Below are 72,089 nucleotides of genomic sequence, written 5' to 3'. Positions count from 1 at the left end.
TACAAACGTTAAGAAGGAAGCCTTTCGTTCATCAACATCATCGAAAAAATACTTATAATATTTGAAGGCAATATTTATTTACTTGACTCTTCTTCACCGTATGTGTTTTGCATTTATTTTTATTCTCACTTGTTTCGCTAGTTTTTTTTTCTTCTTTGTTCCATGCTGCACTGTGTTTGCCTAACATTGAGTCGTAATAAATTCCATAATCGAGAGCGCATTGAATGTGTTTGTTTGCGAGTGTGTGTACGTGTATATGTGTTTGTGTACTTTAGTGTAATCTGTGAGGATGATGTTTTTCGTACCGAGAAAAAACGTGAGATGTACGCGATTTCCACGAATGTGTTTTTTGTGGGTGGTGTTGTCTGTTTGTGTTGCGACACTTGTGAGATGTTTTTTGGATTTTTTGTTTGTCTTGCTATTATGCCCATATATCAAAAAGAGGTTCTTTGTTTAAATTACAATCAGCGCGCGGTGACGGGCAATACTAGTTGTTCTTGCTATAGGTTACTTTTTAACTTAGTTTTTTTTTATTTCATTACTAATACATAACTACAATTTTACATTTAAAAATGCGTATTTTTTGTTGTAACATTTTTATTTTTTTCTCTTCTTTTACTTTTCAGCTTTTCGGATAGCAATTGGTTTCAGTTTCTAGTTTTTTTTTTCTCTTGTTTTGTCTTGTTTGATAGTGCAAATGCGATACATTTGTTCCATTCTCAAAATTCAAAATAAACGAACACTCAATATTAGTATGCTTTTTTCGCAGTTTTTCCTTTTTGCATTGAGATGGTTTCCCTTTCCTCGGGCAAATATTTGTCGGTATTGTTTTGTGTTAATTTCAAAGAATTTCAAGATTTTATTTAAGCTTTTATTTAGCTCAGAGTTTGATACGATTACGGGGATTTAGTTAACGCTGCTAGACAAAGTGTCACTTTCTAGGATTTCTTCTTGTTGGGACTCGTTTTACACTAGCTGCTTCTGCTGCTTCGGTTTTGATTTCCCATGTTGCAGTTAAATTTGGTGCGTAAATTTAAAATGCTGAAAACGACTACTCGTAGTTTTGACTGCTGGTTGACACATTAAAATATTGGTATACACAAGGCTGCTGAGAAGAAAAAATAACAACGCAATGATAAAAAGCAATAGGTTCAGGTTCATTGTTACGTATTTTTCCAGTTAAGGGCCGGACACAATGCATATCAAAATTTGACAGTTTTTTCATGGATTTTTTGTCAATTTTACGCAACGTATTAAAATCCGTATGCATTCAGATTCACCCTTATTCTGCGAGGCGAGTGACGTGACTAATTTGGAGTCACCGCGAATGAGGTGACAATTGTCACCTAGGTGACTCGCTTTGTCACCAAAGTGACACGGTTTGTCACTAAGGTGACAGGGGTTTGTTACCTACACGCTTAAAAAATTTGACCCACTTTCACGAAAAATGGAACAGCTCAAAACATGCGTATATTTTACACACTATTTTGAGTAACTCTTACTCCTTTTATGAGTTCCACCGTAGAAGCTCATTAATGAGCAATATTTACTCAAAAATAAGTGCCATTTCACCCAAAACTGAGTAGTATTTACACATATTACGAGTAAATTTAACTCAGTTATGAGGTCGACCTAAACTACTCAGAATTGAGAAATTGCCATTACTCATATTTTTGGGCTGTTCCACTTTTTGTCAAAGTGAGTCGGTTTTTACTCATTTTTGAGTTGAAAGTCACTCATTTCTGAGTTAATTTTATTCATTCACGGGTTAAGTTTTTTAAGCGTGTAGGTGACACGGTTGTCACCTAAGTGACAGCACACAGCACTCAATTCGACTCATCGTGGCGAGTCACGGCGAGTGACAATTGTCGTATTGAGTCACATGACTCGTAGAATAAGGGTGATTGTGTCTGGGCCTTTACGCATCGGAACAATCGATAATGGTTTAGGAACAAACCGGGAACTACAGATCGCTAAATGTCATAGGGCCTTATTATGTAAATCATATCAGGAGTATCACTTTGTTCGACTGGTCTTTTCTGGTATTATAAAAGTCGAGCTCAATATGATTCCGTAGAGTAACTCAACTGACAATTGACGAAGAAAAATACTCGACTTGTATAACGTGACCAATTCGCTTAACTGTGACAGTGACTTAGTCAAATCGATGGGTTTCGACTAGATGTTGGGAAGCAAAGTGATAGGGCTATACGGCTTGCACACTGACACGAAAGTAAACGGCCAACAATGCGTGGATTTTGGAGCTTCCAGAAATTAAATAGTTAGAAGCATCTTTTTTCTACGCCAAAGATATCCACAAAGCCGTTGGAGATCAAAGTAATGTAAAGTAAAGTAAGAGGGTTAGCTAGAGATAGAGAAGGAAAAGAAAAGTTAGAAAAAATACCTAAGGGATGTTACGAGAGAGAACTTGGAAAAAACTACTGAAAACATGTACTACAAAATGTTAAAATAAATACATGTCACTCGCGGTTAACCACTCTCGAACAAAGTAAGCAAATATTCCGTCTGTATAGTACTCTTTCGTGGGAGAGGGAAGTCAAGTAACGACCACACTTGATTAAAGATCCGCTACAGACCACCGGTAGTGCCATTCGTTCTGCATTTAGTGCGACATCATGGATAAATATTTAAGCTTCAGGAACCTTTTTTTCCTACGTACAGGGAGAAGAGGTTCTTGATCGATCAGTTGACAGTGGCTTTCGTGCTGGAAAGACGGAGCTAGTTTCTCTACTCGGAGCTTAGCTGTCGCAAAGCGAACCGAAGAAATCGACGCTAAACTTAGTTAATTCTCTCAGCGCAGTTGTAGATACATAGAATTCCAAACGGACGAACAGTATTCTAGAATTAAGCACACCAGCGAACAGTACGGCGATTTAAGCCAGTATATATCAGAGAAATTTTTCGCAACCCGAATGTTGAAGCCTAAAGAGCCTAAAGAGACTCAAGGCTTTGACAACAACTTACGAGATATGTATGTACGTACGTTAACTGCGAATCTTCTATGCGCGAAACATGTTCAAACGTTGTACCTTCGAGCTCCTAACGAATCTTTTATGTATCCATATCCATGTCCATATAAGAATTTTGTGTAAAGTGACAGTCGTCAGCCGAACGAACTCAAAAGTACATTTTAAGATCACCTGCATACGGAAGTCGTAGGCTCTTGATGGTCAATTTGATGTCGTTGAAGTAAAGCACCAAAATCAGCGGACCCAGGTGGCTTCCTTGAGGTATCGGACCAACAGTCTTCAACGATAACCACCAACTGAATACCGTGTACCCCCGTTGGTATGACCTTATTTGATCTGAACATTTTTAATCTGTACCCCGGTGGTATGAAACCACATTAAAAACCGATCAAGCGTCACACACAATTGACGTTAAAGTGAACCGGTAAATTAAAAAAAAGCAAAAAATCTTAATGCGTTTCCTCTTGCTCAGGAGCTTTGGCAATATAGCTCATATGCAACTTATCTCTCTTCAGCACTCAAAATAGACCATTTTAGTCGAAACTGCCGAGCCAATTTCGTATTATACAAACCGAACCTTTAGAATTCGCGCATGTTTGAGATGTTTTCGAAACGTTTGTTTTCGTCAAATCAAAACAACAAGTTCATAGGGTGCGCGTCTTGCGCGTGTGTGAAAATGAATAGAGTTACCAAATATTCAGATTAAAAATGAACTCGCCCAATCTGAACGAGCTGTTTTTCATATTAGCGGGGGTTGAGTGTAGATACCATTGGTTACAGTAAGAAAGTAGAAGTTCCATAACCACCAGCTCAAATGCAGTTTCGAGACTGCACTCAGTGATGTGATGCCTCAGATGGACATTTGTAATAAACGGAGCAATAGCGTCAGCGAGCAGACTATGTCTATTCAGAAAAACAAAAGATACTCCCTCAACTCCAGTATACAGGAACGGCTTGATCAATGGCACCCAGTGTTTGACCATATATTGGGAAACTGGGGTCAGGGGCAGGCCCAACAAGCCTCCCTGGAAAATAAAAAGTTACCAACAACGAAAAAGAAAATACGGATTGGAACACTCGGCGTCCACCTGCGCGACGAAATAAGGACTACGATTGGAAACTCGGGACATGGAATTGCAAATCGCTCGGCTTCTCGGGTTGCAATAGGATAATCCATGATGAACTACATCCCCGAAACTTCGAAGTCGTAGCACTGCAGGAACTTTGCTGGACAGGACAGAAGGTATGGAAAAGCGGGCATCGAGCGGCTACTTTCTACCAGAGCTGTGGCACCACCAACGAGCTGGGAACCGGCTTTATAGTACTGGGAGAGATGTGCAAGGATGTGCAAGTTGAGGATTAAGGGCCGTTTCTTCAATTACAGTATCATCAATGCAATGTGCACTGCCCTCTCGAAGTAAGACCCGATGACGAGAAGGAGGCGTTCTACGCGCAGCTGGAGCAGGTGTAAGACGGCTGTCCGCGACGGGACGTGAAAATCGTCATCGGTGACATGAACGCGCAGGTAAGACGGGAAGCTATATACAGACCGGTAATCGGGCCAAACAGTCTGCATGCCGCAACGGACGACAACGGCCAACGATGCGTAAATTTTGCAGCTTCCCGCGGTATGGTAGTCCGAAGTACTTTCTTCCACCTGGAGATCACCAGACCAACGAATAGAAAACTAAATTGACCATATTCTAATCGACGGTAAATTCTTCTCTGATGTTATAAACGTTCGCACCTACCGCAGTGCGAATATAGATTCGGACCATTTCCTACACCCTTATTCTGTAATTATAACGGGTCTTATTTCGTTCGACTTGTTTCGAACGAGTTGTTTTGCATATTTGATTTTGCTGGCGGATTGAAGAATACCATCCCGTTTCGTTTGAAAAACCCATCCGTTCGAAATACAGAATAGGGGTGCTAGTTGCTGTCTGCATGTGCTCAAAACTTTCGACGGTGTACACGCGTCGAAGTCGTACGCCGCGATGCAACATCGAGCAGCTACGAGACACCGGAGGTGCCCGCGCGGCAGCTGGAAGCAGCGCTACCAACGGAAGAGCAACTTGGCGCAGCAACTCTTGAAGATCGTTGGAAAGGCATTAAGACCGCCATCGGTAGTACTGCTCTAGCGGCACTAGGCACTGTGAATCCGAACCGAAAAAACGATTGATTCGACGTTGAATGCGAGCAATTAGTGCAGGAGAAGAATCCAGCACCTGCGAGAATGCTGCAACACCGTACGAGGGCGAATGGTGGAGCGATATAAACAAGCACGGAACAGGCAAAACTCGGTCTTCCGGAGGAAAAAGCGCCAACAGGAAGAATGAGATCGCGAGTCAATGGAAGAACTGTACCATGCTAACGATAAGCGGAAGTTCTCCGAGACGTTAAGCCGTTCGTGCAAAGGCTATGTGCCGCAGGCCGATATGTGTCGGGACTCAGACGGTAATCTTCTCACGAACGAACGAGAGGTGATCGAGAAGTGGAAGCAGTATTATGACGAGCACCTTAACAGCGATGTAGCTGAACATGAAGGAGACGATATGGCAATAGATCTTGGAGCACGTGCAGAAGACGACCAGGCCCCGACCTCCAGGAGAAAGCAGAAAAGATCGGTCGCCTGAAGTACAACAAAGCGGCTAGGGCTGATCAGATACACGGCGAGCTGCTGAAATACGGCGGGGACGCACTGGCTAGTGCGCACTGCACTGAGTCATTGATTTGGGAGGAGGAGCTACTACCGGAGGAGTGGACGGAAGGCATCGTGTGTCCGATCTACAAAAAGGGCGACAAGTTGGATTGTTGTAATTACCGCGCAGTCACACTGTTGAACGCCGCCTACAAGGTACTCTCCCAACTTTTATGTCGTCGATTATCACCATTTGCAAAGGAATTCGTGGGGCAATATCAAGCGGGATTCATGGGTCCCCGTGCCACCACGGATCAGATTTTCGCGCTTCGGCAAATGTTGCAGAAATGTCGCGAAAAGAATGTGTCCACGCATCATTTATTCATCGATTTCAAATCGACCTATGACATGATCGATCGAGATCAGCTATGGCAGATTATGCACTACTACGGATTTCCGGATAAACTAACGCGGTTGGTCAAGGCGACGAAGGATAGAATGTGTGTTGTTCGAGTATCAGGGGCAGTCTCGAGTCCCTTTGGATCTCGAAGAGGGTTACGGCAAGGTGATAGGCTTTCATGTTTGCTGTTCAACATCGCTTTGGAGGGTGTGATAAGAAGAGCGGGTATAGACACGAGTGGCACGATATTCACGAAGTCCGTCCAGCTTCTTTATTTCGCTGACGACGTTGACATCATTACACGTACCTTTGAGAGGATGGCGGAAACGTACATCGGACTAAAAGCTGAAGCCAAATGGATTGGACTTGTCATTAATGTATCGAAAACAAAATATATGAAAGGAAGAGGTTCTAGAGAAGCGAATGCTGACCTACCTCCCCGGAATCATTTTGACGGTGATGAAATCGAGCTGGTAGAAGAGTTCGTGTATCTGGGCTAGTTGGTTACCGCAGACGACACCAGCAGAGAAATACAAAGACGCATTATGGTAGGAAATCGTGCCTACTTTGGACTCCATAGGACGCTGCGATCGATCAAAATTCGCCACCGCACGAAGTTAGCAATCTACAAGACGCTGATTAGACCGGTAGTCCTTTACGACCATGAGGCATGGACTATGCTCGTGGAGGACCAACGCGCCCTTAGTGTTTTCGAACGGAAGGTGTTGCGCACCATCTACGGCGGAGTACCGATGGAAGACGGAACGTCGAGGAGGCGAACGAACCATGAATTGCATAAGCTGCTTAGGGAACCACCACACCGCAAAAATCGGTCGCCTGCGATGGGCTGGGCACGTCGTGAGGATATCGAACGACAGCCCGGTTAAAAAATGCGGCCGTTGACCGAGTGGAATGGAGACGACTTCTTCGTACAGCAGAAGAAACTACGGCCTAGAGCTGATTAAGTTAAGTTTAGTTTAGTTGGGAAATTTATAGCTCAACCTAATCTTTTTCTGTTGACTTATCAATGAAGACGTTTGAATAATTTTCCGATAGTCTTTCCAAGTGACGAAGCAAATGCTAAAAGAAAGAATTTCATTTCATACGTGCAGGGAAAATAACAAAGAGTTAGATAAGGAGACGGTTATTGAAGCAATACTTGTGGGTTCGTAGTTCATGCCTTTTTACTAAACCGGATGATCGGCAGATTCAACGAAGCTATAATGGTAGCCGTACCTATTAAGGGAAACGGACTTCGTAGTGATGGGCAGAATCTAGGATCGCATAATGGATGGGACAGCGACCAACGAGAGGATATGTATGTTGAGCATAAAAGGTAATTTCTTAAACTACACCATCATAAACATGCACTGTCCATACGAAGGTAGACCCGACGACGAGAAGGAAGCGTTCAATGCGCAACTGGAGGCAATCACCCTTATTCTGCGATTCACGTGACAATTGTCATTGTCACTCGCCACGCCGAGTCGAGTCACCTAGGTGACAACCGTGTCACCTAGGTAACAAGCCCCTGTCACCTAAGTGACAAACCGTGTCGCCTAGGTGACAATTGTCACCTGATTCCCGGCGACTCCAAATGGTCACGTCACTCGCCTCGCAGAATAAGGGTGAATGTACGACAGCTGCTCACCACGGGTCATCAAGACCATCATCGAGGATCTAAACGCCCATAGTATAGACCGGTGATCGGGCCCCATAGCCTGCACACCGACACCTATTTTGCAACTTCCCGAGGCCTGGTGATCAGAAGCATTTTCTGTTCCCGCAAAGATATCCCCAAAGCCACCTGGAGATTACCCTGCCAACGATCATTGAACCAAATCGACTATATACTCATCGATGGCCGATTTTTCTCGAACATCACCAACGTACAATCCGTATGGGATGCGGATATCGATTCGAACCATTACCTGGTAGCCGCATATGTACGCTCAAAACTATTGATGGTTTCTCCTTCACGAAAAAGTCTCCCTCCTCGGTTAAAAAAATAGCAAAGTCTTGGGCTTAACGTCTTTCAAAGACTTGACGCTTCTTTACCAACAGACTCCGAAGCCGGCAGTTAGAGTGCAGAGCAATTACGGGGATAATTCAACGATCTTTCTGACTTTACCTAGCAATGCCGCCCAGCCAAGGTTCGAACATACGACGACTGGTTTCCTAACAATTAGACAACCCGCGAGTTGCCGAGAATTACGTTCGCCTACTGGACGAAGCTCTACCCTCCTCTGTGGAGCTAGTTATTTCGACCCTCAAAGACGGATGGAACAGGTTACGCTCGCCGGTTAATGAGGCCACAATCGCAGAATGAGTTGAACACGATCATGGGGAGGAAAAAGGCCCCAGAAGGAGAACAGAGATCATGAAGAGCTTGAACAACTATTCCGGGCTAATGAGACGCGCATGTTCTGTGAGAAAGATAAACTCCGAGGCCTGAAAGGTGTAGGAACACGGAGGGAAACCTTGTCACAAACGAGCTCGAGGTGGAAGCAGTTCTTCGATGAGCATTTTAATCACCCTTATTCTGCGAGGCGAGTGACGTGACTATTTTGGATTTGCCGCGAATCAGGTGACAATCGTCACCTAGGTGACTCGCTTTGTCACCTAGGTGACACGGTTTGTCACTTAGGTGACAGGGGTTTGTTACCTAGGTGACACGGTTGTGGCGAGTTACGGCGAGTGACAATTGTCGTATTGAGTCACGTGACTCGCAGAATAAGGGTGAATGACAATATAATAGACGGAGATGGAACGGAAGTGAACCTAGGCGTGTCTACAAACGATAACAGCGTGCCGGCTCCCGATCTCGAAGAAATTGGTCAGCTGAAAAATGAGAGTCACTGGAAAGAACCGACTTTCGGCAGAACTCTACAAAAATGGCTAAGAATCTATAAAAAGGGCGATCGACTCGATTGCCAATATGATCGCAGCATCATAGGCTAAAATCCGCCAATCGTATGAAACACGTGCTTTCCAAGATTCGAGAAGCATCTCCAAGCTGCCTCCATCTGCTAGCAACGTACATCGAACATTCCAGGCACTTCTTTCCTATGCCAGCAATGTATTTCGTCGAAACCTCCCGAAGTTACCGAGATGACCAGAATGTCGCCCCGTGTAGTATAAATACGGGCGTTTAACAGAATGCAAAATAAGAAGTATTTCAATCGTCAACGAGTCAACATCGATTTAACCAAGCGATAAGGACTAAGTGAAAGTGCCACATTGTGTGAAAGTATAGTTGAATAAAACTAGTGTTAAGTAAAAGTGATCTTTTCCCGATATCCGAAAGAATTCCAGTTTGGCGTCGTCCCCAGTCGGTAAACCGTTCCGGCTGGGATTCAGTGTTTTGCGTGACCTTTCCACCCTCTCCGGCGTCGCCTCTGGACTCTACCCTTCGCAGTGGTGTGGCACAAATCCATCCAGTTGTTACCGTGACTTTTGTTCCAACGGCGGTAAGAAGGCACCGCTCACCCACCCGCCTTCCCGGCCGGGACCCACCCAGCATTGGTGCCAACACTATCCAAATAGCAGAAAGATTCATAGGCCAGTATCAGGCTTGCTTTGTGGGAGCCCGTGCAACTGCGAAACAAATTTTTACTCTCCGACGAATCCTCCAGAAATGTCGGCAGAACAACGTGCCCACGCATTATATTTTCATGGATTTTAAGGCAGCGTACGATACAATCGAGCGCGAACAGCTATGGAAGATAGTGCACGAGAACGGTTTTCCGGACAAACCGATGTGGCTGGTCAAAGCTACTGCTGGGAAACTACGGTCGGTCGGCTGTTTCAAGAATTCTGGACGATTGCAGTAAAATCCCTTCTGTTCTAGAACTCCATCGGCATCAGGAATGGAGGAACCCAACGTGCCAGATGATTCCATCAGGTTGAAGCCGACATGCGTGTGTCGAGACACTCAACGAATTGGCGACGAGTAGTCCAGGACCGAGGGTAATGGAGAGGAAGTCTTGATACGGCAAGACCCAACCCGGCTCTATGCAATTCACTTCTAACAGTCGAAGTAGTAGCCAGTGTCGCTGCAGTTCGTGTACCAAATATCACACAGTTGCAGATGATGTGAGTGCTCAAGATTCGAAACGGGGGCTTAACTGTTAAATTGTCAAAGACGATATGTCGATCAAAATTTTCAATCCGTGATGCAGCGAAAAATGCGAATGTTTTAAGCTGGTTTGCCCTAAAAGCGAAGGGTGTTTGTCAGTATCGAAGTCTTCATGTTGCGGAAGGCACCAAATCGCAACAAGAAACAAAACACGGTGGTCAAAGCCGGGGTTAGGAAGCTGTACCAAGAGTAGCTGACGAAACCAAGATGCGTTGTGATGGATGACGAGACTTACATCAAGACTGACAGTTGCCGGGGCAGCAGTTGTACGCTGTTATATCAAAGTTGGTCGTTCCAGAGGAAGTAAGAAAGAAGAAGGTGGACAAACTCGTCTTGATTAGGCTGGTCATCTCTGCGTGTGGTAAGATCGACAGACAACTTTACTGGGAAAAGTGCCTCCAGAACCACCTGCTTTCCTTGCTGTGGTCTCACGGAGTCAAAGCGAGTCAAAGTGGTCTCAAAGTGAGCAAAATAGTAATATCAAGTGGAACATTTGGCGGCAAGTACGTGGCGCCCAAAAAATTAAAAAAGCGGCAGCCAACAGCCGAGTTAACCAAATCCGAGTCGCTGGACCTTTCGTTAACTCCTGCCATTAGATTCTAGACCAGCGGTTCCCAACCTTTTTTCAGTTCGCGCACCCCTTGACGGATTTCCCTATACTATTCTGCAGCGAACTAAAGTTTTGGCGAACCCCTGGGGGTACGCGAACCCCCATTTGGGAACCGCTGTTCTAGACAGTCACCTCGTCCACTTAGTTTGCCACAGAACGCCAGTTTAGCTTAAATTCTTCTCGCAGCTTTTTTATGTCTTCTTCCGGTTTCATTTCAGCTCTGGCGTGTTGAGATGGTTCTTTTTCTTGGGCAACAGCCACACGTTACTGTTGGTCTGGGTTTTGTTCCGTAATGGCTAATGGCGGGATACCATAGCTAGTCGAAACACTACGGAACAATCATGTTACTTCAGTAAAGGCAGCAAACGTTTCCTCACACACTTGCTCACGTAAATTATTTGATTGACAGTAGCAGTAGCCATCAAAACGTTACATTTTAAGCCCGCCAAAGCAGGTATTTCCAAGCGGACTTCGACTGTTTGATATGCTTGAAAATGTCCGCCGTCTTTCCCTTTCCGGTTGCTGTACAAATAATTCTTCCTTGACGCAAGTTTCATCGTCTATCACCACGCAGCCGTACTTCATCAGCATCGTCGTGTACAGCTTCCGGGATCGTGTTTTGGCTGTCTTTATTGTTCTTACCGGTCGATAGTCTGGCTCGTGTCATAGCTCGATGCAGCGTTTTAGACGACACTTCCAACTTGTTTGCGATATCTCGAACGGAAGAGTTGGGACTCCGTTTGAAGGCACTGGCCACTGTTTCAATCATGGCTGCCGAATGCTGCGGCTTTGGATTTCGCCCTGATCCTGGCTTCCTGGGTGTCGAAAAACGTTCCGCGGACACGTTTGTCACTTTGGTGACAGTTCAATAATACAACGTTTTCGTTAACAATTTCGTTAAGGCTTCGTCCACAAATTACGTAACGCTTAGAGGGGAGGGAGGGGGGTCGAGTTAGCGTTACTTGTTGTTATATAGGGGGGAGGGGGAGTCATGAGAATATCTAAAAATAAAAAATAAGAAAACTTATCCAATTTAATTCTACTATGTGTATTTTATTCAATGACAGATACGTATTTCGCCTACGACTTGCAGGCTTCCTCAGTGTCTGTTAGTTCGAAAACAGACACTGAGGAAGCCTGCAAGTCGTAGGCGAAATACGTATCTGTCATTGAATAAAATACACATAGTAGAATTAAATTGGATAAGTTTTCTTATTTTTTATTTTTAGGTTTCGTATTCTACTAAGACGCTCCAAAAACTTCAGTCAGTCATGAGAATAGTTACGTAACAAATTTATGAATACCAAAAAGGCAGTTGCCAAATGAGGAAAGAACGTGTTGGAGGTGGAAAACAGTGAATCGGTTTATACTAATGAAAATTATGTTACAAAATTATGGTTTGCAGCTGCTGAAGATAATCCTACTAAATTTCCAGTTATTACGGTTGAAGACCATTTCAGGCTGCCCAGTTTGCTTCGGGGTACGATGCTGGCCTAACAAGCCGTCGTATGTTTGAATCTCGGCTAGGAGATGCTGCTATAGAGCCAGTAGGATAATTGCACTAGCCCCGTAATTGTCCTATACTCTAATAGCCGGCTGCGAAGACTGTCGATAAACAACGATGACAAACAATGACAAATGACAAATAAAGAAGTCAAGTTCTTAACAGGACGTTTATACCCATGGCTTTGCTTTTTTACCATTTAAGCTTAACATGGGCCGATTCCTGATTGTTGTTTTTAATATGAAGCTTGCTAACTTGCTAATCTTGCTAATTGGGTTGAATTTCTTAAAAATTAAAAAAAAATGCGGTTCAAGCCATTTTTATTGAATGTTGAGGTACGGAGGGGGGAAGGTTTGGTTAACGTTACGTAATTTAATGGGAGGGTTGTGCCAATCGTTACTTAATGTTACATAGGGGAGGGAGGGGGTCAAAAAACCGGAATTTTTGCGTTACGTAATTTGTGTATCACGCCTAACTTGTTCGGATTTTCACGATGCGCGGTGTATTAACCGCCCGAGGTATTAGCTTCAAGGTACAATGCTGGTCTAACAAGCCAGCCGTCGTATGTTCAGAACTCGGCTAGGCAGTGCTGCTAGATAGAGTTGAATTTCCGTAACTGTCCTGTACTCTAACAGTCGGCCACAAAGTGTGTCAATAAAGAAGGGTCAAGTTCTAGAAGACGTTTAAGCCCAATGATTTGCTTTCGAGAAGATGTATTGTTACTCTTGATTGATTCCATTTTGATAACTGAAAAGCAAATCATAAAATCAAAATAGAGGAATCATTACAACAAATTACCCTTAACAGCAAATGAAGTTTGGCCCAAGCTCAGCTTTGTTGTTTTCGAACGATTCTTTTTTTGTTCCCAACTAAAACCAAAAGCAGGAAATTATTTTCGAACTAAAGTACAATTTTCTCACAGAAATAGTTAAACTATATTATAATAAATAAAAATATCAGTGAAAAGACTAAATAGCGCGTAAAACTAGAAACTAGAAATTATAAAAAAATATAATGCTTGGGATGAGCTTGTTTGTTTGTTTTTCTTTTCCTCTTTCCTGTTTTCATCTTCCATTCTGATCAGGAAATGAACGTTGGATCAGTTCCGGTGCTTTGCCACGATTGATATTCGCGATCGTTAGACCTGTGCACACAGCAGCAGCGGCGGTGAACGCTGGCACGGCACGGTGCGATACTTCTTTCTACTCAACAACAGGCTGAGAAAGGAAAGGATAGTGTAGAACACAGGCAGGATAGGAGTAGGATAGAAGTAAAAATAGACGAAGAAAAAACAACGGGGGGAGGGACATGAGAATAACGACGAAATTACAAGCACTTAAATTGATAGAAAATAGTCTAACCAGCGCGTAGTCGGTTTTTCGCTTCCTTTCCTTTGTCTAACTAGAACTATATCTCATATTTGATTTGTTTTTTACTTTAAACAAAAGCTGAAAAAGTAGTGGATTTGCAGCCAGTTTATGCGATTTGTTTTGACTAAATGGGCATGCCGCCGTTCATCTTTGCTCCGGCTAACTTGTATGTGTGTGTGTTAACGCTTGTCTACTAACATAGCTCGATCTACTTAAGGGAAACAATATGCTTGAACATTTCTGCAATTATGAATCTGGGTATAAGTTGATATCTTCTTGATTTCGTCGTGCGTGTGTGTTCTATTGTAATTTTGTCTTTTCTAACGTTTTCCTCTTCGGACACCAATATTTTTGTGGAAAAAGAAAATAATATATAAAAAAATAATTTTGATCACTATTCGCTCTACTCCTGCCTTTAACTGTTACGAAGTGAATTAGGAAAACTTTCCAACTTTCTTTTTTGCTTACCTGAAAATTTGGGAAACTTACTTTCGAACCGATGGAAAACGAATGAGGTGCAATGAATATTGGGAGCAAGAATAAATGGATAAAATATGTGTAAAGGATTCTTATTCAAAATACTGCAAGCTATATAGTTCAATAAACGTGCTTGTTTATGTTTACATTATTTTTCGTTCCTTTCTCTTTTGTGATTATGTCGTCAAAGCATTGACGCCTTGTTTTTGTTTCCCTTATTTTCACCAATGGTTATGCATTTGTTTTTGCGTGAGTGTCTAACTTATTGTTGCTCTCACATCTACGAGACGACGACAACGACGAGGACGACGATTTGTGTTCGCTACTTTCAGCACAAAACATTTACTTGGCAGAGTTCTCTACCTCAACTGTCGGTATAACTGTTCTCTGCGCTGCTTTTGCTTGTCTGCTGAATATACGCCAAATATTCGTAATTAGTTGTTGTCGAGTCGAGTAAGTTTTCCTCTATTTTGTGTAAGTTTTTTTAACTTCTCATTGTTTCATATGCGGGTGTGTTTATTATTAGTAGTAGTAGTTATAGTAGGTGTGTTTTATATATCTTTAGTTCACGCCCCCACCAGAAGCAGATGGGCTCTAACCAGCTGGTTCTATGAGGAGCCATTAACGAGCGTTTCTTTGCCACCGCCAACCGGATTGTGCGGCTGTTGTTGCTGCTGCGGTTGCTGCTGCTGGTGGTGATGATGCTCAGCATTGGTACTGTTACTGTTCAGGGAGCCGCCAGCAGCTGCCTGATTCTGGATACTCTGATGCTGATTCTGCTTATGCTTGCCACCACCACCGCCGCCGCCGCCACCTCCTCGGCCACCGCGGTTTCGAGGACCATTGTCTCGATCCCGCTGAGCCTTTGGCTGTGGCTGATGCTGCTGCAACTGCTGCTGATGCGATGTGCTATTACTGTTATTATTGCTAGCGTTGTTCGCATTAGCTGCACTGTGCTGATGATTCGGTTGCTGCTTAGTACTACCGGCGACGTTCGTGTTGCTACTGTTGTCATGTAGGTCTGCGGTACCAGGTTGTTGTTGCTGATGTTGTGTACTATTGGCAGTAGCATTACCCGATTTCACACTCATCGATTGGACGTTTCCATTAGCTACAAAACAGAAAAATGCTTATTTTAGCAATCTGTGAAATGTTTCACTAAATTAGCTTACATTTGTTCGAGTGTCCCCGATTCTTCGATCTTCGGCGACTTCGATTGTGGGTACCTTCATTCGACGAGTGACTATCTGTGAGACAAAAATTAAAATGCACATTAGAATAAACTTTAACCAGATTATTAACCTCGCGAAGCTTACCTCTATCAACACTATTCATCTCACGAGTACTGTCCCGATTGGTGTCCTCGACAAAATCGGACCACGGATCGTCTAGTCCAGCTGTCTGTTGCTGTGTTTGTGGCTGGTAGTGCTGCTGCTGGCTACCACCGCCCGAGCCACCCTGTCCGGCAGATCCCGACGAAGAAGAGGGCCCACCCACCTGACCCTGCGATTTGTTCCGGTCCGGTCGTTTGCCCCCGCCGCTACTGGTGCCACGCTTCTCGCTGTAACCTCGACGGTTATTGCCTCGACCTTCAGAATAGTTATTTCGCTGGTCGCCGCCACGATCACCGCCACCTCCACCGCCTCCGCCACCACCACTTCCTCGTGGGGTGTACTCTTCGTCACCGACATCTCGCCGACCTATCAAATAGAGAAATTTTGTTTTAATTTGCTATCATAAGTGTCGGTAACTCTTCCGCTGGCGTATTACCAGCTCTGTGTCTGATCCATCCACAAAAGAATTTCTTCAAACGGCGCTATTTACTACCAGGATGTGTGTGGACTTTGATAGTTTTTTACTGCCTTGGTAAAGTCTGACTGTGACATAATCGGTCTTGACGAGAAAATTAACCCAAAACAATAATCTATCGAAAGCACTTTTCTGTCGCGACAAAAAAGCAGAAAAACTCGCAGTGGTATGTTAATCGACATCTCTTACAATCAGAGGTGGCATAAACCGCAGCGCCGACCAAAAGACACACATTCTTAAACAACACAACACTCGCCATGCGGTGTGTGTTCGCCCACAAATTCCCTTCAGTGTCTCTTTTGCTAAACACGCTCTTTCGTGTTTTACGCGCACCAGGAAAAGGCAGTCGCAAACGCAGAGTGATAAATTTGCTGCGTGCTTTACCACACCAAGAGCTGCACTCTGCGCGGCTGGATTGTACACCCTGCGCTGGGTCAGTTGAAATGGTGTGATTGAAAAAAACATTTTTACTGTTGCGTCGCCTGATCCGTACTAACTTAACATAGACCATATTAGTTGTTCAGTGCAGCGTGTATTTTCACTTTTAAAAGGGCAGAAAATTTGTAAATACAAAACAATTTTTTTGAGTTAATTCCGCACGGAGTGTGGCAAAGGGCAGCACCAAGTGCTGTTTGGATGATCACTCACTGGGCGATTTTCACCGAGTGCTGTCGTTCGCTCCCTCTCCGCTTTCGCTCGTACGCTGTGTGCATATTAGCTGTAGAGGTGTGTTGCCGAATCGCTCTGTGCGACAAGGCATAATATTGGAACATTGGGCGCATAGTGTGAGCGAATGACAGCCCTGCTTACAATCTGAGCCGCTTAATCGATCCTTCCCCGATTTATGAACCACTACTACAGTAAATTGTTTAAAAGTAATCAAAAAACGTATGAAAAGACCTGCGCTGCTGTCAGCCGCACAGCAGTCCCATTTATATAGGAAACTCTATATATTGAACTATTTATTAGCCTTGGGCTTAAAAAGTCTTTCTAAGACTTGAACCTTCTTTATCGATAGACTTCACACAGCCGGCTTATCAGAGTACAGGACAATAACGGGGCTAGCGCAACAAAATCAATCCTACTGACTCTGTCTAGCAGCACCCCCTAATCGAGATCCGAACATACGACGACTGGCTTGTTATACCAGCATCGTACCTCGAAACCAACTGAGCAGTTATAGGGTAGATGATCCATTAGTTGCGCCACTAAGCACAATATACCTTCATTTTGCTTGTTTATTGAGGTATATGCTTAAATTAATGCTTGTGGGATATAAAGTTATCAAATACAAGGTATTTGTCACAAGGCAAGACAATAGAGGTTTTCCGTCAGATCATACCCCTTCTTTTCTTATTTTTTCTCGAAAGTACTCCTAATACGAGTGATAATGGTGCAAAAATATATTTTTTTCGTTGACTCTAGAATTTACTACGATTTTTCAAACAATGTAAATTGCAAGAATGGTGAGTTTCTTTTCACCAAATCACGAATGTTGAGTTTTAAAAAATTCGTTTCGGCTGCACTGTTTATTAAAATTTTCAGATTTTCTGGCAGCATTGCACAACAGATATTGACATATGTGTATCAGCGGTTGAGTGAAAAGGACAAAACGAATGAAGCTAATGATTACCTTCTTTTTCGTTTCGTGCGTTGCTTGCCACAAGAGTAAAGAGTGGCATAAATGGTTTCGAAGTGGTGAAAATAGAGGACACTGGTACAAAAAGGCATGTAATACATCCGAGAAGTGACGGGTTGAAATATACGTATTTTAGTTTTTCATTTTTACAGTAGTTAGAGGTTTTAATAAAGAAAGTTTTATATGGGTATCATTTCTAAGAGTCAAAACCGAACATTTAGTGGAAAAAAAAATTTTGACGGAAAACCTCTATTGCCTTCATTGTACGAGAAGCTTTATAAAGAAAAAATGAATTTTCCGATTCAATTATATTGTACCAACAGTTACGCTAATGTTTCCTTAATTAAGTTTGATGTTCCTTTAAGTGTGTTATTCCATATACATTGCTAGGTTGCTAAGTGAAAAAACATCGTAGCAAAACTATAGATGAGCGCCTATAGTTGTGCGCTCCAACTGCGCGTTAGATTTTGGAAAATTGACATTTTAGCAAATAATGCTTTAATTTTAAATGGTGTAGTCTAATTACCAATACTTCTAAAAACCTGTTTTATATAATGAATATAATTGTTTTATCTAAAATGCTACGGTGACGAAAATATGCATTAATAATGAATAGTAGCGCAACTATTGGTACTACCACAACTACTGGATCAACTACCCTATAGGAAACAAATGCAACATATTAAACAAACTTTGGTGTTTGACTAGGCGATGCATTGTCGTTTGTAGCCTAATCCGGTGGTTCCGTCACAATCACACTTGCAATTGGACACCAATTCATGACCGCAAAACAAACTGTGCTGTGTATCAGTGACTCCAGAGAGAACTTCAAATTGTTCACTTGAAATAACGCAACACTCGCTTGGCCACTGCGACAGTTTTAATGATCATCTTTTGAGGCAGGCTCCGATTGCTCTACACGGTTGACGGTTGACTCATACCCATTGATGGAGTTGAACTAGATAGTTGTAACCCTGTCCCCCAATTCGGTACTACAAGGATAATAAAACCAATGACTGTTTTATGAGATTTAGGATCCATTCTTGATATGGAGTAAGGAGGAAACTTCCGAAGAAGCAGATGGTACCAGATGGAAGATCGCGCCATCCATTATCACACTTTGAGCGATCTGTTTCAAACACCTCATATGAAACGTCCATATTGGTCCTTGCTTTCAAGCAACCAGAGACCGAAGTTACTAAGGGTATCAGATTGAACTACGCGAAGATGACCGATTTGGCCACCTTCGAGTATAATAGTTTTATTCGTTTGCAACCGTAGCGCGCCGAGCTCTAATTCTTTCTTCTCAAGAAGATACAAAGTAAGTAAGCATAGCATTGCGTTCCCGGCGGTGTTCGATTCTCTTTTGACAGAGAGCCGTATTAATTGATGCGAAGGACGTGTTATGGAATGCGTCTTCAATAACATGAAAAACCCACCCACCCAAGTGCCGGTTCTTTGAGCGATTTCTTAATTAACGTCACTAAGCAGTGCAGTGCGGTTTCCGTAGATTTATCGCGTGGGTATGTATGTTGATTTACATGCAACGAAGAGTTCTTATCTTATCTTATCTTATTAATACCATCACAGCCATAATAAAGGATTCCTGGAAATAACATTTTAAATATTTCTAATTTTAGAATATCATTTTCTTGTCTATATTAGTATATTTGCAACACTCCGATAATATTAATAAATAATCTATACCTATAAAGAAGGATTTCTGTCTGTCTGTCTGTCCGTATGTTCCTTATAGAATCGAAAACTACTGAACCAATCGGCATGAAAATATGCATGTAGACGTTTTTTGGGGCCAGGAAAGGTTTTAGGGATGGTTAGAAACCCCTCCCCCCACTAAGAGGGGGGGCTCCCATACTAATGAAACACAAATTTCTGCATAACTCGACAACTAATCAAGCAAATAGAACCAAATTTGGCATGTGGGTGTTTTCGGTGACAAGAATTTATTCTATGGTAAATTGAGACCCCTCCCCTCTTTATAAGGGGAATTATAACTCCTCTCCTTTTTAAAAGGGGGGGGCTTCCATACAAATTTCCTCATAACTCGAGAACTAATCAAGCAAATGGAACCAAATTTGGCATGTGAAGGTTTTCGAGGGCAAGAATATTTTCTATAGTAAATTAGGACCCCTCCCCACTTTAGGAGGGGGGGGCTCCTGTACCATAGAAACACAATTTTCCTCATAACTCGAGAAGTAATTAAGCAAATGGAACCAAATTTGGCATGTGGGTGTTTTTGGAGACAAAAATTTTTTCTATGATGAATTGGGACCCCTCCCCGTTTTAGCAGGGGGGGATTCCTATACACATGAAATACAAATTTCCTCATAACTGAAGAACTAATCAAGCAAATGGAACAAAATTTGGCATGTGAAAGTTTTCGAGGGCAAGAATATTTTCTATAGTAAATTAGGACCCCTCCCCACTTTAAGAGGGGGGGCTCCTGTACCATAGAAACACAATTTTCCTCATAACTCGAGAAGTAATTAAGCAAATGGAACCAAATTTGACATGTAAGTGGTTTTGGACGCAAGATTTTTTTCTATGGTGAATTGAGACCCCTCTCTTCTTTAAAAAGCGAGTTATGGCCCATCTCCCCTTTAAGAGGGTGGGCTTCCATACAAATGAAATGCAAATTTCCTCTTATGTCGAGAACTAATCAAGCAAATGAAACCAAATTTGGCATGTGGGAGTTTTAGATGGCAGAATTTTTTTCTATGGTGAATTACGACCCCTTCCCCTTTTAAGAGGGGAGCTCCCATACAAATGAAATTCAAATTTCCTTATAACTTGAGAAGTAATCAAGCAAATGGAACCAAATTTGGCATGTGGGAGATTTTGGAGTCTTGAATTTATTTTACGATAGTTAGAGACCTCTCACCCCTGTGGTAGGGGGATATGGACTCTCATACAAATAAAACAGAAATTTTTGCGAAACTCAAAAACTAATCGAACTCGAGAAATTCGAGACTCTTCCATAAAACATTAGTCAATACAAGACCACAAAAACTATCTATAGTAACACTAGATCATTCAGGACGAGACGGTCGCGAGTGTTGCCGGTGACACGCCGTCGGAAGCGCCGCCCACTGGGGGCTTGCAAAACTTGAGATTGTGACAAAGATCATCCGAGATTCATGATTTATGTACAACACAGATTAATTTGTGGCAATACGAAGTTTGTCGGGTCAGCTAGTAAATAATAAATCGACCAGGCCAACTGTGAAGTATTGCCGCAAAGACGATTTTACGATATGCATCTTGTTTGAATAAATTTATTCATACAAAGATGCATTTCTAAATCAAGAAGAAACGGGAACGTCTCGTGCCAACCGCTTCTGATTGTTGATAATTGTATTTTCATTGGGAGTATTTGGCTAATAAAGGTTAAGTAATACTCCGGACCCTCGGGGATGGGACATGTACATTTAGTTACTTGCCCTGGTAAATGCCTAGGTTATAGCGCCTTTATTCTCTCTTGATTTACATGCAACGGAGAGTTTTTTAAAAACACATTGCGGATATAGTTATCCATGGTTTTCTACACCAGCTTAAGAAGCGTGAAAATCAAATTTATCGGTCTGAAAGCCTTGAGCATGGTTGTCTTTTTCATCAACCTCAGGTATGAACACCACCCGTACTTTCCGCCAATTCTCCGGGATATGTCCCACAGTGGCACTGGCTCGAAAGAGGTTGATAAGCTCGGACATCCATAACACCGTCCGTTTTTTGTATCAAAATAGGTGGAATATCATCCGGACCTGGAAATTTCATTGGTTCAAAAGAGCTGAGTTCCCATTTGCCTTCCAATGGTCACTGTCGAACCAGCGAAGTGCGTGTTCATTGGAACTTCCAGAATTTCCGTGGTGGTAACAGTGGGACACCCATCCTCTTTTTTTACTTGCCCCTGGACCATTGCTCTTGCCCTTTGACATCGCTTTCAGCAGACGCGTAGCCTCTGGTAAAATTTGTATGCATTTGCAAAATTTAACTAAAAATTTCCTTTTAGCTTTGCGAAGTTCAGCGTTGTATTTGGTGAGGAAAGCTTTGCAGTCTTCTGACATTTTACAATCGTTTATAGGGCAAGTTGACCTATAGTGGACCCTTTACCTATAATGGACCTCAGGTACAGTTTTGGCGTTTATTAGCTTGTGCTTCTTATTTCCAAAGATATATGACATGAAACAGAAAGTACTAAACATAATACACATTGCAGTTTGTAAAATTTTAGATGACTTTAACGAATAATACCTTAAAATCGACATATTCAACAAGTTAGGGTCCATTTTATGGTTAACAATACGAAATGTCGCTATTGGTAGACCCTCTTCAAGCAAAATACCAGAATTTCTATAACGGACCCGGTTGCTATCCTATTGTAAACCACAAGGTCCATTAAAGAAAAACGGACATTCCAATCGTTTTTAAAAAATGTCTAAAATATAGATTTGCAACAAAAATTGATTTTTTAGGCTTGATCGAAAGTTACTCGTATTGTAAGTGCCATCGGTTGCGTGTTTAGCATTACCAGTTTAAAATAATTCATGTAAGAAAACTGTTCAAGTACTAACTGGTCCACTAATGGTTAATTTACCCTATTAACCACCCGTACCACCCAATTAATCCGACAACTCCATGATCGTATTATCGAATTTTGACTGAATAACGTTCGACGATGCCAACTTGATGGCATATGTTTTTTCGCTGACGAGTGCGCTTGGAAAACGTCAGTAAATATGATGCGGTTTATGTCGACTTTGCCAAAGCCTTTGATAGAGTGCCACATTCTGTGATGGTAGTGAAGCTGGAAAAAATGGGATTTCCTGAATCCTGATACAATGCGGTCTACCCCAAGAAAGCCACCTTGACCAACTACTGTTCATTCTTTTTGTAAGCGACTTGTGTTTCACGATTAAATCTTCCAACTAGGTATATGTTAGTCGACGATCTAAAGTTGTATCAAATACAGTCAACTTTCGTTCGTTGGGTTATCTTTAAGTGGGCTACGTTTTAATCGGGCTCCCGTTAATTGGGCTATAGCCCACCTAAAACGAAGTCAAACGTCATTTCTGACAGTGTATTTTTGCTTCCGTGGGGCTCTTGAATGCATTATTTCAAATACAGAAAATAATTTATAGAGAAAATATTAAAATTAATTAAATGGAACACAGTTGCATCATATCGTTATCTGATCATTTTTAAGCTTGACCGTCCCATTCATTAGCATCACGGTGAAACAGTTAAAAATGCCAATATATGTTAACATTGTCGTATGAAATTCTACTTTTTGCTTGTTAAAAAAACTAGAAATAAATTTCAACAGCGAAAACATAAAGTTTCACTTTGACTCTGTGTTTAATAAGGGTATATATTTTTTCATAAACCTTTCTGCGACGATTTTGACAAAAACAAACGATGTATCCCTCGGTTTCGACAGCTCAACCCAATTAACGAAAGTCTTTCACTAAGTGGGCTAAAAGCTTAGTGCAATTAGCGAAAGTTGACTGTAGTTGCTTCGAGTGTTGATTGCTCTGCTATACAATCCGACATTGATTCATTGTTAAATTGGTGTAAACTGGACAGAATGGACGTGAACGTGCAGAAATGCAATATCATCTCATTCTGCAGAAATAGGTATCTCACCATGTTCGATTACAAAATGGTTTCAGACAGTATTACCCGAGTCGATTCTGTGAAAGATTTAGGAATTCTTCTGGACACCAAACTGTGTTTCACTCAGCACTTTACGCTAGTAACCGTACTACTGCTAAAGCGTACTCTATACTGGGCTTCATACAAAGAAATACGTAGCAGTTCACCGATTCTTATTGCTTGAAGTCTCTCTACTGTGCGGTTGTACGCAGTATCCTTGAGTATTGGGTGCTTGTGTAGGCACCCTACCAAGCTGTTCATAATCAACTGGATCGAACGAATCTAGCGTCACTTCGTTCGTTACGCTCTACGAGTGCTGCCCTGGCATGATCGAGTTCGACTACCTCTTTACAAACATCGATGCGCTTTAATACGACTGCCAACGTTGGCGAATAGGAAGACTTTGCTGCAACCCCTATTCATCTTTGATCTTCTAGGAGTAGGAGGTAATTACAGGGTGTCGATTATCCAACGAAAATAAAATTCCCTGACTTTTCCAGGTGTATTTCGAAAATTTCCAGACGCAAAATATCTGCTTAATTTCACTTATCAAAGTGTTTATTTGGCTTAATTGGTTGTTTACACTTGAATTATCATTTCCTAATGATGTCAATTTTCCTTTTTAATTCAAATTCATCTTTTTATGCAAAATTTCTATGTGTAAAATTAAAATTAATTCGACCTTATTAACGCACATCGAAATTATAGAATCAAGCTAAATTGAAATTGCAAGATGTCTTTCCCAAAAAAAAAAATGAAATAGTCTGCTGGTTTATCTGGTTGCCAAAGGGTTGTGGAATGAGCCATTTTGCCTGTTAGATCACATGTAATGAATGGATACAAATCGCTTCAAACATTTAACTATGCAAAACAATAAACATAAAGTTGGTCTTTAGTTTAGAACATAATTTAAAGATATTTTCTGACACTTAATAGTTCCTCAGGAATATAAAAATTTTTGAAACCAAATGACTCAACGAGCATAGCAGCAACGTTGTATTATTTACCTGACCTTCTGTTTTCATTCGACCTACTTGTAGCCAGCTTTTGATATTCAGGAAAACTTCGGATTTACGACTCTATCAACCCTCCGCTCGCAGTCGAATTTCGAGGATATGACTGATTTGTTAAACTAAATCGGAATTTTGTAGCTGAGATGGTCTTTCATTCGAATACGCATTAAGAGTAGGTTTTCACTAGTGATCCACATGAGAATGTAAATTGAGGTCCGGGTTCTGGCCCGCTCAGGTAGAACATCGTAGTAAATTTTCAAAGGCTGATCTTGGTTTAGTTTGATTAGTCCTCGTTCCAGTTACAGTCCCATATCGGTCCGGAAGTATGGAATTATCTAGAGGCAAAATTTGCTGGTATGGCCTTTTTATACCGCTTTCCGTACAAAGTAAGCAAATTTTCTATCCACAATTTTTGATCTAAATCTATATAATAAAATCAAGTTGGTGCGATTGTTTGTAAGGGATAAACTCAAGAACGGCTGAACGGAATTGCATGATTCTTTTTCCAGTTGGTGTGTTTTGGTTTGCGTCAGGTTTATACGTAAAAAAAATAATAAAAATCTACGTGAAAAGCTGGAAAATAGTAAAAAACCGATATTTTACTTTTCCCGCCATTCGCCGTATACGCAATGTTTTAGATTACTATGATTATTATCGGTGCAAATCAACTGGCGTCGCGTTCACTATGAAGCAGCGTCGTTGCTGGGCAAGCAAACATGTTGATGAGGGTAACTTTGATTGAATGATCAACTGTGCCGGATTTTCACAAAACATCTGTTCGTTACAACTATGTTAAACCATTAGTAAAAATGGTAATCTTTACAGAATCCTTAAGCTTATTGCCAAATATTCATTGGAAACATGTGAAAAATGTTGATTTTTCAATTTATAGCACCAACAGTTAAGCTGGCTGTAAATTTATTTTCTGTAAAAGTAAACTCGATAGCTTTAGATAACGCCTAATTCCGTTTGCTGTAGCTGCCCGTAATATGATATGCAATATTCATATATTCAAACAGTTTTATGGACTAGCAAATTTAAAAAATAACAAACGTTGTATAATGCGTTGTGGGTTCAGTTTATCAGAGAGCCTAACAGTCTAAAACTAATTCTTTCATATCATTTATGAAATTAATGAAACTAACCAGAACATCAGGAAACTTTCTACGTTGTATGCGTTTCTAATGCATGTTTACAAATGTTTCAATGACTGAATAAATTACACATGAAGCTATATGACCGTCAAGTGAAGAATATATTTTAGGTATTAAACAATTTAAATAAAAGTTGTACATAATTGAAAAGAATATTAGCTGGAATAACCTAGCACTAAAAGTATATGTAGCCCATTAGAATAAATCGTAAAATTATGGTTCTGTTTCAAATAGTTTTGAAATACCAAAGTAATAAAGAATACAAAAAAGGGTTTAAGACAAAGCGTACATTTATTTGCATTTTCGTATGTTTGAGGAGTAGACAGGAAATTAGCAATATAACATTGATTATACCTATTTTCAGGAATAATGAAACCCATCGGATTGGTATAATATACTAACAGAGGTGATTGTTTGAGAATAAGTTATTGAAATTCAGTACTGTAATTCATTCGACAAATTCTTACCGTTTGATTGATAAATCAAATAAAATTAAAGATCTAATGAATGTTACATTCTCAATACATACATATGAATATCAAATTTAAATTCAAAAATTATGGTGGAAATCATAACAAAGGTCTGATTATGATAGAGAAAATGTGCTCGAAAGTGTCAAAAAATTATTTTTTAAATAAAGGAACAATTTGCGTAAAAAACAACATGCAAAATGTCAAATTAATAACGACAATGGCAATGAAAATATAGTTGGTGGTGCAATGGTTCTGTTCTCAAAAAGTTTTGAATATATGTTGCATATCATTAGACAGTTCACTGCAGTAGACGGAATTAGGCGCTATCTAACATCATCGAGTCTACTTTTACAAAAAATAAATTGGCACAACTATTAGGTACTGGCACTTGAAAAATTAACATTTCGGTCGGTGGTTTTTACAGTAGACGGAGGAAGAGGCACATTTTGTGTCTAAAAATAACTCAACCTGCCAAATGGTAGAGTCTGCAATACCTCGCACGCTTAATAAGGGGGTTGTGGAGCCTCTGTTTTGGCCAGCACCTCTGTGGTTCAAAGGATCATTACCACCGGCGAGCCACATGACCTGAGAGGAGGAGTGAGTTCGAATCCAGTTGTAATGCTCCGAAAACTACTTGGTTCGATCCATGAAATCCCCCAGCTTGGATGAAAGATTGCGGTACACAACTTCTTAAGCGGGACTTCATCTTCCGCTCTTTTCCCTTCACGCCTGGTCTCAATTTGTTAGATCCTATAGACTATGAACACAAACAATTCATCCAGTACCAACCCGGATTGAATAAACAAATTCGCTATTTGTTTCATTACTTACTTCTACCGTTCCCTCTGGCAATTGTAAAAATCTACCGCTATAAAAACTTAACATTTTCCACATGTTTTTAACGTATATTTGACAATAAATTTTACGATTTTGGAAATATTGCCATTTCCAACTACTGGTTTATCACAGTTGTAAGAAACAGACGTTCTATGAAAATCCGGTCAATTAACCATTTCCTTAAAAGATAAATTTCTCAAAAAACGTACAAAATTTAACCTGCATTTTGAGTACATCCAAAATTTACAAAATTTACGTCATTTATTTCAGTTGGTGGCAGTACGAAGTTTGCCGGGTCAGCTAGTATCCAAATAATATCAAAAAATCCAAAAGATATCGAAAATGATCGATTGGGTTGTGAGTACTTCCCTTTGAAACCAGAATCGATCAAATCGGTTCTACCGTTGTTGAGGTTTAAAGCAGGTCAGTCGCACTTTCATGAAATTCGAAATTTCGAAACTTGGAAATTTGCACACAGCAGATTGGTTGTGCACGTAAGTAAAAATAACGTCTCATAAATCTATTTAATTTAGGCATATGAGAAGACCTTGAATGAAATGGTGCCAGATATTTGAAGTAAATGTTATTCTTGCGAAGTCTTAACTTTTCCGTTGTATTTTCTTCCCGTGTCAAAAATCCCTGACTTCAAATGAAATTCCCTGACATTCCCTGACTTTTCCAGGTTGAAACAAATTTCCCTGACATTTCCAGGTTTTCCCTGATTTTCCAGGTAATCGACACCCTGCGCCCAATTGTTTAACGTGGTCGAAACGAACCAAAATCACTCGAAACGAGATGCGCAATGTCACCCCAGTTTGCTCCTAACAAGAGCTTCGTAGATTGCCAATATAGCTTATGGATCATTGAGGTCCCAGACAAATTTCCTAACGAGAGAGAACAGTTTCAGACTTTCTTTGATCACGTTAACAATGTATCTATTGAAGGAGAGTGCGCGACACTACTTTATTTCTGTAAGCGTAGTCGAAGATCACGGAGCTAACTTTTCTAGTAAGTCATTACTGAGCATTTGTCTGTATTCACTTTTAATCCACGGTTTTCACAGTACCTTCGAGCATGTCCTAGGTCCAACTGTAATTTCAGGCAATCATCCCTGTACTTGAGAGCGAAAAAGATTTTCACATCGTCTTTGTAAATTAGAATACTTGCATGGGAGATATTATCAGGCAATTTGTTAATTGTAATTGCGAACAATAACGGTCCCAGGTGACTGCCTTGTGGTAGTCCAGAATATACAGTAAATGAGCAAGATTTGTTGCCTCAAAACTAACGTCAAGATGAAGGTAACTCCTCACTCGAAGAGCCCGTTCCGTGCGTAAAGATACAGCTATTCCAGGACAGATGGCCAGTCAATTTTCCCAATCAGAAGCTTAGCAACAAACGCTGCCACACGCCTCTTTTCGAGGGTTTCGAGCCCCGACAATTTCCCCGTACATCATATGCCTGCAGGCAAGTTCAACGGGTTACTCCTCGGTAGCATTCGAACCTCACAGTCCAGCTACCTTAAACAAACACTAGACTGTTGTGCAACACTCAAGCAATGAGCATACCAAAGCGCAGTAGAGCAAACGAAGACCAAACGGATCCAGGAACTCATTACGAATTTTTAAGATGAATCTGGGTGACCGATTAGTCTTCAATATGCAAAAACAAAATGAGCGTGATCAAGATTGACCTCTAGGTTACGAATGTAATTAACCCATTGCATTGTGTGACTCAAAATAGAGCAATTGAAAATATTTGTGTTCAGTTTGCGATGGAACGAGATAATGTTGCATTTGGAGACACCAATTATTAACAAACTAATTCGTATACGTCAGTTGTATGAAATAGGTCAATTAGCTGCTACAATCTCAAACAGTCAAGTTGGGCTCCACCATGGTCTTAATGAACAGGTATATATATTAACATCGTTCACGTAAAACAGACGAAATCTAGCAGATAGTACAGATAGATCGTTAACAAATTGTGTAAAAAGCAAAGGGCCCAAGTTGCTTCCCTGAGGAGCCCTTGATAGATAGCATGTTTATGTCTATCACATCAAATGGAGTATCTCAGATCGTATTAACACTTACCTGTGTATCGAATATTGCCTCCCCGTCCACCGCGACCACCGCGGCCACGCATACCGCCCCGGTTCGATCGGGAACCGCCTTCGACATCGCTACTGTACGCACGATCCGTTCGGCGACTCATCGAAAAGTTCTGCATCGAACCCATCGTGGCGCCCTGAATTGCCCGTAGCTGTTGATCGATTTCCAGCTTTTCCTGCCGCAGTTGTTCGACTTCCTATCAGTGGAGAAAAGAACCGAAAAACATTTTTTGTTGGCAACAAAAACCTTCCCTAGCCAGTTTCTTTCGTAACGTACCTTCAAATGCACTAGATGATACTCGAGCAGTACCTTGGCATTGGCGATACTTTCGACCGTGCCGACAAACACGAACGGCACTTGGCCTTCCTCCCGCGGGATGCTCGGTTCCGGCTCGTTGTCGCCTTCGATCTGCAAGAAAACCCAATTTCAAACGCTGTAGCTTTCGCGAACATGGATTGGCGATAATTTTCAACACTTTTCGATTCATCACAACACTCTGTCTCTCACTATGGGGAAGAATTTCCTGAAAAGTCGAAAACGTTGACAAACCTTTACACGAACGACGCCGCTTTTATCGACAATCTCCTGGATGATGCGCCCGTTCTTGCCGATCACCTTGCCGACGAGATTCCGGGGGACCTGCAACGACTCTTCGCTGTACTCGAGCATAGCACGAGCCTTCTTGACCGCTTCCTCAGTCTGTAATAAGGAAAGTTACAATTTAGCTTCAGATCATCCTTTTAGAGCCAGCTCTTACCTCTCCAGAGATTTTGAAGGTGCATGTGTTTTCCTCCAACTCGATGTTCAGCACTCCGTCCAGCTTGCGCGCGGTCTGAATGTTGGCCCCGTGTGCCCCAATAGCCAGTCCCATCAAATCCTCCCGTACTTTGAACTCGTCCGTAAATCTGTGTAAAAGTAGGGTCAACAAAAAACAACAACACGACGGTGAGCGATAATGATACCGCGAAATGAAACCAATGCTACATGAGAATGACATGCGTCGAATTGTACCGGAAAGTTAATCTAATGATAATGGAACGTACAGCAGGCCAGCGTCTACTGGAGTGGGCAACTAATGAAAAAAATCGGGTTATTGACAAAACCAACACTCAGTGCAATTACCTAATGGGGACAAATAGGTCGGTTCGGGCTTATTTTTTATGGAAATAATTTTGACAGATAAATTTAAATTTACATTTTTTGCCTAATTTTCAGCAATGGTCCAAACTAAACAAAATGGCCCGATCCGGAACAGTATTTTTTACCTTTTGATCTATGCTAATATATTTTACAATTTTTTATGTGATCGTTATTTTTTCGAGTGTTCTTCAACACCGGTTTTTTAAGGTTTTTAAGTTCTTATTCCGTGCACCTAGCAATTATTGGTTTTTCGAAACAAACATACAAATTTTTGAAAGTAATGTTTGAAAGTTTAAAACGAGACACGTTCACATCTTTTTTTTTTTTTGAAGATATGCGCGGTCCACTAGAACAGCGCCAACTTAATGCCAAGTGCACGGAATTACGGAATGACGATTTCACAGATAAAACCAAGTTGTCAGATTAGGGATGATGTCATAAAGCTCTAAAGTCTCGAATGTATTAAGCGGCCCTCAACTTTTGTTGATTACAGTTTGAATGCACATCAGCAACCAGGTGCGTCAGTCAAAACCATATTGGCCCTAAGTTGCTTCCACGGGGTATTTAAATCTAATCTTCCCCTCAATCATGTGGTTTGCAAGCTCTACAATGGTGAAACGCTGCCAGTGACGGACTTTGCTGATAAACTAACACGAGTGGCTCCTAAGCATGCTTGTTTTTGCTCGTCTTTTGCATACAGAGACAGAGCAATCTGCTTCTCACAACGACCAAGTGCCTTCATTTTCTGTTCAACCGTTTGTTCTCCCTCCGAATTATGCCTGAATCCTGTTTTCTCTTACGACCAGGGCCCGGCATCGTCGAAACAAATAAATGAAACTGACTTTCTCTTACCTTCGCTTCTCATATGAAATGACTTGCTTCACTTGTTGAACAGAACGTTGCATGTAAGCTTCAGTTGAACTTGGTAGCTGTTTCAATTGACGACGGTAGAAAGTCAGGCACGATTTGTCGATATTGACAAGGTTAACTTTAATATGCGTTGCATTGTAGGAAATGTTACTCAAATTCAATTCATTTGCATTCATAATTGCTGGCCTTTTTCTGAATATTTGATAGAAAAGTTCAAATGAAAAGTTGAAACCGATAGTCATGACGAAGTGAAACCCGTTTCGCTGACACTGACTGAAGCCAGTTTGAAACTGAAGCGGTGCTGCTTCTGTTGAAACCGAAGCTTCACTACTTCATTGTTGAGTGACGCTATGCAATTGAAGGTGACGTTGTCGGGCCCTGCTTACGACCATTCATCTTGCGCAGAAGGAGCACAATTACAAGTAGAGCTAATCTTTTCTTCACACACTGAAGACACGAGACTATTTGCTCCGCATCCCAAAGAGTATGTCGAACAGGCAATTATATGGACTGAAACGATTTGCTCCGTGACCTTGAGAACATGCAGCGGTTCGGCAGAAAAAGAAGGACGAAACCAAACTGATGCTCATTCGGGGACAGAGCAAAACAGCATAGCAAAAGCAGTAAAACTCGTCGCTTGTCGGAGAAGGTAACAACCGATTAACTGAGAGCAAATCGATTTTTCTTCTGCGCTTTGCCAGTAAAACGCCGGAAATTGAGTTTTTTGCAGGGCACGGCAGAAGCCTGCTCCTAAGAAGGACCTGCCCGTGCCCGGAGCTTTCGAAAGACGAGTGCCAAGAGCGAACTCCGACGGCGTACAGGAGAACGAAATATAGAGGTAAAGGATGAACCATGAACTTGCATAGCTCTATAGCGAACCCAGTATCCAAAAGGTGACTAAAGCTGAACGGATACGGTAGGCAGAGCATATTAAAATAATGCCGCACTACCCTACAAAGATGGAGTTTGCCTCAAATTCGGTAGGAACAAGACGACCAGGAGCGCAGCGAGCAAGATGGTTAGACCAAGTGGAGCGAGATCTAGCGGAGAGTGCTCGGTGTCCGAGGAACTGGAGAGCGGTGGCTTACAACCGAGTTAACTGGAGAAACCTTGTTCAACAGCCTTTGTCTTAGGACGGCAAGCCACATAAGTAAGTGGCTCCTTTAAAAGGCTGAATAGATTAATGATCACTAGATGCCTCGTCATACGGCGTTATGATCGTGTCTCTTCTACGGGGAATCTCGCCTGAAACGTTACTCTTGCTGTAGCAAGCTACATTGGCGCATGATATATTCGAAACAAATTGCGGAAGATTGTTAAAATATGCAACGTACATCGGCACCTCCTTCAATCTTCTGGCAGCACTGCTTTTATCGAATGCGTACATACAACTATACTCTTCCTTTTATATTCATTCTTATACGAGCACTTGAGTGACGCGGTCATAATAAAATTACTTTCGATAGATATTCCGTGTTTAATTTCGTTATTACCCATAACAGGTTATGCGCCCAGAAACGAAATCCACAGCGCGAATAATAGAACTGTAGTAATAAAACTGTGTTAAGTGCCTGTAAAAATCATGGCAGACGCAAAATTCGTAGTGGAAAAGTTAGGTGACACAAACTATGCTACGTGGCGTTTTCGTATGGAGCTGCTTCTCATCAAGGAGGAACTATTTGAAATGGTTTCTTGTAATAAGCCGGAGAAGCCGGATCCTGCTTGGTTGGTGAAAGATGGAAAAGCACGTGCAGTTATTGGACTTGCTTTGGAAAATAATCAACTAACGCATGTGATGAAGGCTGAAAGTGCGAAAGATATGTGGGAGGCTTTAAAAAGATTTCACCATCGGTCCTCGCTAATAAATAAAATTCACGTGTTAAAGCAGCTGCTCCGCTTACAACTTGAAGAAGATGGAAATATGGCGGCCCATATCGCCAGCGTTATGGAATTGTCGCAGCGCTTGGAGGCGATGGGTGATACGTTAAGTGGTTTTTGGATGGTAGCCATCTTACTTTCTAGTTTACCACAGTCTTATGATGTCTTGATCGTCGCTTTAGAAAGCAGGAGAGATGAAGAACTCGATTTAGAATACGTTAAAGGAAAACTTCTGGATGAATGGAGACGAAGGAATGAAAATTCGGTTCATCAAAATAAAGCGTTGAAAACGGATGTTGGAAAGCCGTTTGGATGGCGAGACTCGAAAAAAAACATGCCATTATTGCAAAATCGAGGGACATTTTCGCCGAGATTGCCGCAAATTAGTCGAGGACCGAAAGAAAAACGAGCGTAATGAACAAAATGCGAAGATAACGAAACAGCAAGAAGAAGAATTTTGTTTTGCTAGTGGAGACGCATCTGGAAGTGGCGGTGTGAAATGGTTTTTGGATTCGGGAGCCACGTCACACATGGCAAAACACGTTTCGGATTTCAAAGCGGATACAGGTATATCAATCACACTGGCTGATGGAAGCAAGGTTTTGTCGAGTGGATCCGGTAATGTTCGATTGACTGCTGTTGATGGAGAGGGAAACCCTCGGGAAGTTTTGGTGAAGGAAATTTTGCGCGTACCATCTCTAAGCGGTAATTTACTTTCGGTTAGTAAAATGACTGACGAAGGATGCATAGTAATTTTCGAAAAACATGGATGTAAAGTGATTAAGGATGAAGTCGTTATAGCGGTAGGCGAACGCAAAGCTAGTTTGTACCAGCTGAAGGAGTACACAAAGGCGTTGCTGGTTGCAGTTCAACATCAAGAAAACTGTCAACATATGTGGCATCGAAAATTAGGTCATCGCGAACCTGGTGCCATCGAGCAGATTGTACGAAACGAGTTAGGATTAAATTTGAATCTGATTGACTGTGGAATTCGATCGGTATGCAAAATCTGCTGCGAAGGAAAAATGAGCAGAGCACCATTCCATGCATCTGAGACAAAAACGGATTCTGTTCTGGACTTGGTGCATACCGATCTCTGCGGTCCGCTAGAGACGCCGACGCCAAGAGGAAATCGGTTTATTATGACAATGATTGATGATTTTTCTCGATATACCATAGTATATTTGCTAAAACATAAAAGTGAAGCAGAGGATAAAATTAAAGAATATGTACATCTGGTACAGAACCAGTTCGGAAAGCATCCAAAAATAATTCGAGCGGATAACGGTGGCGAATATTCGAGTCATTCTCTACAGAATTTTTTCAAGCAAAAAGGAATTATCCTTCAGCAGACAGTTCCTTATAGTCCTCAGCAAAACGGGGTGGCAGAGAGGAAAAATCGCAGTTTGACTGAAATGATGCGATGTCTGCTAGCGGAAGCAAAAATGAATAAAAAATACTGGGGCGAGGCCGTTATGACTGCAAATTTTTTGCAAAACCGTCTTCCAACCGCAGCTGTTTCTAGAACACCACACGAATTGTGGACGGGTAAGTTACCTAACTATAAACATTTTCATGTATTTGGCTGCGAAGCATTGGTATACGTACCCAAAGAAAAACGACAGAAGTGTGACGTCAAAGCCGTGAGTATGACGTTCGTTGGTTACGATGAAAATCGTAAAGGATTTCGTTTTTTGGATAAAAGTAAAGATACAATTATTGTCAGTCGTGATGCTAAGTTTTGTGATGCTGATGTAGTCAATAACCATATTACTGAGAGGCTATTGGATCCGTTGCAAGTGGAAGTTGATTTGAGCGATGTGCACACGAATCAGGAAACGGAGGAAGTTCAACAGGAAACTCCAACTGCTGGTATGAATCTAACAGAGAATCAGAATTTTTCACAGGATAGTACATTGAGCGAGGAGGAGCTTTTTATTGGATTTCCACGGCGATCTTCACGGAGCAACATAGGCGTACCACCGAAGAGATTTTGTCACGAAACCAGGATCGCGAAATCTACAGATGTGGAACCGATAAATTTCGAAGATGCTGTGTCCAGATCAGACAGCAAGTCCTGGATGGAAGCTATGGAAAGTGAAATTACGTCGCATCATTTGAATAAAACTTGGGAATTAGTTGAGCCACCAGTGAATAAAAAGCTAATTGGTTGCAGATGGGTTTTTAAACTTAAACGGAATTCATCGGGCGAAGTTGTTAAATAAAAGGCTAGATTAGTGGCCCAAGGTTTTAGTCAACGTTACGGGCTCGATTATGACGAGATTTTCGCACCTGTTGCCAAACAATCGACACTTCGTATGCTTCTTACCGTAGCCAGCTATCGTGACATGTCACTTAAACATCTGGATGTTAAGACGGCATACTTATATGGAAGCCTAGAGGAAGAAATCTATATGCGTCAGCCTCCTGGTTTTGTTCTCGCAGGCAAGGAGAAATTGGTTTGTCGGTTACAGAAGAGCGTGTATGGTTTAAAACAGTTTGCTCGTTGTTGGAACAAGTGTATTGATAATGTTTTGGAGCAAATAGGTTTTCAACGAGGAACTGCAGACCCCTGTCTGTATAGTAAGATAATCGATGGGAAGCGGATTTATATCTTGATATACGTTGATGATATCCTTGTCGCCTATGAGGATGGTGAACACTTTGCTGAAGTTAATAACGAGTTGAAGAAATGTTTTGATATAACAGAACTTGGTGATCTGCGAAGTTTTCTAGGGATGGACATTGAATCCAAAAATGGAAAATATTCGATAAGTCTGAAGGGTTATATCGAACGTCTCACGGAAAAATATAATCTCATAGATTCGAAGCCGGTAAAAACGCCTATTGATCCAGGTTACGCAAAGGATGCAGGGGATAGTCAACCTCTCGAAAATGATAACGACTATAGAAGCCTTGTGGGTGCTCTCCTTTACATTTCCGTGAACAGTCGTCCAGACATAGCCGCAAGTATGTCAATTTTGGGACAAAAGGTGAGTTCTCCGACGCAAGCCGACTGGTCAGCAGCAAAGAGAGTTCTCAAATATTTGTACACAACTTGTGATTTGAAATTGATGTTCAATGGAAAGAATCCTTGTCTACAGGGTTTTGCTGATTCTGATTGGGCCGGTGATTCAGCAACACGCAAGTCGACCAGCGGATATGTTTTTATCTATGGTGATACAGCGGTTTCTTGGTGTAGCCGTAAGCAGACGTGCGTTTCACTGTCATCGATGGAAGCGGAATATATTGCACTTAGTGAAGCTTGTCAAGAAGCAATATGGCTTAGAATGCTTTTACAAGATCTCGGCGAACGACAAGTCGATGCTACGATTATCAATGAAGATAACCAGGGATGCATTGCTTTTGTGAATGCTGGCCGAACATCAAAGAGGTCGAAACACATCGAGACGCGCCAATTCTACGTGAAAGACGTTTGTGACCGTGGTGAAGTGAAACTGCAATTTTGTCCATCGGAGCGAAACACAGCTGATTTATTTACGAAACCACTCGGTGTTTCAAAACTGATGCAGCACAGTGACGCTTTAGGTTTGTCATCAAATTAGTTCAGCCGTATGACGTTGAGGAGGAGTGTTAAAATATGCAACGTACATCGGCACCTCCTTCAATCTTCTGGCAGCACTGCTTTTATCGAATGCGTACATACAACTATACTCTTCCTTTTATATTCATTCTTATACGAGCACTTGAGTGACGCGGTCATAATAAAATTACTTTCGATAGATATTCCGTGTTTAATTTCGTTATTACCCATAACAAAGATGGCCCCAATCCGCAATGTAATGCGACTCGTGCCCAAGAATCAAGTTTTGGCATGCGGGGGGATTTGATAAAGTCCTAAAATCGAATGGAACCAGAACATTCTGTTCAGTAAATTACCCCCTGCCTCTGTTCTAAGCTGGTAGAGGATACTTGATTTTCTCTCCAACAGTTTAGCATCATCCTAATGGAGAATTTTCATAATTTTCATCGATGGAGAAATAACAACCCCCTAATGTTGGTGCGGAGAAAACTTGCAACGCCAGAAAGGAAGTACGCTATCCGCTCGGTACTGAATGATGGACGCGGAATTGGAGTAGTCCTTCAACCTCATCAGCATGTCGTGCGATGGGGCACTGGAGATCTCTGGCGTCTCTTCAGTTAGATCACAACGACGATGGCAGAAGCGGTTTCTCAGCAAGAGTTACTTTCACGATGAGGCCTTTCTTCCCAACCAAGCAAAAGCATCGGATCCTAAAACGGTCATTAACAAAGGCACCGGTTGGCTGATACGGCGTCCCCGAACATCAGCAACAACCCAAGAGACCTTGAACAGAAATCCACGCGGAGCGGCAAGTACCAAATTGCATACAGGAAAATGGGCAAGACTGAGACCAATATTGCTGATAACCCAGTTTGCCTGCTTACCATGGATCAGTTAGAATGTCTGTGGGTATGAAACGGGGAAGGTAACTAGGAAGAAGCACCCAACATAGTTCTAGTCATCCCAAGTCATCCTAGTGCCTCCTTGTGGTTATACCTGGAAATGCTATAATTTGTATAATTGCCTAGCTAACTTAGGAGGTGCGGGGTCTTGTGGGTTTCGGTTCCTGATCTTACAACTGTAGTTTTAGGTAACCATTGAACCACACGACCTTACTTTCAAGTGTTATATTATTTAAACTAATATTTTTGGTAGCTAATTCTATTTTCAGAAAGCGAAATAAGGTATCATATCCTTAGCCAATTGCAGCCTGGCTTCTGGTCTGAATACCATTAGTTCATCGCTGGGGGTCAGGGGTATACTTCCAACGACTGTCAGTCAAAAACTTATCAACCAAGGTACTCCCAACGACTGTAAATAAATCATTATGTATATGTATATGTATGTATTATGTATATGAGAAGCGTTTGGTACGGCAGGTCCACGCTTTCTTCCTTTTACTTGATTTCGAGGAGTTGAATGAAATTAGGTATTTTTTCCTGGTTCCACTTGATTCATTAGAATTCTTCTCCAGTTGGCCTAGCAGTTGGCAAGAAAAATGATTGATTCAAGTAATCGTCATTTTTCAGTCATTTGCTTTTCAAGAATGAGAATAGATTAGATTACCAAAGATCCGTTAGATTGTCTACGTATTTCAATTGGATCGCAGTGCCCTCAAGAAAACTACAATAGATCTGAATGCTGGTCGCAGTGGTCTAGTCTCCTATAAACAAAAAAAAAAACACCGACGAAAAAATTTTGTGATTTCTCCAGAACTAGAATGAAGGATTTTCAACAAATACATGATGGTTACGGCCTGTATATACGCTTGGGAAGTGGCTGCCAGCATATAGACAATGCAATTCGGGAGCGTTAAAAAATGTGCGAGATTCTCTCTGAAGTATGCCAGCATGTGCAGTCCGCTAATAAACAAATCAACATGCCGTGATGTGCCCTGTTGGAATGACACCCTCAGTGACATTTGTCGGGATCACGTCCAAATGGGATGAGTACAAGGCCCTCCATGCCCAACTTTAACGCTAAATTACGTAATACTGCACGCAATACAAGTACGATTAGCAAGTTGACAGCGGTGACAGCACGTTGCTCTCAATAGAGTGGAAGATTTGTGCCACTCTTTTAACTCAGAAGCAGCTGGTATGAGCAGACCGTCTGATTCGTCACCAAATTTTATCCTGAGGTCAATTTATCACTCACTGGGTACCAGTTGGCATGATAGAAAACGGGGACTTTCGTCTTCGTCTATTTCAACGATGTCGACTTTCTGCTTAAATGTGCACGACTCTTGTTTGCTGACGATCTTAAGCTGTATGCAAAAGTAGAGAATCCACCCAATGCCGCGGTTCTACAGGAGCAGCTATCAATGTTCGCGAAATGGCGCATATATAACCTCCGACAAATATATATAACTCCGACAAATGCGAAAATATTACATTCTCCAGAAAATCAAACCCTCTCGTCTTCGACTATACGCTATCAAGGCGTACCTTTACGCCGCGAAAACTGTGTCAAGGACTTGGGAATACTGCTCGGCTCAAAGCTCGATTTCAAATAACACATACCGCATTTATTGTCGACAAGGCCTGCAGGAAGCTTGCATTTATTATGCGCTTCGCCAAGAACTTCTGCGATATCTACTGTCTAGAAGCTCTCTACTGTGCACTAGTCCGTTCCAATATTGAGTACTGCGCTCCAGGGTGGACTCCATGCTACTAAAATGGAGTTGACCAAATCGAATCAATGCAGCGCAGATTCATCCGTTTCGCTCTTCGGAGATTATCTTTAAACGACCGCTTCCAGCTGCCTTCAATGAACAACGCTGCAGACTCATCAATCTTGATACCTTGAATACTGGTCACAATATGATCAGAGCAATAGCTGTCGCTGATTTGCTGACCTCGCTAACCTCAACGTACACGCTCAAAGTCGTACTTTACGTACTAAAGGACCATTTTCTGTGCGTACTGCGTCGGTGAACAAACTGCAGCAGCTTTGGTACGATCACCGATCTGCAACGCCAATTACTTATAATCCAACTTAGACTTTAACGTTAGCCGCGAGGTGCTGAAAACTAGATTCTTGACTCTAACTCGTACATTCTACGTTAACTGTATCAGTAGGGTCATAAGACCCGTTGATATTTTTACATAAACAAACAAAAAGATAATTAAACATAGCAACAAAATCAGCTTTACAGATGTCTGAGCTCAACTAAGGACGTGGTGCACCCTCTGGAGGCGAGAGTTGGGCTTCCTCCAGCCAGTAGCAAACTGGAGGAAGCCAAAAGGTTGGTGGACGAGTTGTACTCGTTCATCAACTCACGGTCTAATGTCCATCTCGACATTAAAAAGCTGGCGGTGAGCCTCCGCTCTACCGTCTTAGCTGCCGAGGTGGAGAGGCATGAGCTTCTGCAGCGATGCGAGATCGCCGAAGCTCAGGCCATAGCCGCTAAGGCTGTCCATAAGTGCGGCGCCTTAGTAGTGAAGCTGACAGGTAAACTTTCGTATGATGACCTACTACGCAAGGTTAAGGTGAACCCCAAGCTGCAGGAGCTTGGGGCCAACGTGGTAAAGACCCGCCGAACCCAGGCCGGGGATATGCTCTTCGAGCTCAAAAAGGACCCAACGGTCCAGAGCTCTAACTACAGTGAACTGGTTGAGCAGTCCTTGGGCGAAGCGGGCCAGGTCAAGGCGCTGTTGCAGCGTGCTCTTGTCGACTGTAAAAACCTCGACGAAATTACGACGGCAGTTGACCTGAAGGATACTCTGCGGGATCAGCTTAATGTTGATGTGGCACCCGCAGATATGCGGTTGCGGAAGGCATATGGCGATATGCAAACCGCAACCTTAAACGTGCCAGAGGCCATCGCCAACAAAATGTTGACGCCTGGCAAAGTTAAGGTACACTGTCAGTCTGTACACTTGCGTCCAAACGGCGTATTGAATGCTGTTTCAGGTGTATGGGCCTTGGCCATCGGGCGTGCAAGTGTAAGGCCCCCGATCGGTCTAAGCTTTGCAGGCGGTGCAGCGAAGACGAGCACTTCGCCAGGGGATGTAGCAATTCCCCCAGGTGCTTGCTCTGCACAGCCGAAGCGGGAAATAAGCACGCCACAGGGCCATGCAACGATAATGGTGCAGGTTATACAGATTAACCTGAACCACTGTGATACGGCACAGGAGTTGCTTTGGCAAGCGGCAGCCGAAACGGGGTGCGATATTGACATTATCGCGAATGCTTACCGGGTCCCCCGGGGCTAACTGGGTAATCGACAAGGGTCGGATGGCAGCGATTGCTGTGATGGGTAGATACTTCATCCAGAAGGTGGTTTCGTCCGACCAAGAAGGGTTCGTGATTGCTGTGGTCGATGGCGTCTGCATCTGTAGCTACTACGCTCCATCTAGGTGGTCGCCGGATCAGTTTGACCGGATGCTAGACGTGCTCACCGATGAGCTTACGGGCCGCAAGCCCGTTGTCATTGGAAGAGACTTCAATGCTTGGGCTGTCGAATGGGCTGGCAGGTACACTACCCCTAGGAAACAAAGCCTACTAGAAGCTCTGTTCAAGCTGGACGTAAGTCTGGCGAACGTGGGATCCGTCAGTATCTTTTGTAGGGGAGTATAACAATCGATCATTGATATCATCTTCTGCAGCCCAACATTGCTAGCCAACATGGGTTGGAGGGTGTCCGATGAGTACACGCATAGCGACCACCAAGCTATACGGTATACGATTGAACGACGGATGCCACGGTCACGCGGGTTGAAGTCGACTGGGAGGAGGTGGAAAGTGAAGGCCTTCGATAAAGACCTGTTCGTTGAAGCACTCAGCGCAGAGAGCAACCTGAGTACCCGTGAGCTGACCAACGTCCTAATACGGGCATGTGATTCGCATGTGCCCAGGACGGGGCAGCCAACGAACGGTCGTCGCTCGGTATGCTGGTGGAGCGAGACCATTGCTCAGCTCCACTCCAGGTGCCACAGAGCGAGAAGGGTAGCGCAGAGGGCCCGAACCGATGCAGATGCTGAAGCTCGGGGGGTCGAACTTAAAGCGACCAGGCTGGCGCTCAACAAGAAGGTTAGGCGTAGCAAGAAATCCTGTTTCCAGGAGCTATGCCGCGATGCGGATTCGAACCCTTGAGGTGGTGCATACCAGGCGGTGATGAAAAAGATGAAGGGAACATCCGCGCCGCAGGAAACTTGCCCTCAAAAGCTGAAAGTCATCGTGGAAGGGCTCTTTCCGCAACACGATCCAGTTTGGTGGCCTCAGACCCCGTACGGTCAATCGAATGATGTCCTCATTCCGGTCACGAATGAGGAACCCATCGTAATTACCAGGGGTTTAAAAACGAAGAAAGCGCCTGGTCCTGACGGGATTCCGAACGAGGCACTCAAGGTGGCGATCCAAGCACATCCCGATATGTTTAGACGCTTCAGAATTGCCTAGAGGTATGCGAATTTTCAGACAAATGAAAGGTTCAAAGATTAGTACTGCTGCCAAAGCCGGGGAAACCAGCTGGTGATCCCTCGTCGTACAGGTCAATTTGCCTATTGGACACGTTAGGCAAATTGCTAGAGTGGGTAATCCTAAACAGGCTGACGCCTGTGGTGGAAAGTGATGTCGGGCTGGCAAGCTCGCAGTTTGGCTTCCGTAAGGGGAAGTCCACTGTAGACGTCATAAAGTCCGTGGTGGAGAGGGCCGAGAAGCCTATGAGACGGAAAAGACGAGGCGACTGGTAATGTGCCATAGTCACAATCGATGTCAAAAATGCATTTAACAGCGCTAACTGGGGTGCAATTGCGTTAGCGCTGCATAGGATGACCATCTGTGCAGGTTGCTTAAAAGTTGCTTCGAGAACCGGACGCTTGTGTACGACACGGCGGATGGGGCGAAGAAGTACAAAGTGACAGCGGGTGTTCCACAGGGCTCGATTCTCGGCCCCACGCTCTGGAATGCCATGTACGATGGGGTGCTGAGGCACGAACTACCCACTGGGGTCGAGATCACTGACTTCGCCGATGATATCGTCCTTACAGTGGTAGGCGAGTTTCTAGAGGAGGTGGAAATGCTGGCATCGGACGCCATAAGCATAATAGAGGGTTGGATGGCGGGTGTCAATCTACGATTGGTCCACCACAAGACGGAAGCGGTGATGATCAGTAACCGCAAGTCGGCCTTAGAGGCCAAAATCATCGTTGGAGGATAGGTGATTGTCTCCAAACGAAGTGTGAAGTACCTGGGTGTTATGGCAGACAACAGGCTGAACTTCACCAGTCATGTGGATTATGCTTGTGGTAAAGCGTTAACGGCGGTTACTGCGCTGTCCAAAATCATGCCGAACGGCTATGGTCCTGGCAGCAGTAAGAGACGCCTGTTGGCCAGCGTTGCCACGTCGGTGCTACGGTCTGGTGCACTGGCATGGGCCCTGGCTTTGGAGAGTAAGCGCAATCAGGCATGTCTGAACAAGGTATTCAGCCTGTTGGCATTGCGCGTTGCGTGCGGCTACCGTACCATATCGTTGGATGCGATTGGGGTTATTGCAGTCATGATCTCCAGATGCATACTTCTAGGTGAGGACAACGAGTGCCATAGGCAGAGGAACGTCAGGGGCGCTAGGGATAGAGTTAGGCTGGACTCTATTAGGCGTTGGCAGGCGGAATGGGATCACGCTTAACACGACAGGTGGACCCATAGGCTGATCCAGAACATCTCGTCCTGGATCGGAACGTCAAGAACGTCTTGGATCGGTACAAGGCATGGTGAAGTAAACTTTTTCCTTACCCAGTTTCTGTCGGGACATGGATGCTTTAAGAAGTATCTACATACGCGTGGGCGGCTAGGCTCATCCTTTTGCCCCGTTTACACGGTAGCCGAGGAAACGGCGGAGCATGTGATGTTTCACTGCCCGCGTTCCGTAGCAACTCGGCGGGGGATGCTTGCGGTCGTTGAAGAAGACACGTTGAAGAAGAATGTGCGCGGAGCAGCGCGCATGAGTTGCCGTCGATAGGGCAGTAACGGACGTGATAACGGAGTTGCAACGGCTAGAACGTTTGCAACGACAGGGCCTGACATAGCTTAGCTAGGGTCAGTAAAGGGCTGGGTGGGCAGCCCAGGCCCTAGGTGAAGGGCAGTGGCGGAATGAAGTGACTAGGATGTTGAGTGAACCCACACACGTCCTCCCTCCTGAAGTAAAACCTAACGGTAGAACCGGAAGAGGTGGGCAAAAAGGAAATGGGCAACAGGAGATGTTGGCACCTTGCGAATCCTATGCGGCACCGTGAAGGTGCTGTCTATGAAGATTTTCTCCCTGCATAAATAATAAAAAAAGATGTCTGAGCTATATTAATCAAACGGTTTTCTGAACACGAGACTGAGGCACTGAGGATGACATCAGGGATCTTAACAACCAAGCAGAATGAATGAGACAGGGGCCAGCAATAGATGGTTTCAACCGGATAGTAAAATCTGCTGCTTTTCGTTGATTTAAAGGGACCTTTTTGCCAGGCCACAAAGTAGCACTTAAAACGTGCCTGCGATAGCGACTTTTAAGTCTGCGACCGTTGTCTATAGAAACAGCATATTCTACGAATACAAGCTCTTATATTTTATCAACAGATTTGTTTGTATCAGACTGTTAAAGTAGAAATCAATCAGAGGCGTGGCCAGTGCTTAGAAATTTCATATTCAATTTATGCAATACGCCCGATGCAATATGCCTACTATCCATTCTTTGTTATTTCTACTACAGATGAAATGAACTTAGCATTGCCAACCTGAAACCAACGATTCGAGCGAATCACTTGCGTTCTGTTCGTGTTATTCTCTGCATTAATTCATTCTCGATAATAGTGAATGAAATCAAATGTGAATCATTCATTTATTTTGAACTGCCGACAAAACGCAAACGAAATTAAATCAACGTAAACATTGCTCCGAAGTTTTAATAAATTTCCTTCAGCCAGGTTTCGGCTGATTGCAAAAAGCAGGCAGTTTAAAAAACTGAGATCTAAGATATCAGTCAAGAGCAAGAAAATGGATTGACAGGTTTGTCGAGAAATCATTCAGTGCTGCAATTCATGAATGAATTGTTTTGATGGGTAAAAAATTGAGAAAGACACACTGTCAGTAGTTCAGTGGATATGACCATTGGCGTGGCTAGAGGGGATGCCTAGGGGACCAGGCCCCCTCTAGAGTTCTGCACGCCCCCTCCAGAAATGTTCACCATTGGAATTTGAAAACCGGAAAAAAATTCAGTGTATATGTTCTCAAAAAAGATTCTCTCCTAACCTAATGGCGAAGTCGTAAAAGAAGGCTGAAGGTTAACCTGGGAGTGCCAATGGAAGATACCAATGTCCTAGCACCTGATCTCCAATTAAATCGAACGAGATTTCGGGATACTGAAGACCAATAAAGCCGCCAGTAAGCACCGTTTACCGACAGAGGTTTATAAATATGGCCGAGAAATGCTGGAAACGGCACTACACTGGGTTATTTACAAGATTTAGGGGGAGGATAAACTACCGGAGGAATTGATGGAAGGAGAGACATAGCGCTGATAAAGCCGCCTACAAAGTACTCTCCCATATCTTTTAACACTAGCTGTTACTGAAGGTTTCGTAGGGAATTACCAGGCAGGTTTCATGGGGCCTCGGGCAACTACGGACCATATTCCGACATCCGACAGATGTTGCATAAATGTCGGGAGTACAACTTGCCCACGAACCACATCTTTATTGTTTTTAAAGCAGTATGCGATACAGTCGATCGAGACCACCTATATGACAGATAACGCAAGAACATGGTTTTCCGCATAAACTGACCTCCCAAGTAACAATTCTAAAGCCACTTGGTTTTACTTGAATTTTATAAAGGTTTTATTGCGGTATTAATCATTATCTCTGGTTTTATTGTGGTATTGCGCATTACCTAGGGCATACGAGTCCAAGCACATCTATAGCTAGCTAGAAAACCATAATAAAACTGTTAATAAAGCAAATTTATTGTGGTTGCTTGTATTACCACGGTAAAACTTGTTGGCTGCACCACGTCTCTTACAAATCTACCATACGTGTGGCGTATCAATACAAAATGGCGCATCAATCAAAATTGATCTTATCGCGGTTACTTGTCAAACCGCAATAAATCTGTTAGTTTTATAGAGCTATTAAAACGGTAACACCCTGGCCAAACAGTTTTTTGCTGCTATTATGAAGAATACCTAAGTTCAACACCAAAATCATTTTTTTATGCGAAGCCATATTGCCATATTCTAGTATTTTGTTTCAGCTCGCAAACAACTATTCATCAAAGCAAAGTGTTTTGCAGAAAAAAAGTTATTATCAACCGGTTTTCCTGTCAGACGAAGCAACTAAAATGGTTTTGCTAGAAATTGAGATTGACTAACTGAATATTTTCAATTTGTTGAAACAACCAGTTTTCGTAAATTGCAAAATTTCAGGGGCGCGCTGATTTTATCGACCTATCATATCAATATGCACGATGAAATTAAATGCGCACATACTGCAAACCAATGAAATTGTTTAAAATTTAATAAATATTCTATGGAATACATTATTCTGGTCGCTATAAACCAAATCATTCAGAATGATCTGTCACTAAAACCTAAACTTTTCTTCTCACGGATGTATTTTCAAGTTGACAAAGTTAGTGAACTTATTTAGCTTTTGCCAGAAAAGCGAAATGCGAAAAGCGAAAAGCTTTTGTAAATTATGGCAATGGCTGTCAAGCAGCGAAAGCTTAACCGGTTTTATTGCTGCTTTGAGCAGAGCGTGATACGACTACTTGAGCTTATGACCTAATTCTTATAGCGGTTATAAAAACATTCTGAGGAGTGGGCCACTTGGTCAGAAAGCAGTTTTATAGCGGTCATCAGAAAGTTCTGGTGGCGCTCATAGTTTTATTAGCGGTTTTATGAAATTGGTCATGAAAACCACTATACGAACGTAATAAAACTTGGAATTGTTACTTGGGCTGACGGCACTAATCAGAATTACATTGGCTCGTGTTGGTGTTTCGTGCGCATCTCGGAAACATTCTGGAGTCCCTTCGAGACGCAGCGAGCATTGAGACAAAGTGACGCCTTATCCTGCATGCTGTTCAACATTGCTCTTGAGGGGTGGTCCGAAGAGCGGGTATCGAAACGAGAGGCACAATTTTTAGCAATGATAGCAAACTACTAGCAACTTTGCGACGAAAAACGCTACGAACCACTATAAGATCGGTAGTTCTTTACGGAGTTTAAGCTGAGACGCTGCTCACGGAGGACATACATGCCATTGCTGTGTTCGAGCTCGAGAAAGAGTTCAAGAAAGTGTTGCAGACAATATTTTGTGGAGTACAAAGTGAAAGCAGCGGAGAGTAGAGGAGGCGTATGAATCACGAGCTAAAGGCACTGCTTGGAGAGATTCCCATTGCACATCTGCCGAAAGTCTGTAGGCTACGGTAGTCCAGACACATCGTAAGGATGCCGAACGACAATGCGATCAAAAAAGAGTTCTTTTCAACAAACCCACCGCCACCAGGAACAAGGAGCTTCCACATGCAGGATGTCTTAAAAGTCGAAAGAGATTTACAGCATCTGAGACGACTGGGAAGTTTTATATAAAGTGAATTTTTTTTTGAAAAGCACCCCCTAGGCCCCTCCCAGAGCAATTTCCTAGGTACGCCAAGGGATATGACTATTATGATATGATTTTACATGGGCAGACAGATAAAAGAATACTACCGGGGGTTAAACTGCTTGCGTTGAATGCGTTTTATATTCGCCTTCAAGCAGGGCTGTCAATTTTTTCGAGCACTGATCTAAAGCTTAATCGCCGACACCCTGTGAGGAAAAATAAACTACCCGCAAATTCTTGAGCGAATCGATATTAACGACCAGAACAGATTCCTTCAAAATACTGCTATGCTGAGGATGTCACACTACCGTACGAACTACGGCAAATATGGAGCTCTCAGAAGTCTCCAAATGACGTTTGCCAAAGTCGCATCCATGTTTGATTTCCACAGTGAGCGATTCAGCTGCGTCTGCAGCCTGTACAATTAATTTATCAACAGGTTTTTTTTTCATTTTGTTTTGTAAAAAAGCAAAGCCTTGGGCTTTAACGACTTTCTAAGATATGATCCTTCTTTATCTACAGACTTCGCAGCCGGCTGTTACAGTACAGGACATTTACGGGGCTAGTGCAACAATCCTACCAAATCTATCTAGCAGCACCGCATAACCGAGGTTCGAACATTCGACCAGCATCGTATCTCGAAGCTAACTGGGCGGATATATTTTTGTTTTATGTTTATGTTAAATTTATACCATTTATACATCTGCCCACTGAGAAATTAACCGTCATTGGGACTGTGTAGGAGTATTGAAGTAGGAATAAATAAGAAATTCCTTCACTTGTACAAGAGCGTTGACAGTACAGCACTGAGGACAAAGAGTAACAAGTCTCGACGTTTAAAGATCTTCGGATCTTATTATTAAGTTTGTAGTTTGTCGCATTTTGTTAAGCTTGAAGAACCGTGGATTCGAATCCCACGGACTGTGCCTAGACCCTACTTTACTCAACCCTTGTTTACTCACCTCAACCAACGGTTCAATTGAGGACCCCCCCCCCCCCCCATATCATACCGCTTTTATTAAGTTTTTTTACGTGTCATTCCCATCCATTGCATACTGGCAAAGCCTTGAGTATAACCGTCTTTAAGATATGTTTCTTTATCAACAGATTTCGCAGCCGGTTGTTAGAGTACAGGACATTCACTAATGCAACGATCCTAGTGACTCTTGCAGCACCGCCCAGCCGAGATTCGAACATACGACGGCCGACTTGTTAGACCAACATCGTACTACGAAGCTAACTGGGCGATCTATTGCATTCGACTATCGAATGAGAAGTTTAATCCAACTGATGTTCAAGTCTAATTAATGTAAACATAGTTAAGGGGCCATCAGCCACCGAAAATCTTGAAGAAGTCACTATTTTTTATTTGAGATTTTGATTTTACATGCTTTTCGAACTATTTTGATACCAATCTTGTATTGATCCGATCGCGGAATAACTATCTTACACATAAGTATTCCAGTCCCGCGCAGAACAAACTCGTCGTAATAAAATTCGACTCCTGTAAAAACTCGATTTTCAAACTTTATCGACATTTTTTTCGTTTTGTGCGTAGAAGTCTGCAGAAGACTTTTATAACCTTTGAGTTTTGTATGCAACACACACCCAGAGAAATGTTTTTCTAACTTCTACCAAAAAAACAAAAAAGGTTTGTTACAAATACATTGACTAGGTACCGAGAAAAAGATACATTAAGTTTGAAAATTGTGTTTTTACAGGAGCGGAATTGAATTACGATGAGTTTATTCCGCGTGAAACTGGAGTTTTTAAGTACTGGAGTTTTTAAGTACCTTTAAGGTACATGATATAAAGGTACGCGCATCTTTGAAGGTACAGCGTACAGTATGTGTAATAGTTTGCTTTCATTAAGAGCTTGTATCGAATCGATTTAAACTAATATGGTTTATACAAGGTTTAAAACATTCAATGCTACAGACCAAAAACCTAAAAAAATGCGTCTTTCTACCAAAGTTACAAACTAAGAAGAGGGAAATAAAAAACAAACAAAAAATCAGTGTAGTGTGTTATCAATAATGGCAGCATTGGCAGTTTATAGTAAGGGGAGATAGGATTTTGACTGTTACCTCTCATTCATTGATTGTCCGATAAAAGCGGAAATTCTCTGATTGTTAGTAAAACTTCTGGAAATGAAACAAGACGAATAGAAGAGAAAGAAGAAGATAGCAGCGGGTTCTGATGATGATTGGTTTGGTTTTGTTGGTTTGAAAATTCTTCGCTCGGCTGATAGTGTTGTGAGTCGTTAATTATTAAACAAGGGGAAACTATTGCTGTACATGTTTTTTTCAACAGGTTTTTCACTCACTAGCACTCAAAGAACTGTTAGCAAGCAAATGCGACGATGGCAAGGAGATGTTTCCAAACTTGTTTCTTACTGTGCATGTGTAGGAGTGTGAAAATGTGGCCCTAACTTCGATTTTAGTGACTAGAGAAAAGCCGAAGCTGACTTACCCGCCCGAACTGTGTAGCTTTGTCGATTCTAGTTGTCTGGCAGCTTCTTCCGTTCGTTTTAGGAGCATCACCTGGAAAGAAGGTTTTTAAAATCAGATATTTGAATAAAACAGTTGAAAGATCAATTCGGCTTAACCTACCTTCTGGCCCAAATTCCGGAAACACATCTCCTGTATCATGTTTGCTCGCCGCTGGGTTGATTCACTGCGTGAAATTACCAACAGCGTGCCTCGTTCCGGGACGTACCGACATTCGGCCGCACCGATTGCCTTCTGAAACTCCCGATGTACGCCGTCGATTTTGGCACTATTCAACAAAGAACTAATTGTTATAGTTAAAACCGATTTCCATCGAACGATAGCCGCAGTTTTATACTTACTATTCTCGAATGTCTTCCGGCACATCGATTTCGAATCGAAAAAAGGTCTTATCGTTGATCGGAGGATTAGTGTTCTTCACCCGTAGCCTGTCGGCCGATACAATTTCCGTATAGCTATTGTCCCAGCCGAGATATTCCACCACAAAAAAGTCACCTTTCATCATCTGCAACGAACGAAAAGTACAAAACAATTGAGACTTTTCTTGAAACTAGCGGATATCGGTCTTACCTTGATTACCGCTCGCCACCACCCACATGCTTCGTTTTCGTTAGATCGGGAGTACACTTCGACTTCCATGTGTTCGCAGAAGGTGGTCGCAGTCTCGGTCGGAGGTAGACGAACTTGATTGAACAGAAACTTCGATTCCTCCTGCCAGCTGTCAAAAATATTAGTCATTAAGTAACCCCATTAGCCAACTACTTCAAAAAACATACTCATTTTCAAATGCCACCATGACTCCATCGTCAAAGACATCCGTAACAACTCCCTGCACGAAGTAGGTATTCAAGCCATTCGTCAGTTCCAGAAATAGATTAAGCAAAGTAGAACCACCATCGCAGAAAAGAAAATAATAAAAACAAGACAAGGAAATAAATCAGAATCATGATACTTAGCGACTACTAATAGTTTTTCGTTCGGACTTTCGAATTTTTCCGAAACAAAACTTTTTGTTTCAATCTAGCAAAGAAACACATTCCAATATTTTTTACGCCAACGCAAAAGCAATTGACCTTTGCATTGTTTTTTCTTTTTTGACCCAGACAAGATTTTCCAATAAGCAACAATGTAAATGTCAGATACACACCCCCAAAATTTAAACCCCACGCAAAAAGAAATAAATTAAAAATCTATTGCGTAAAATCCAATCAAATAAATGCATAAATTTGTAAATAGTTACAAAACGTCAAAACTCGTCAAATAGATACAGGTTCGCCGCCTGCTAGCCAAGTGCAGTTTTCATTCGGAAATCGGTTCCTCTGACAACGTTCTTGGAGACGATCAAAATTATTGACAGCTTGTCGGTGGAAGCTCTGCACCGAAGGGTACGAAAGAGGGACAAAGGAGCCGTCTGCTCCGATCGAGAAGTCGTGATCATGCGGTACCCGGTTCAAATCACCACACTTCGGTTAGATCAGAATTTTTTTTCTTTTACCGTTTTTTTGGAAGCCCATTCATTTTTCCAACACCCCACGAATGGCACAAACCGGTGGTCAAGGAGCACGCATTGGCCAGGTTTTTCTTTCTTTTTCTTCCATGGCGTCCGACGGGCGCTCCGCACTCACGAAAAAAAAATTTTTTTTTCATTCACCACCACGAAAACTGTCACCGGTGACGACCACCGCGGCCGTCCCGCTCGCGCATTCAATTGCTATCGGACGGGGCGGAGCCCACCAGGCCGGAAGTGCCATCTAGGACCGGTACTTTTTGCAATATTCACCTTATAATTGGCTCCGTTTTCGCCGCATACTTCCACCAAGAGTTCGTCCATTTTGGATTTGTGAATATTTCTTTCTCTTCTCCCCACTTGATTCGGTTCTAGTGGCTGGCTGACTGACTGCTCGCGTTCGGTCTTTTCGCTTTGCTCGCCTCTTGATGGCCAGTATCGACGACGACGACGACGACGACGAGTTAACTTTTCCTTACGAAAACTGAGCACACATACAAACACCTACCACTGAATCGTACAAACCGTACAAACAACGATGCGACACCGCTGCACTGCTTACTGCGAGGAAGAGAAAACCAAAAATTAAACGAAAAAAAAGGAATCGAAACGTCTGACAGGATGATTCCAGCGACTGTCAAAAATGCCAACTGTCTCCTTGACAGCTCTAAGCAGAGATGCCAGATCGAAAGGCGTGACTTCAATATGACGACGTTTGAAAAAATTTATTTGAAGATAGAATTAACAAAAGGGCGAATGTCGCATGCGTTACCAAACCGAGTGAGGGTTGATTTTCCTATGCTGGTCCAGCAAGAAGTAACTCTCACTCGTTTTGTTTACATTTGCGACATTCGCCCTTTTGTTAATTCTACCTAGAATTTGATTCAGTTACACTCTTAAATGATTCTACCTGTAAATAGGTCGGATTTAGTTAAAGCTAGGTTGAAACTACTCAAAATGCCCTTAAAGTGTACAAACTCAAACTTTGGATAAAAATTCCAACTCATTTTGGCTACTGGCTACCGATAATTGAATTATTCTCTATGACAAACAGGACCCGACAACGTCACCTTCAATTGCACAGCGTCACTAAACAATGAAGCAGTGAAACTACGGTTTCAACAGAAGCAGCACCCCTTCAGTTTCAAACTGACTTCAGTCAGCGTCAGCGAAACAGGCTTCACTTCATCATGACTATCAGTTTCAACTTTTCATTTGTACTTTTCTATCAAATATTCAGAAGAAGGCCAGCAACTTTGAATGCAAATAAATTGAATTTGAGTAACATTTCTTACAATGCAACGCATATTAAAGTTATCTTAGTTAATGTCGCCAAATCGTGCCTGACTTTCTGCCGTCGTCAATTGAAACAGCCACCAACTTCAACTGAAGCTTGCTTGAAAAGTTCTGTTCAAAAAATGAAGCAAGTCACTTCATGTATGAAGCGAAAGTCAGTGTCATTTATTGGTTTCGACGATGCCGAGCCCTGATGACAAATAACGCACTTTTAAGCTCCTACTGCCAACTTTTTGGTTGAAAAACTACTCAAAATCCGAGTTTGTACACTTGAAGGGCATTTTGAGTAGTTTCAACCTAGCTTTAACTAAATCCAACCTATTTACAGGTAGAATCATTCAAGAGTGTAGGCCACGTTAGGTTGTGAAATTAATCAGTTTAAAGCCGTATTCCTGAACTACATATAAGAGCAATTTTAATATTGAACTTTTCAAAAGAAAATTTGACCGCCATCCACATTTTCTAAAAATCTACAAAAAGCCTATTATTTATACATTTGATTGAACAATTTATTGAAAAAAAAAATAAGCGGCGCCATCTTTGGAACACTGGAAAAAAAACTCTTGAAAATTTTTTCGATTTTTTTTACTGTGATATTCGCATCGAAAAATTTCCAAAAAACAATGGAAATGTGTCCGGCAGTGAGTATAACATCTGTGATTTTTTTTAAATTTTTATGATAATTGGTTTCGGAGTAAAGCGGGGTACGCTGCTGAAAAGTAATGGGTAAAAAGATAGGACAAGAAATGCTCAAGAAATTGATTTCTTTTACGATTTCTTAAGCAGTACGCACCTCATAAGAAATATTATTTCACGTCCAGATGACGTTGGTTTACACGCAAGTGAATTAAAACGTCACTTTTCCGTACGGAATAATATCCGGCGCAATTATTACCACAAGAAAAAATGACAGGTGGTTGCTTGCATTGGAGTTGTCAAAATTTCTTCGGTAAATAACAAGATTTTTTCTTGAGCTGTTTTCTTTTCAGCAGCGTACCCCGCTTAAACTGCGAAAAATGAAATTCACTCTAGCCGCCATTACCGATTCAAGATGGCGTCTAATGATCTGAAAATTTGCCAAAATGCTCCTCAGGTCAAGTACTTTGTTTGAATCATTGCATAATTTAATTAGGTTCGGGGGCATTTTTTGTATGAAAAACCGGCTAAACCCTTTGTTTTTTAATAATAACTATCCTGTACTTACTAAATACATTGAAAATACGCTTGTCAAGCAAGGAGGGGTGCTATGGGGAGGCAATAACGAAAAACTTATGGTTCAAATTGCTAAATTGCAAACATGTGTGGTAAACGCAGAAAATAACCACGCTAATAATTTTCGCGTGGGACTCTAAATAGGTGGAAACTCCGCAATAGCGAATTTGTTTATTCAACCCGGGATAGAACTGGATGATTTTTTGGTATTGCTCACGGAGCGAATTTTGTTTGTTTCAATGGCTGCTTTAAGCCTCAATAAAATATTTTTATAGCAACCTGAAAATATTGTTGTTTCAAAGCGAAATTCTATTTGAATCAAGAAAATAACAGTTTTGAATTAAAAGTAAAGTATTATCGAATTTGAATTTAACATTGATATAACTATAAATATTTTCATTTCAATCATGCATTTCAGTTTGAAACTAGATTTTTATTCTCCGTGCTCCTATTTGATAAATAAAGTTCATCGAACTTCAGCCCGGGGAGAATAAACGGATTCGCTATAAGAATGCATTGATAAGAAAAATCAGCAGATCAAATCAAAGCTCGCAATCACACCTGTGGATATCTCATTGACTAGAATTTTAACTGTCGAACTGTCAATAATAACCATCATGCATTGACCAAACTCGTGACTTTAGTCATGACCTTGAAATGCGGTCAGGCATATATTAATATTTATTTAGAAACGATGATTCTACAATTGATGAAGGGACGGTAAGGGAAAGTAATGAAGAAGGATTTTTTTTTCGGGAATGGAGGGGAAGGGTGGAAAGGAAGGGGGGGGGTAATAGGTAGCTATGGTTAACAAGTTGTCGTTGTGACTCCTATCTTTTGTCCAATGCTGGAAGGTGCATGGGTCGAACCAAGTTGTAATCAGAGATTATAACCGGATTTGAACCCACAACACCTGCCAGGGCTTCTTCATTACTTTCCCTTACCGTCCCTTCATCAATTGTAGAATCATCGTTTCAAAATAAATATACATCATGCATTATTATGAGGGCTCCATCTCGAATCGCGAATCGATATCTTTCACAATCATAAAAATGTCATGTGGGTGAAAATTTTCCAAAATGTTTCGATCTTTTGAATTCGTTAACAAATTCCTATTCAGCTTCACCACTCAATAATAAACTTTTGAAGTTGGCAGCAGCTTACGGGTCAAAGAATGCTGCGTCAAAGCATCCGTCAGCGTCAATTTGACAGTAAATTCATAGGAAAACTGTTAGAATAACGTTGTCGCAGCATTCTGTTTGGTACAGGGGTGTGAAATTGTCAAAATTTTGCGGGCTAAACATCCATGGACGACGACAACTTGGAACCAGCCAGTATACCGAAAATAACAGCTAATATTACTTAAATTATAGCTAAAAGGCTGTGTTTAACTGCTTTCTAATCAATTTCGGTAGTCTGAAAATGAATAAACCTTTATGTAGGCACCAGAACCAAAAGTACCAAAATCAATGAGTGGGACATGTACAATGTATGTAGTTTGACAGCCACACCATCCCGCTGGTTTGGATAGTCTACATTCGTCAACGCGAATTGGTTCAATATTATTCCTTGCTGTGTATACAGTTTCACGGAGAAAAATGTATGGCAAAAACAACTATATTTTAGGTTGCTTCAACCAGCTTTTCACATTGAAATTTGCGTAAATATATACTTGATTACTTTGACAAACCGCGATGCTTGAGATTAACTAAAATATTAGGTTGTTTTTGCTTTAGGAACTTCAATTCAACAAATATTTGCTTGAAATAACCAGAATCTTGGTTGTTTGGTTTTGACAGTTGATATCTTTTAGGTAATATCAACCAAATTTTATAGTTTGATCTAAACAGATTTTAGTTTAAAACAAACTGATTAAATCTGTCAAGTCAAACATTGAAACGTTTGAAACAACCTAATATTATTTTTTGAAATAAACCTAAAATGAACGTTAAATGTAACCAAAAATGTTGTTTGCAACAACCAAGAAGTTTATTGAAACAATTTTTGCGGTTTTAAACATACATACGCATTGCCGTTGCAGTTCAAAACCGAGTCTACCATTCGGTTTTATTGTTGTTCTGTACGTCGCAAGTTGTGTGCTATATCACTGTGCGATTACAGCTTACCGCTTTCGACTTAATTGCGACACACAGAACAAGAATAAAATCGATTATCGCAGGTCGATTACTACGGTGTTCAACCACAGAGAACAGATTAACAGGCTCGAAGGAAGTAATCGATCTTTTGTGTGTAAAATCTGTCGGTAGCGCCCTCCAGAAATAGTTTGCCAAACGCATCAAAAAATATTCATGTACCTTTATCAATATTTCTTTGTGCTGGAGTTACATACGCATACGCCATCGCTACGGCAGCGACATCAAGATTTAGTTTGCCACTTACTGCTCGAGGGGTGCTCTATTGATTACTCGTAGATTACATAAAAACATTTTACACACTTTTTGTCAATTACCTGGTAGTCTGTTCTCTGTGGTTCAACTGCATCAGCAATATCTTATAACTGTATTTTCGGAATACGAGACAATTTCATGAAAATAAAAAGTTATAAGTTATCACTAGTTTTAAATTTATGTCAGCTACTGTCGCTGATGACCCAAATCGACTGCTTCGGCTTTCGGTCCACCTTGAAATCATTCGGGTACGCCAGCTTGTACGAGTTCTTCTCACCAGCCAGATTGTTACGATTTCGCCAGATCCCATCAATTAACGCCGCTCTGCTGGACCAAAGAGATAAACTGAAACTGAATTGTTGTTTTTGCCACCTCGAAAGTAGACGAATGACCACCCTTGTCTCGGCTTCCGATCAGTTTAAATGTTTTACCAGGCCAAAATCTCGCAAGATTCTTTTCTAGTACCGGCACTGGGACTTCGAACGCCGTAAAACTAGACATTGGATGATAAAAAAAAACATACGATAACCATCAGGATGAACTGGCGAAAGGGAAATCCGAAATATTCCATCCGATCTATGGAAGTTCAAGTCCAAATAGTTCAATTGCTGACGAAAGGATTTTGAATTTGTATGAATAGTTGCTAATATTCTGGCTTTTGAACTCACACAAACTAAAAACGATGATGCAGAAACGCGACACGTCGGCCACGTAGGCAAAAGCATCGTTACACTGACCATCCTGGATGTCCACCACCAGATTCATATCCAACGAGTCCTGCCTGACTTGATCCGGTAGCAGAACGTACGTCAACAGCGCCTTGTCGGTGTGGAGGTCGAAGGTCAAGCACTTTGAGAGTACAAATTTGATGCAGAATTGTTAGTGGGTCGATAACTCCGGCGTCCAGAACCCACAGTGGATCGCATTTATCGTCGTCAATTCGGTACAATGAAACCAACTTGCTACAGTCCGGATTCCCAGAATCCGATTGTGGGGTGGTGTAGAAGCTCCAGTCCGGATGCGGACTACAGGGAATGCTGGGGTTTTTTTTATCGGTGACGGCAAATAGGATAAAGTCGCAGGAACACCAGGATTCCAGCGGGGAGTAGTGATGAAGACGTGATTGATATATCGTTCCATGACGGAATATACATCTATCTGCATGACACCGAAAAGTCCTATGGCAAATCATGTAAGAAAACGTGAGAAAATGGAATGAATAATCTTTAATGAATGTTACTTATTTCGGAACCTACCTCCGCGTATTCATACATGACCCAGGACAAACCATATTTCCCACAAGAGGTTTATTGTTTCAGATTTCAGTTTTCCTCTTGTGATGTGACGACGAACAGACCGCGAAAACGCGAGCGACGCGACGACCTACACGGCAAAAAATAATGACATCATCGCAACTTAAATTTTGGTTGGAATAAACATGCTTATGGTTGAAAATAAATAAACTTTTAGTTTGGATCAACTGATATTTAATTTGTAACAATGCGAGTTAATCAAGTTGAAATAATGTGTAAAAGTCGTTACTTTCAACTAGATTTGTGGATTTAATGCAAACAAATTTCGATGTTAACGTAATCAAAACTTTAGTTTGGCTCCAACCAAATTTATGGTTGTTTTAAACTAGCCACATTTGTAAACGCAAACTAAGAACACGTTTGTTTTGAACTATTTTTAAGGTTGGTATTTGCGTAACCATAAATTTAGTTTATTTATGCCAACGGTTTAGGTTGATTTAAACTAACACCTCAATTTGAATTCAGGTAACATTAACTGTATTTTGCAACCTAAATTTTGGTTGAAATAAACAAGATTATGGTTGAAAAAAGCAAACTTTTAGTTTGGATCAACTGATACTTAATTTGAAACAATGCGAGTTAATAAAGTTGAAATAATGTCGAAAAGTCGTTTCTTTCAACTAGATTAGTGAATTTAATTTAAACAAATTCCGATGTTAACGTAATCAAAAATTTAGTTTGGGCTTCAACCAAATTTATGGTTGTTTTAAACTAGCCACATTTTTCTCCGTGTTAACCTAAAAAAAAATGGCATCCCTGGATTTAAAATTCCAATACGTAACGAAACGTCTGATTTAGTACACGCGAAAATTGAGGCAAATTATGAGCAGTCATGAATCAGCCCGTTTACTGAACTGAAACGGAAGAAACCGGAAGCTGAAAATTTGAAACAAAGCATCACTTTTCATAATACATAGCAGCATTTTTGACATTTTCCTAATACATCGCACGTTTTCTTTCCGCACATTCCTTTAGTTTTACCGTGAACGCGCGGAAAGAAAACGTGCGATGTATTAGCACAGAGAACAGACATTCATCTTTGTCTCGCAACGTGTGTAAAAGCTCTGCCTCCATTTTGAAAGTAAATGATAATGCTCCCGCTATGTGGCGCTCAGATCACTGACAGAATGGGCTTTCATTGTTAATGACTGTCAGAGTTGGGCACAATTGCGCTAATTCGCTAAATCGCTTGTTAACGGCGCTAAATTCTGATTAGCGAGTTAGCGTTTTCGCTAAATTTGGAATACGTTAGCGAAACCGTTAGCTTCGCAAAAAATAAACCCTTGAAATCGCTAACCGCTAAATCGCTAAAGCTGCATGAAAATTGTGAAATCATTTAAACTTTACCTCGCCATTTTATATTGCATTGGTAAGAAATAATGTCACAAATCAACAAGTTTGTAAGTGGTTGAATCATCAAAATAATAGTATTACTGTTTGGTGAATGACAGAGGGAGTATCATGTATACCGAGAAGTCCACTCATCTTTTCCAGACAAGTCGAATTCAATAAACGAGTTTTGAATCGAAATTTGATTTCCGGCAATAATAACATAAGAAACAGACACTGATAGAGCATGCAATATGGAACTGAAACACGAATATTTCTAGATAATAGATACTAAGTTTCTAAGTTTCTTTCTTTAAGGACAAACAAGTTGTGATGATAACGTATGCATTACAAAAATAAACAAAATACGGACCGCGATTAAAAGAACTTCTTTGGGAAATGACGTATGTACACGGTAAAAAAATAACACGTTGAAGCGAAGTGATTTACCGTTGGATTCGCACTACTTGCCTATCATTACGATTCGAAATGAAAATCCGTTGAAAATGAATCAACACAAAGCAAAATGAAATCAACAGAAAATCACTTTAATTTCCAATGCACTATGTTTTAAACTTTTGAGCTGTCAAATGAATTGAATGTATTCGATTTAAAATAAATTATATGTTTGATTTTTTTTACTAATTTAATTAAACAAAATACATTTATTTGTACCTACTAAAAAATAAATAAACCTCAGTTGATTATAAATAAAGTGGATTGTTGTTTGTAATGCTGGCATGTCCAAATATGGTTGATTGTCGTTGTCATAGCCGTGGTGATGTGATGAATCCAACCTGAAACCAGAAATAACCTGAAAACAAATCACAATTTATTAATTTTAACGACATACATAATTTAGCTATACTCACACTCTAGAATAGCATTAATTTCAGTCGAAAACGTAATTTCACCTTCTGCGTTTATGCTTTTTTTTCGATTAACTACTGAAGGATACTATGTTTTTCGATTTTTGAGGTAGACTTCGCGAGTTTTTGACAGTTGTTAAATGCGAAAAATAATTAGTTGCAAATTCAATAGACATGCATTATGATTCGATGGTGATTTCTATTGATTAGTATTCAATGGAAGATCTCTTCTTCGAAAAATGGGAATCTCTCGAAAATCAACACTAAGTCACTTCAATATGCAATGCTGCGTAACAGATTGATTCAAATGCAAGAACACTTGATTTGGGCGTGACGATTTTTTACCGTGTAGTCAAACTAAAATCGTAGGGTAAACGCACCATTAGTGGTGGTAGTACCAGTAGTGGTGGAAACTCGAATTATTCCATTTTTTTGCAGATTTTGGTACAAGTTAGATACTTATCAAATAATACTGTAACTGGTAGTTCGATACTTACCAAACTTGTACCAAAATATGCAAAAATAATGGAATAATTCAAGTTTCCACCACTACTGGTACTACCACCACTAATGGTGCGTCTACCCTAACAAATTTTTAGTTACTCTCCGACATTTCGCTTTTTAATTTTAAAGCTTTTTTAAGGAAGATGAAAAGAACTACAAAAGGTTTCCTTAAACGCTACTTTTATTAAGCCTTCTACAACAAATGCTTCGACGCCCTGTCCGTTGGCTTGACGGCAGTTAGCCGGAACCTTAGTCATGGCCGATGAAACAATGAAAATGTTCTATTGTTTGCAGCTGGTGGACACCGGAAGGGTTGACGGTATTCAGTACAATGATTATCTTTAACCGGTACACCTCCTCCATTGATCTTTTGGCACATTGGGCCGAGGCAAGAGGCGGCCAAAAAACCACGTTTTTTTTTGTATGCCAGAAGGGCATTGGCCTCGAAAGAAAGAACAGCAGCTTGAACATTCGCTTCTCGCTGATCGTCAGTTACAGAAGGACATTCTTTAGAAACTTTCTGTGGGAGATATATTTGACGCCATCGCTTACCTTCGTGGTGGGGCGTAATGTCTGAAGTTTTTGGAGCGTCTTAGTAGAATACGATACCTGAAGTTCTACTCTCTATATTGATTCGCGACAGATACGTATTTCGCCTACGACTTGCAGGCTTCATCAGTGTCTGTTTTCGAACTAAATGTACTCAGTCCTTTGACAGTCGTTGCCATCAACCGCCCAGCTAGCTTCGAGGTACGATGCTTGTCTAACAAGCCAGTTGTCGTATGTTCGAATCTCAGCTAGGCGGTGCTTGCTAGTTAGAGTCAGTAGGATTGTGGCACTGGCCCCGTAATTTTCCTGTACTCTAACAGCCGGCTGCGAAGTCTGTCGATAAAGAAGGGTAATGTCTAAAGACGGTATAAACCCATGGCTTTGGCTTTGGCTTTTTGCCATCTAACATCAAGTAGGTCTCGTCATCCTTCGCCGTAAAGATGTTTTTAACCAGCACCTTCAGCATTCAGCCAGCCTTGACTGATGCATCCACTTAAGAATGTCCATTTTGGCGAGGCACTTTTTCACTGTTTAGTTCCGACCTGCCCAAGGCGCAGAAGGCTGAGGGTATCTTGCTCTTGGAGTCCCTTTTCAGCTTCTACTGCACTTAACCATTCTCTAGAAGGGAGAGGGTGTTGTATGTGCCGGATCGGCTATATCCAGCGGACACGAAGTGCTTCACGATATCCAACTTCTTCACTCCGGGCTGCATCTGGCAGTACGAACAAACCATCGGGTGTAGTTGCTTGTCTGTTTTCGTCGCAACTGCTAAAAATCAATTGATAATCCTATCAAGTTATTTATGTACACAAGCAATTCCAATTGGCGGTACATAGGTTGGTTCATTTTTTCTACATATATATTATGTCCAAAAATTATGAATTGTCGACAGTTATTTGCGCTATATATAGTATATGCTCAAAACAAAGATGTTTTTGGGTAGTTCAGATTTAGCGATTAGCGATTAGCGAAATTTTCGCTAATCTGAGTTTATCGATTAGCATTTAGCGATTAGCGAGCTGACTTTTTTCGATTAGCGAATTAGCGGTTAGCGACGCTAAATTTTCGGTTAGTGATGCCCACCACTGATGACTGTCAACGCATATCGAAGCTTTCGTCATATTTTCACCAAAGTTTTTAGCAGTTGCTACGTCAACTAACACATTGTTTACCCAATATATCAAACTTAAAATAAAAGTAAACATTTATTAAAAACAGTAATGATTTAATAATTGCGAGAAATTGTGTTTCTGTTTCAGAAACGAACGTACCAGATGGAGGTAACGAAATGTTAAGATAACTTTTGCCAATGAATTAACATTAAAACAGACTACATGGCGATAAGGGTGATTTCGATTCACATGCAATTGACCTACAGACCGAAAATAAGTTATAATTTTAGTGGTCAACACCTCCGAGATTATTGAAGCAAAGCCAAACACTGCACCATCGGCCGACATCGATGAATTGGAAGGTTTTCTTGGGTTTTTTGATGTTCGAAGATGAAAAGGTTACTGCTGGTCCCGCCGCGGTGGGGTCATACTGTGTAAAACGATGGAATGTAGAAAAACTTTAAATATAACACCAATTTGCCATACTTATGAAAATAAAAGAAAAAATTTAAATGCTGTTCAATTTTTCAATTTTCAGTCCTGTTGAACAAATAACATAAACAAAATCGAGCAACAACCGTTGCTACAGTTACTGCGGTAAGAGTAGCCAGTATTTCGAATATATAGATAATGACAAGAATGTATAATAAATATGGCAACATGGATATTGAACAACTGGTGCACCATAAGAGAGATGTCGCTAGTGTCTTGCTCAAAAGTTTACACACCATTTGCATAAAATTTTATATGAACATAAATGTCTGTTCTCTGTGGTATTAGGGAAATGTCAAAAATGCCGTTCAAGTATCCCAACAAACATTTTTGTTGATTAGTAGCTTATTCAACAGTTGTATTGCTACACGGAGCGCAAAAGCTTCAGTTTGTTTCAAACAAAATGATTGTTGTTTTAAGCCTCAATAAAATATTTTTATAACAACCTGAAAATATTGTTGTTTCCAAACGAAATTCTGTTTGATTCAAGTAAATAACAGTTTTGAATTAAAAGTAAAGTATTTTCAAATTTGAAGTTGATATTGATGTAACAATAAATATTTTCATTTCAATCATACATTTCAGTTTGAAACAAAACGAAATTTTTGTTTGTGCGTAAAACAACCATAAATATGGTTGAAACTACATTTTTATTCTCCGTGTAATTACCGGGCTACACGTGCTTGATGAACTGTTATACGACAAAAATGTTTGTAGGGATTACGAACACGTCCGCCATTATGGCTCGTAAAAAGCTGAATTGACGACAGTCGATGGAAGATGACTTGGGAAATCACTTAGTAGGCGGCATTCAGGATAATGATCGCTCGATAGTTCTAACAATCCAGCTTATCACTTTTCTTGTAGATAGAGCAAACTCCACTCCGCGACTACCGGTTCCGTATCCCAAATGTAAACAATCAAACTGGCCAACTTGTCCGGGCCCATTTTAGTAAGTTCCGCTCCGCCTGGAAATGACGGATCTCTGTAGAGGCAAGTTCGAACCAAGGGAATGCTCCATTAACGAGAGCAGCGAGTACAACATCGAACAAAGAAACTCGATGTTTTGCTTTTTTCTTTTTTTTCTCGCTATGTTACTGCATTGAAATTTGACACTTTTGGAAGCGTTGACAGTTTTGGAAGCGCGATGTTATCCTCTGACAAATACATAGCGAGGGATAGCACAGCGCATCCCCTCGGTTCGAACTAACAATCGCTCGAAAATACAATCGCTCAAACAATCAAAAAAATCAATCTTCGGCATCTCGGTACAAGATGATATTTAACCTCGGAACACTTACTCTGCAATTGTGCAGCACACATTGGACGCAGACTGCAGTATCTCAAAAAGGGCCTACTAGAGTCTAAGGAGATCTGGTTTGCGTCGCCGATCAGGGTAACAAGGTACATAAACCGAGTCCCTGATTGGCACCTGTTTCGCACTTCCCCAATAAGTGATAGGTAAGCTTGAAGCGTACAGTAAAAGAAATAAACGGGGCATACCACAATAGTTCAAAATACTGGACGCAGTGGTAAGAGTACCTTACAGAAGAGAAGAAAAGTTCCGTTCCAATGCCATCTTTTCCTACTGCTTTGTTGCTCTTCAGCCGTTGGATGGCTTCTTTCACTTCGTCTATCGATGAAAGCGGCACAGCTTTGCTGCATCAATGAAGTCATTTCTTCCATTATTACGGTATTCCACCTGCACGCCATTCGGGTATTCACCGTAGTGCTGCTTCCACCTTTCGATCATTGCGCAGTTGTCAATCAAAATGTATCCAGCTCCATATTTGCACATTTCGGACCGTGGCACAAAGCTTTTTAGAGATTCGTTGAGTCTTTAAAAGAACTTTCGTGTGTCGTGAAAGTGGTACAGCTGCTCGAATTCTTCGCACTCCTTCTCCTGGTGGCGCTTCTTCTCATGGAAGAGCCAGGTTTGCTGCCTCCGCTTCTGTTTGTATTGCTCCACATTCTGACGGGTGACTCTACGCAGCATATATACCCGCGCTGCGTTCTTCTCAGCCAATATCTGCTGGCATTCCTCGGCAACTATTCCTTGCGTCGATTCAGTGCCACACAGGAGGTTCTCCGCTACGCTGTTAATGGCTGTTTTCACGGTATTCCAACAGTCCTCAAGAGAGGCTTCATCCAGCTCGCCCTCTTCCGGCAGCGCGGTTTCGAGAGATAACGCGTAGTTTTCGGCGACATCCGGTTGCTTCAGTCGCGCTAGATTATACTGTGGTGGGCACCAGTATCGTATGTTGTTCACAACAGATAGTTTTTGACGTATCCTCACCATCACTAGGTAGTGATCCGAATCGATGTTAGCGCCCGGATAGTTTGTGACGTCGATAATCTCTGAAAAGTGCCGACCACCTACCAAAACGTGGTCGATTTGTGATTCTGTCTGGTTGGGTGAAGGTTGTACCCCCGTTGCTATGACCTTCTTTAATCTTAACATTTTTAATCTGTACGCCGGTGGTACGTTCACATTAAAAACCGATCAAGCGTCATACACAATTGACGTTAAAGTTGACCGGGTAAATTGAAAAAAAAAAGCAAAAAACCTTAATGCGTTTCCTCAAGAGCTTTGGAAATATAGCTCATATGGAACTTACATCTCTCCTGCACTCAAAATAGATCATTTTTGTCGAAACCTCTTCTACAAACCGGACGATTGGAATTCGCGCATGATTGAAATGTTTTCAAAACGTTTGTTTTCGTCAAATCAAAACAACAAGTTCATAGGGTGCGCGTCTTGCGCGTATGTGAAAATGAATAGAGTTACCAAATATTCAGATTAAAAATGAACTCGTCCAATCTGAACGAGGTGTTTTTTATATTAGCGGGGGTTGAGTGTACTACGTATGGCCATGTTCTTGGAGCCGGCGAAGTCGACAAGTCTTAGGCCGTTTTCGTTCGTTGGCGGGTGTGCGCTGAGCCGCCCAATCACCGGTACTTCCAAGGAAATTAAAAGACCGACAGTTCCATGTTCCTAATTTCCAATCGTTAGTTCGTTTTCGTCTCCTGGGTATTTGCCGATAGTTCCGATTAGAGTTATTATTACTTACGGAGTCCATTGCTTTGATTTTTTTAAGGTTCAGGCTTGCAAAGCCGCAGCCAACCCCACAGTATCGACAGAGGGCCAACGTAGCTCGAAGGAGCCCTCCTCCCCTGTCAGCATTCAACCTTGGCTTCCACCGGGGTTAGTTACCCGATCTCCACCGAGGTTGATCGTATCCCGGCTGGTACCACGAGGTGGTAGGGATAGGAGTTGCTGGGTAAGAGGCTGTGGATCACTATGGGGTCTATTTTATACCCAGCGCGCAAGGCACTGATGGTACGCATTTACGGTTTACCGTTAGCCGTTGGTCCAGATTGATTTCTGATTTTATTTCCTGTAACGGTTTTAGTTTTCGGACTACAGTCCCATAAGGTCCCATCCCGTATCCCGTTGATGGGACTGAGTCACTGTTTGCGTACACGGATAGAAATTCATTCTCAAAAATGAGCAAAATGACTCATGATTTCCGGATTTTAGCTTATACTTTATGAAAATACACCATTAATAATAGTCATAATATCACGAACTTCTTGCCTTACAACACAACAGACACATTCCAGCGTTACGGGACACAATTAGCATCCATTGTTACCCTGTGAATTGCCTCCTGTTTCACCTATTTTTTTGGCAAATACCTTGAAAAATATTTGTTAAAGGAGTATTTTATTTTCCACTAGAATGCCAGTGATTTGACGAAACAGGAACCGATCTTAACAATAGGGATAGTGTCCCGTAACGCTGGAATGTGTTAACATAAGATCACGAATTATTGTTCATGATTTTGAGCTGCCTTATATGGTACCGGGGATCCACGTTCGTTCGACCGTTTTTAATCTGAACACTTTTTAATTTGAACCCCGTTGGTTTGCACGACGTGGAAATTAAAAATGGTTCAAACGTCATACTCATTATAACATCATTTGCTTATGCAGACAATGCACATAAACATGATTTGTTTGTGCTGATCTAGCGTGTTTATTCTGTTTCACATTGCGTTTTCCCAACGATTATGGTAGAAATCCGATCGGAGAATGAATATTCGCTGCTTGCAACTGCTAACTGAATCAAACTACCAAAACAATAACAAAGAGCAGGGCAGCCAGTTCACACAAGTTCCAGCATATTTAGGGTTACCAGTTGTTCAAATTAAAAACTAACCCCGTTAGTTTGCATGAGGAATCGTTCAAACGAACGGGGGTCCACTGTAGTTCACAGCAATTCAAACTTTATGATTTCATGATTTTATTCATGGTATCGGAATCGGATTTCTTTCCGTGTACGACAACCAAGGTTTCGTACCCCAGCCGGCACCACGTACAGGTAGGGATAGGAGTTAATAAACAGAGGTGGGTTAGACAGGCCTTCTTCTTCTTCTTCTTCTTCTTCTTCTTCAGCAGCATAGAGCCGGGGTGATTCGTGCTGTTTCAAGCACTCGACTCCATTCAACTCGGTCTTGGGCCACTCGTCGCCAATTTCCTAGTCGTCTCAGAAATCGCAAATCGCTTTCGACCTGGTCGAGTCATCGTGCACGTTTGGCCCCCCTGTTCCTGGTGCCGGTGGGGTTGTTGAAGAGGACTATTTTCGTCGCACTGTCGTCCGGCATCCTTACGACGTGTCCGGCCCACCGTAGCCTGCTAACTTTCGCTAGATATACGATAAGAGTCTCCCCAAGTAGTGCCTGTAGCTCGTGATTCATACGCCTCCGCCACTCTCCGCTTTCAGTTTGTACTCCGCCAAATATCGTCTGCAGCACTTTTCGCTCGAACACGGCAAGGGCGCGTATGTCCTTCGTGAGCAGCGTCACGGCTTCAAGTCCATAAAGAACTACCGGTCTAATAAGGCTTTTGTACATTGTTAACTTTGTGCGGCGTATGCTTCCTGATCGTAGCGGGCAAAAAGGCCCGATTTCCCGCTTGGATGCGCCGCTGGATCTCTCCTTACCAGTGTTGTTGTCAACGGTCACCAGCGATCACAAATACATGAATTCCTCTACCGCTTCTAGTTCATCGCCGTCAACGGTTATTGTCCTTGAAAAGCGCGTTTGTTTCCTTTGAGCCTCTTCCTTTCATGTATTTGGTCTTTGACGCATTTGTTTTTAACACAATTCTGCTTTCAGTCTGGCGTAGATTGCCTCCGCTGTCGCAAAGTTCCTGGCTATGATATCGAAGTCATCTGCAAAGCCTAGAAGTTGGTTACCCTTGGTAAAAATCGTGCCTGAAGAGCGATGTTGAACAGCATGCAGTATAAACCATCACCTTGTCTCAACGCTCGCCGCGTCTCGAAAGGACTCGAGAGTGTCCCAGAGATGCGTACGAAACACATCACTCGATCCAATGTAGCTCTGATCTGTCACGTTAGTTTGTCCGGAAAACCGTGTTCGTGCATTATCTGCCATAGCTTGTCTCGATCGACTGTATCGTATGCTGCTTTGAAATCAATCGACATTTCTGCAAGATCTGTCGGATAGTAAAAATTTGGTCCGTAGTTGCGCGAGCCCCCATGAAACCCGCCTGATAATTCCCTACGAAACCTTGTGCTATCGGTGACAGCCGGCGTAACAGGATCTGGGAGAGTACCTTGTAGGCGGCGTTTACCAGCGTAATACCGCGATAGTTGCAGCAGTCTAGCCGATCACCCTTTTTGTAGATGGGACAAACCACTCCTTCCATCCATTCCTCCGGTAGGTTTTCCTCCTCCCAAATTCTCGAAATAACCCAGTGTAGAGCCTTTGCTAGCGTTTCTCCGCCATGTTTATAAAGCTCTGCCGGTAGGCGGTTCTTCTCTGCGGCTTTCTTGGTCTTCAGCAGCCTGATTTCTCGTTTGACTTCTTGGAGATCAGGTGCTAGGACATTACTATCTTCCATGGGTGCTCCTAGGTTAATTTCCGATCCGCCTTCTTCTGCGACTTCGCCATTGAAATGTTCATCGAAGAACTGCTTCCATCTGTCGACCACCTCGCGCTCGTTTGTGATTAGATTCCCTCCCTCGTCCCTACACATGTCAGGTTTCGGTGTGTAGCCCTTCCGAGTTTGGTTCATCTTCTCATAAAACTTGCACGTGTCATTAGCTCGGAACAGTTGTTCTAATTCTTCACGATCTCTGTCCTCCTTTTAGCGCCTTTTCCTCCTCAGGATCGTAGTCAACTGGTCGTTCTAGCTCGTCGGTATTTGGCCAGGTTCGCTCTTGACAGGCCTAATACTTCGATAATGGTAATAAATTTTGATGTTCGTTTAATTTATGTTGGTCATGTGCATTCCCTGCAATTAATTCAATTAAATACTATAACTCGTAACAAAACCGAACCGTACAATGCATTCTAGAGCATGTTTGTAATACTGCGATAAACGATATATTATCATGCAAAATCATAATAATTTATAAATTAGATATATTGTACATTTGTGTTTAGAAATTAGCGAAAATTTCGCTAAATTTTTAATTACAGTTTAGTGAAAGCGTCCCTCACAGTGTAAATAATTGCATTCTACTTCAAGGGACTTTCATGCAAGAAGGTTTATTTTTTAGTGCAATTCACCTTACAATGTTGAAATCCAACAAACGAATTTGCAGAATTTACTTCAGCGCAAACGAATTTCGAAGCACCAGGTGCGAAAATTATCGCAAAGAAAACCATATTGTAATGAAGACTGCCTCAATCTTCATATACCTACGTTCGACTGATTGCGTTTGCGAAGCGTTTGTGATGTCTCTTTTAGATAAACGCATGCTCAAACTCAAACATAGCAGCAGTTACGATTCAATATTCATTGGTATAATAAGCCGCGGCGGTAGTAGATTTAAAAAAATCAGTGTCATGAGCGAAGCGAAGAGAGAAAGAGGATTAAGCTGCGCTTTGCTAAGCGATTACCTACCATGGCGCCTCCATCAGTTGTTCATCAGATTATGCACCAAACCACGTGTGCGACGGCAGCACGGGACAAAATATCATGCGTTCTCCATCGAAAGCATAAAAACAATTCGGAGATATACTTCCGGTTGAGTTCAAACATTATAAAGCTACAAGCTGAGATCATTCTATTTTTGTTTGAAATCACTTGAGAAAAGTCATATTTTTCGATATTGCAACCTAAAAGGCGGTCTTTCTTCATGACTATTTGCGTTCTGGATTCTATGAGACAGCAACACTAGGCAGACTATCTGAAATGAATAACATCATTTGCATTCGAGGCTAACTGATTATGCTTGCCATTGATTTGCGCTCATGAAACGACAAGTGAGCCGAGATAATGCCTCTTGTGGCTCAGGTATACTCTCTTCGTCAACTGTTCGTGTACGGTCTTATCACTCAACCCACCTGCAGTGAACGCTTATGTAAAGCATACCAATCGCCCAGTAGAAGTGACACTTCAAAGAGCGACAAATCTCTCTTCTAAAAAATCCTGCTTCTAAATATGTACTGATAGACAAGCGGCAGCATCCATTGGCTAAAGTGCGGAGCTGTGCCATAGAACGTGCAGATGCATCTCTAAAACAGAAAAGTCTACAGAACCCATTCATTCACATACACACACACTCATTCCATTACCGAGCCGCCAGTTAGCATAATCAGTGTCCTCTGAAATGGTGCAGCATGAGTGCTGCTCATGTACAAAATATAGGGTAAGAATCATCGTTTTAAAAAGCCCCCTTTCATCGTCATCATCACCATCACAATCATCATCAGCGACAGCCGAACGGTAGTAGCAATCCATCATCGTCCTCGCATCCGTCGAACGACCGACGACGGTCCGATAGGAAAATAAGCGGACGCATTGTGTTGTGTACGGCGGCCCGGCTCCCCATGCAACACATAGTAGCGCGATAGCAAGGTAATAGAAGCTCAGCAGACAGTAGCAGCCCGTCGTCGGATAAGCTAGCAAGGCAAGCACGCGGCCAATCAGAACGGTCAATTTTCATATAAGGCCTCTTGCTACCGGTCGGCCAAATTTAGTCTATCGAAGGCTTGCACTGCGGCTGGACATTTCTGGCAAGTGAAGTGACCTGCGGTGGTGCTTATCCAAAAGAAAAATACCGTGAAAATTGGTGCGATCGAGGAAGAATAAAAGTGATTTGAATAGTTTAAAAGTGCTCTCGAAACGAAAATCGGTTAAATTCTTACACGATGAGCTTCCAACGCATTAGCTTATTTGGTGAGTGATTTTTTTTTGGTCATTGAACCTGTTAATGTTTTTGAAGGCGTGTGTCCGGTTTATCAAACAAGCTACCAATAAAACCGATTATGATCATCGGTAGTTGTTGTAACTGTGACGTACTTTTGCAAAAAAATGTTGGACATTATCAATCACCTGCGCTGGTGACGATTGGCCGGCTTATCAACGCAGCCAATGCATGTCTTGTAGTGATTAGGAGATTTTGATTGATCGGACTATCCGCGCCATAAGTGATGTGTAATTTCGTGATTAATCATGCCAATAGCAATAACATATCATATGTGCGTAAATGGGCGCTTCGTGTTTTAATTTTTCGAATTGTTATGGTTTTACAATTGTTTGCTGATAGAGCGGAAATCTTACACTGATCTTGTCAATTTCAATTGAACTCTCAGCAGTAATGTTATGAAAGAACAGTAAATTGTTATAGACGAAAAGATAAATTCGGGGATCCTCCAATTAAATTCGTGGGTGGCGTCGTCCGCTTAACGCAAAAATGGACCCAGTGTGCGGTGGGGATTTTTTTGATGTCCAAAAAAAAGTTTAAAAAAGTGTTGCTGCTTCGTCGAAATTGCCTATTCCCGCCCTTTTCAAAACAAATTATTGAAAATATCAGCATTTTCATGACACTCAATGCAAAACTAGTTATTCCCTAATATTTTAGTTTGTTGTCTATCATACGCGATCAATGAAAGTGAACTGAGATCTATTTAAATGCTTTTTTATCATTAAAGAAGTGCTACCAGCCAAATTTTCTATGTTTTTTCGTGCGACGAAGCAGAAAATGTCGACTAATCGTTTTAATTTCCGTCATTCATAAATGAAAATAACTCATGCAAGGCATTGTCGTTATTCTACAGCCAGGAAAACTTGTCTGACCTGCAGAAATTTTGCAGAATAACATTTGTCATGCTATCCTACACAAATGGACGTTAGCTTCGTAAACATCGTTGTGATATTTATTTCGGACGATTTTGAAAATTTTAATGGACGGATTTTAAAACGGTACGACGAATTTAGTATTTTTTGAAACGATGGTTTTACAGTTTTACAATTGATGGAGGGGAAAGTAATGAAAATTTTTTGGGAAAGGAGGGGAAAGAATGGAAAGGAAGATGGGGGGGGGGTCAGAGATTATAACTGGATTTGAACCCACAACACCTGCCAGGGCGTGTGGCTCGCTGGCATCCGTGTACCTTTGAACCATAGAGGCGCTGGACAAAAGAAGTCTGCACAACCCCCCTTACTAATGTACGTTTAGTATCTTGAATCCTCTATTTGTTATTTTACTGTTCCAATTTATAGCTCTAGTAAACCAAATAGTTCTGTGAATATTTTATTTTTATCGGCTGTCAGCCTTAATAAATCAGAACAGATGTTGTACTTTCTCCGACGTTTCGACTATATTTTGTCGTCTTTATCAAGGATTTAATACTGTCTGTCCTTTGTCTTTATTTAGTTAAAGTAACATGTCCTAAGTTATTTTTGTTGCACATCTGTTTTCCTGTCTGTTAAATTAAATTGTCACGATTTGGTTTTTCTTTGCACTGTCGGTCTAACGTCCACTTATTGTACCTGGTATTTAAACATAAAAGTCCAACCGATATCATTTGACGGGTTGTGTCTTTGTGCAGAACTCAGGGTTGACTCTTGTGTGGCGTGCCGACCGAGGGGTTGCACATCGTCACACTCCCCCCGGGTACGCCAGTGTCGTGGCTTACCTGTCTATCGCGCTGAACATCAAGTACCGCCAACTTGACTACCGGACGTTCGTAGACTCCTCCAGTAGCAGTTTGGACTGCCGCATATCTTACCCTTCCATCCATGCCTTCGTTTACGGAGATCACTCGCCCTTGGGCCAGCAGTTCCGCGGCTGCCCAGGGTCCA

The 72,089-nt window shown here is 41.8% G+C and overlaps 1 protein-coding gene across 5 annotated transcripts; it reads right to left on the bottom strand.

Annotated features, from left to right (window-relative positions):
- Positions 1-13,219: 13,219 nt before the first annotated feature.
- On the bottom strand, positions 13,220-51,410 carry LOC128733012 (fragile X messenger ribonucleoprotein 1 homolog). Of its 5 annotated transcripts, none has more exons than XM_053826537.1 (14): positions 51,157-51,410; positions 50,153-50,205; positions 49,947-50,094; positions 49,718-49,881; positions 49,479-49,644; positions 49,339-49,409; positions 48,954-49,010; positions 29,597-29,744; positions 29,389-29,538; positions 29,116-29,247; positions 28,822-29,035; positions 15,447-15,830; positions 15,303-15,377; positions 13,220-15,241 (listed from the first exon to the last, which is right to left on the bottom strand). In XM_053826537.1, the coding sequence occupies exons 1-14, from the start codon at positions 51,205-51,207 to the stop codon at positions 14,739-14,741; spliced, it is 2,316 nt and encodes a 771-aa protein (XP_053682512.1). In that variant the 5' UTR covers positions 51,208-51,410; the 3' UTR covers positions 13,220-14,738. The 5 variants fall into 5 exon arrangements, with proteins under 5 accessions (XP_053682512.1, XP_053682510.1, XP_053682511.1 ...); XM_053826535.1 differs by having other exon boundaries at positions 13,221-15,241; positions 49,479-49,659; XM_053826536.1 differs by having other exon boundaries at positions 13,221-15,241; positions 29,395-29,538; positions 49,479-49,659.
- Positions 51,411-72,089: the final 20,679 nt, after the last annotated feature.

This window comes from Sabethes cyaneus, chromosome 1 (assembly GCF_943734655.1).
Source record: "Sabethes cyaneus chromosome 1, idSabCyanKW18_F2, whole genome shotgun sequence".
Lineage (NCBI taxonomy): Eukaryota > Metazoa > Arthropoda > Insecta > Diptera > Culicidae > Sabethes > Sabethes cyaneus.
This window is presented reverse-complemented; position numbering and strand designations above follow the sequence as displayed.

Coding starts and splice junctions, on each gene's coding strand:
- LOC128733012 (XM_053826535.1), bottom strand. CDS start 51,207: ATGGACGAACTCTTGGTGGAAGTATGCGGCGAAAACGGAGCCAATTAT. Junction 50,095..50,152: donor ATGGTGGCATTTGAAAATGA/GTATGTTTTTTG, acceptor TATTTTTGACAG/CTGGCAGGAGGAATCGAAGT. Junction 15,242..15,302: donor TCGGGGACACTCGAACAAAT/GTAAGCTAATTT, acceptor TCTGTTTTGTAG/CTAATGGAAACGTCCAATCG.